Source organism: Quercus suber, unplaced genomic scaffold, assembly GCF_002906115.3.
Source record: "Quercus suber isolate HL8 unplaced genomic scaffold, Cork oak 2.0 scaffold_67, whole genome shotgun sequence".
Lineage (NCBI taxonomy): Eukaryota > Viridiplantae > Streptophyta > Magnoliopsida > Fagales > Fagaceae > Quercus > Quercus suber.
In genome coordinates this window covers 605445-677533 of record NW_027069532.1, presented here as the reverse complement: position 1 = coordinate 677533, position 72089 = coordinate 605445, and the positions used below count along the sequence as shown (strand labels likewise).

The 72089-nt window shown below is 34.1% G+C and overlaps 5 protein-coding genes and 3 non-coding genes across 14 annotated transcripts; 4 read left to right on the top strand and 4 right to left on the bottom strand.

Moving 5' to 3' along the window:
• Positions 1-1736: 1736 nt before the first annotated feature.
• Positions 1737-4168, bottom strand: LOC112028079 (citrate synthase, mitochondrial). Its single transcript, XM_065772981.1, has 8 exons — positions 4044-4168; positions 3823-3886; positions 3667-3732; positions 3115-3156; positions 2628-2693; positions 2382-2447; positions 2139-2252; positions 1737-1853 (listed from the first exon to the last, which is right to left on the bottom strand). The coding sequence occupies exons 2-8, from the start codon at positions 3865-3867 to the stop codon at positions 1755-1757; spliced, it is 498 nt and encodes a 165-aa protein (XP_065629053.1). The 5' UTR covers positions 3868-3886; positions 4044-4168; the 3' UTR covers positions 1737-1754.
• A 16864-nt stretch (positions 4169-21032) lies between these two features.
• On the top strand, positions 21033-39057 carry LOC112006530 (GTP 3',8-cyclase, mitochondrial). 7 transcript variants are annotated; one of them, XM_065772975.1, is made up of 9 exons: positions 21033-21148; positions 22186-22240; positions 26219-26243; positions 26353-26426; positions 27122-27742; positions 27931-28098; positions 28187-28378; positions 29766-29834; positions 31013-31375. In XM_065772975.1, the coding sequence occupies exons 4-9, from the start codon at positions 26361-26363 to the stop codon at positions 31094-31096; spliced, it is 1200 nt and encodes a 399-aa protein (XP_065629047.1). In that variant the 5' UTR covers positions 21033-21148; positions 22186-22240; positions 26219-26243; positions 26353-26360; the 3' UTR covers positions 31097-31375. The 7 variants fall into 7 exon arrangements, 6 of the variants coding, with proteins under 6 accessions (XP_065629047.1, XP_065629048.1, XP_065629052.1 ...); XM_065772976.1 differs by lacking the exon at positions 22186-22240 and having other exon boundaries at positions 21058-21148; XR_010628785.1 differs by lacking the exons at positions 21033-21148; positions 22186-22240 and adding an exon at positions 29941-30078 and having other exon boundaries at positions 24951-26243.
• Positions 39058-50962: 11905 nt separating this feature from the next.
• LOC111986089 (uncharacterized) lies at positions 50963-51402 on the bottom strand. Its single transcript, XM_024017724.2, has one exon. It carries the CDS (start codon positions 51386-51388, stop codon positions 51146-51148), a length of 243 nt encoding a protein of 80 aa, XP_023873492.2. The 5' UTR covers positions 51389-51402; the 3' UTR covers positions 50963-51145.
• On the bottom strand, positions 51403-51840 carry LOC136067312 (uncharacterized). The gene has a single exon (XM_065772974.1). The coding sequence runs from the start codon at positions 51679-51681 to the stop codon at positions 51403-51405; it is 279 nt and encodes a 92-aa protein (XP_065629046.1). The 5' UTR covers positions 51682-51840.
• A 5424-nt stretch (positions 51841-57264) lies between these two features.
• Positions 57265-57978, bottom strand: LOC111987868 (uncharacterized). Its single transcript, XM_024019614.2, has one exon. It carries the CDS (start codon positions 57976-57978, stop codon positions 57265-57267), a length of 714 nt encoding a protein of 237 aa, XP_023875382.2.
• A 1818-nt stretch (positions 57979-59796) lies between these two features.
• Positions 59797-59878, top strand: TRNAS-GCU (transfer RNA serine (anticodon GCU)). The gene has a single exon. It is a non-coding gene; the product is annotated as a tRNA-Ser (tRNA).
• Positions 59879-60681: 803 nt separating this feature from the next.
• LOC111988008 (small nucleolar RNA snoR116) lies at positions 60682-60767 on the top strand. The gene has a single exon (XR_002880376.1). It is a non-coding gene; the product is annotated as a small nucleolar RNA snoR116 (small nucleolar RNA).
• A 6596-nt stretch (positions 60768-67363) lies between these two features.
• Positions 67364-67449, top strand: LOC111988015 (small nucleolar RNA snoR116). Its single transcript, XR_002880378.1, has one exon. It is a non-coding gene; the product is annotated as a small nucleolar RNA snoR116 (small nucleolar RNA).
• The last annotated feature ends 4640 nt before the right edge of the window (positions 67450-72089 follow it).

The window sequence follows — 72089 nt, the reverse complement described above, 5'->3', positions numbered from 1 at the left end:
ACGTGGACCGAGGTTTAGCGAATCTTGTGGGGGCCCAGGAATATCAAAATCATCCTCCCCGTCTAAGAACACGGACAGCAGGATTTTGAGGGGCTATTGTGGGGCCCGAGGGCCTGGTAACCTCGGCCCACTTTACGTCCGGCCCATGGCCCATGCCGAGGAAGAAGGCTTGTCCGAGGAAGATGCGTGGGAGCCTATACTTTAAAAACTCCCGCCGAGGATAACCCTGTCCTCGGCGGACCGAGACTAGCTTCAAATGGGGAAACGGGCCCAGGACAAGTTGTCACCTCCGCTTTAAATGCACTCACCTAACCCTCTGACCGCACTAATGGAGATGTGACTCTTGGACAGGGCAACCTTGATTATTGTGAATTACTTGAGTACTGATAATGTTGTTGATGGGACATACAGTCAGAGGGAAAACGCATGGATGATCAACAGATGGAAGAGAGAGATAGGAGAAAGAGGACTATATAAGAGGGACCAATAGAACAGTAAGAAGAGGAAAAAAAGAGGGAAGCTCCTCGGACCAATGCCGAGGAGCAATTTTGAGAAAGAATTTAAGTTCACTGGCCTTCAATGATGGGTTCATGGTTGGATTCCGTTTGCCTGCAAGGGCCAATTTCTTCAACCCACTCTCTAGAAATGTATTGTTTGAGACCCTATAAATTGAGTCCCTACAGCAATAATAAGAGATAAAGTTGTCCCAAAATTAAAGGCCGAATACAATAAAATAAATCATACCAATTAAAGAAAAAGTATCAATAAAGCAAACAAATAATTTACACCATTATTTGAATATAGTAACTAGTGGTCAAATAATTTGAAAATAGATCCATTAATAATTTGTTAAGCAACACACATACAACACTAAAAGTGAATACTTGGCAACAATAGAGGGTTCCCTTCAAAGTTTTTTTTTTTTTCACATGTGAAACCTAAATAGAACTTTGATATGGAATATATTAATAGAGTTATCAATAGAGTTGTCTATCCTATTTATGTTGTTTTGGTGGGTAGAGATAAAGACAAAGAAAAAGATATTGATGATTTGTTTTATAGTTTACCTCAATTGCTTAAATGATAAGGGAAAATGGTTAAAATTGTCAATTTATAAATAATAAAAAAAATCATTTTTTTTAAGCTTGAGAATCTGAATACTCACATATTTTAAAGGGAATTCACATTTCTTGTTTAAAGGGAATCCACATTCCTAGTTGAGAGGGAATCCACATTCCCCTGACATCGAATTCTTTAGTGTGATTTACACCCAAACATGAAAATTTTTAAACATTCTTGAAAATCCTAAAACATTACCCTGTAACAAATGCTACATAACACACTCACCTTTAGTATATGGTTTTTTTAAAAATTTATTTTTAGAGGGAATATTCACGTAAAAAAAAATGTATATATATATATATATATATATTTTAGAAATCACCCCAATCGGAGACAAAAGTATACAATCTGCAACCAGAAGTGATAAGCCCAAAAGGTTGTCATAAAACTAAAAATTATTCTTTCTAATCATACACTTAAAAAAAAAGAAAAAAGAAAAAAATCGAATACATTCAATTAAAAGTTAACAAATAAGAATATGGTAGTTTGATTGTGATGGAGATAAACAATAATACATATACACTCTACTATATAAAATCTCATCCAGACTACTTGCAATTGACTTATTAAGCAACGAGAATGGAACACATTATTGAACTATCGGTATTAATTCAGTTATAAACATTTGCTTTTTATGTAGATATAATAAGAAAGTCCACTACAGAACCTGGGATGACTGCACGACTTCTCAACTCCTTGGATAATGCATCTACTTGCTCTTTGCTTGGTACCTGAGGTACAAAGGATGTTTAAGTATACAAAAACCTCTAAAAAGACAAAGGCAAAAGAAGGTTTCAGGGCATAGGCAATGAGTATTGTGTCCAAACTTGCAATTTAAGAATCTGAAGTCATTTGGCTTGAGACCACACATATAAGGTGAGCAGATACAACAAAAGGTTTCAGATTAAGCCTTAGTTCAAGTTATATGTAACTTCATCTATTTTCTTATTTTGATTACATTCTAAAAATATCATACAATGGCTTTTTGTCTCAAATCAAACACAAGAACAACATACCTTTCCTGTCAAAAGAAGCCAAAGAAGACCCTCAGGCAAAGGTTCTCCTTCAGGCTTTGCAGCTGGTAATACTTTCTGGCATTCAGGGATAGACAGACCTCTAAAGCGAATTCCCTGTAAAATTAAAAGCCTACCTTTCAGATCTATGACAGACAGAACTTATGAAATTTCCCAATAACTTATCAACTAACCATCAAATTCAAGCAAAAAAAGATACCAAGATTTAATATTTGAAATGTATACCTCATCTGGGTCAAGTAGTGAAGTTTGCCAGAGTAAACCGGTCATTCCTCTCATTCCACCAAGAACCTACCCAATCATGATAAACAGATAATTCAGTGAGAAGATGCAAAACATAATTTTATGTTACTCTGAGATTTTTAAGTTCTTTACAATGAAAGAAAGAAAGAAACTGTTGTAGCTCACTTCTGCCATCGACACTAGATAGGAATGGTAAAATGAACACAAATATCACAAAAGCATATTTACCATATCAACAGTGATATTTCCAAGCTGCACTTTTCCATGTTCTGCCTTAAGTTTCTTCAAGCGCTCCTGTAAACAAATAAAATCACAAAATAGAGAATGAACTTCTAATCAAAATCTTTGTTAACGAACATCACTAGCTACAATCACAAGTATAATCATATGTAGCATGTACAACTACTTTAGAACTGTCACACCAAAACAAACTGTACTTAGATACATGTTGACTCCTTGGCTCAAAACCTTCCTTAACAACCTACTCTATGAAATAGAAAGAGGGTAAGGGAGTCTAAACTAGCTCTTTAATCAAATGCGCACCCATTTTCCAAAATACTCAAAGAATGCAAAAAACGGATACACATGTTGTGCCGGTTTTGTAATGCAATTTCAAATCACACTACAATAATTTTTTTTAAAAAAATAATAATAATAACTTAATTGCACGAGCAAGGAGGAAAAGGAATCAAAATTAAAAATTGATAACGCATGCCTGTTGCTCAGGAATCAACTCCTCCAGCTGAGAACGTAGGTCCTGCACAGAGAGAAAAACAAAAAGAGACTAGCATGAGCGAGGTTACTTAAGGTAGAAATGGCATTAAAAAATAAGCTATGATTCCCAAACACGAGTAATTGTAAATCAATAACAGCCAATGAGCTCCAGCTCAAAAGGCACTTTCTTCTTCCAAAATATTTGGATAATAACTTTAATGAACAACAACCCTTGAGGTATGGTACAAAAAGTTGAGCACTTTGATACACAGGCATGTAGATGATAAGTACAAGTTATAGCAGTTGTCATATATAGAGTGGTTAAGCATACAGAAATTGTATGAAAATAGAATTAAAAGCTGTAAAAATCAAATCTTTTTTTATTGGTAAGTCACACACACGCAAGCATGTAATAGGTGTTGAACTCACAATGTGACCCTATATACCAGTGAGAATTAATTAGCGCAGAGTGATAGGGATATGAATGTGAGAAATGGGTTTGGTTTGGTGGTGCAGTGAATTGTATAGAGAATGAAATGAAAAAAGAGAATACAAGATCAGAGGAGGAGGACTGTATTTGAAGCCATCTGACTGAATCTTTGAGACTTGGCTGCTGCCCCTGCAATCAATCAATCCATCACAACATTTTATTATTCAATCTATATAAAAATCAGAGTAAATTGTTGATAGCTAAAAATGGAATACATACAAGACGAGAGCGGAGCTTGGAAAGCAAAGAGACGCTTCTGAACATTGCTTTTTTTATCTTTTATCTACACCCACAAATAATGGAGGAAAGGAAAACAACTATTTTTAGTATTAATAATAATAATAATAATAAAGGGGGGAAATTGGAATTATAGGATTGGATCAAGGAAATGGATTTGATTTAGAAAAATGAAAAATGGAAACGCAGAGTAGAGAGATTACCAGAAAGAAGGTCAGAGAGCTGAGAGAGACAAATAATGAAGAAGAGTTTGACACTAAACAGAGAGGGAGAAGAGGAGAAAGAATATATATATATAAATATCAATCAAAGGCTTCAAAGCTTTTACGGATCTTTATATCTAACCCTTTTCACCGACCGTGCTAGTTGTCTCGTCACAACACTCGACAACTCATGAAGGTTTTGTTTTTTTCTTATTTGGGGGCAACAAAATGCCATTTTCCAAATGACTCCTAAATGTTAATCAACTTTTTTTTAATAAACCTAAGTGTTAATACCTACAAAAATTACTAATATATATATTTATATATATATATATTTTTTTTTTGAGAAACATTTGCTCCTTACATTCAAATTTGCCTTTTTTCACGCCACCCTTCGTGATTATTTATTAATTAATATATAACTTTTTTTAGAAACTATTAATATATAATAACTTAATATTGCAACAATATATATATATATAACTTAGTAGCTTTTAGATTTTTGTTTTTTGCATACTATTTATCGCAATTACCACCAAAAAAAAAAGGCCATTAAGCAAAAAGTGGATCAAGAGGTAAGATTTTTTATGTAGCAAAAATTATTTCATATAGTCCTCTCTACAACTAGCTAGTAATATTGAGGCTTTGTTAGTTCTAATCGCAACTATGGGTCAAATTGAAGCTAATGTAGAACAACAATAAACTAAACTAGAGAAACATTCGAGTATTTTGATCTCGTTGATCTCCTTACCTAATCTCAACACCGTGCTAACAAGTTTGGCCTAAGAAGGAGATTAGGCCTTTGACTTTTGTCTCAAAAGGAAGATCAGCCTCCTATCAAAAAAAAAAAAAAAGGAAGATCAGCCTCTTAGACATAGTCATTTTTACATTTATTGCACCATAATAACATCATATCACATTTAATGTGATGCAATAAGTTTCTTTTTTGTAGACCATAAAATAAAGCTACATTTTTTAAGAACTAAAGAGCTACTTAGTGGTGCTTTGTAGATTGATGTGTCATAGTGACAAGAGTTATATCTACCTAAAGCTTGAGATTGATAGGATACATTGGGTGGGAAAATGGCCAATTAATGCTTATAAATATCATTTCAAATTTCAAAGTCAACTTGTGAAATTTTAACCTAAAAATAGCATCTATCAATATGTGAAATTAAAGTGAGTCTGACCTTATCAATTCAGTATCACTAGTAAACCCGCAAAGAGAATCAATTTCACAATGATCAATTTTAGTGTTTGTACAAAACTATAGCCGATGAAACACCATGATTTCTCTAATTTTCCTACCTCAAAGAATCCCACTTCCCACAATAACTCACATTTTACCAACTAGATTGGGTTGGAACCCAATTTTCACGGCCACTTTATATACAGTTCTTTAAAGTTTCAATTTTTATTTTAAAACAATGTGTATTTTTACTAAACTTATTTATTTCTAATAAAATAAGTCAATAGACATAAGTAATATTGAATAGACCCTATATATGCAGCTTCATCAAGGACATGGTTTGAGTTCTGTGCTCCTGTATCCTGCACCAAGCCTTGCTCTTTCATCGGTTCACTTTTAGAGTCTTAGACCATCTACGCAATGATTGATTCTTTTTGAATATGCTAGGCATACGAATACGATGCTTCATGCTTGCTTTATTATCATCCCCTGTCACCATTCGTGGTTACTAAATGTTTAAACTTTAAATTCATGTGATCATGTTCTATAGCCTCTGAAGTAGACAATTCAAAAGAAACAGTGTGATCAAATTATTATTAAAGCCACTTTAGGATTGAATAGATTCCACCAATTCTTCTACATCCACTCACTTTATATAGTAATTTGATCATACTCACAATTATAAATGTCAAGGTTGTAGCAAGAGTGTAACTTAACACAAAGATTGTCTCAAAAACTTTCTCATTTATATTTTTTGAGAAAGAACTTTCTCAAATTTTTTTTTTTTTTTTTNCTAGACAGAACCAAGGTATTGCATGGTCCTCGGACTCAAACCTGCGGGGAAACTAACCACTTAAATATACCTGGGTACTAGACAGAACCAAGGTATTGCATGGTCCTCGGACTCAAACCTATAGGGAAACTAGCTACTTACAGAAGAATAGAAGTGCTAGACAGAACCAAGGTATTGCATGGTCCTCGGACTCAAACCTGTAGAGAAACTAACCACATAAATATACCTGGGTACTAGACAGAACCAAGGTATTGCATGGTCCTCGGACTTAAACCTATGGGGAAACTAGCTACTTACAGAAGAACAGAAGTATTGGACAGAACCAAGGTATTGCATGGTCCTCGAACTCAAACCTATGGGGAAACTAACCACTTAAATATACGTGGGTACTAGACAGAATCAGGGTACTGCATGGTCCTCGGACTCAGACTTATGGAAAATTAGATATTTGCGGAAGAGTAAAAGCGTTAGGTGGGACCGGGTTGTGGTACGGTCCTTAGACGCAAACTCGAAAGACAGCTGATTATCTCGTAAGACTAAGTCCAGAACAGAATCAAGGTATTGAGCAAAACATTAAAGTATAACAAGTAAAATGAAGCATCAATTAATGAGCTAGAAGCAAACCATTGAATATATCTTTCAAATATAAGGCATGTAGTTTCGTTACACGTCACCAAGGCGAAAAGCAAAATGAAATGAAAAAGAAAACAAATAAGAATGCCCCATGTTGTCACAATGGGGTGGTCCCACGAAATGGCTTACTCCCCCAACTCGCTGGGGGGTTTGTCTTGAAAAGCCTATTGAAAGACTTGGATTAACTACAAGGGACCCTGACTTGGGAAAGCTCCTTCAGGAGATCCCTCCAACACTCTGCGGGGCTCAGCCTCCTCAAAAGGTCCGCCAGCTGAAGATGTGTCCTCGGCAGTGTTGATCCGACTTTCACTGGCCGCTGGTAATACAGAACCTTCCTCGGAGGTGGTGGGGACCACCTCACGGATTGCGGGGGGGTAATATACCCTTTCTGCCCTCCTAAGGACTGACGAGGCATTAACTCCGGCTTGGTTGAGAGCTTCATCCCAGGTCTGGGAATAAAAGCGCCTGCATACTTCAGGGACTTGAGCCTTGAAGGTAGCTTCAGTCCTGGCCACCCCCTCAGCAAAGGCCTCTTCCTCCGCCTGCTCTACGAAGCGCTTTGCATCTATTCTTGCAAACTCAGCCAGATCGTTGGCCCTCACGGCCTCGTCCCTGGCATACTCGACAACACCCTTTGTCCAAACCGCCTCGGCTAACTTTTTCTTCAGGTCAGTAATGTCCTCCCTGGCAGACTGCAATTGGCTCTCGACATCATGCAAGCGCTTTGTTTGATCCTCGGCCTGCCTCATGGCCGCGACTAGGTCAGAGGCCGCAATGTCCCTAGCCTTTGTCATCTCCTCAAGACTTTCAGTAGCCTTCTTCAAGTCTGCCTCAAACATCTTAAGGGTATTCGCAGCCTTCAAGAATTTATCACGCTCCTTTGCTAGAGCGCTACCCTGGCCGTCGACCTCCTCATCCAGCCTGAAAATAGCCTAGATAGCCTGCCAACCAAAGTAAATACGCCGTAAGAGGAAGGGGAGGTGCCAGGTAATAAAATTCAAACGAAATAAACAAGTATCAGATGTCTTACCATGCCCAGGTATCTCTTGAGATTTTCAGCAACCTCTGGCCCCCTCATGTTTCCAAGGTCAGCCATGTCGGCGGGAAGGAGAAGGGATCTTTCCAGGTCATCGGCTACCCGAACCCCCTTGCCTCCTCGGAAGTCCTGTATAGTAGTGTCATCCCTTAAAAATTTTCCATGGAGCATGGCAGCGGGCAGCCAGGCCTGGGGCTCGGACGGTTGAATAATTTCTTTCCCTTTTCGCTTACCACCCAACCTCAGTTGCTTAGAGGGTCGTCGGGCTTCATCCTTCTCTGGAGAGGGATGGGATCTGTCCCTATCCACTGGGTCTTTGCCCTTGGAAGACTTCTTCCTTTTTGGTTCGAGGGGCTCAGGCGGAGATTCTGAGATTGGACAGGTGGGTAAAGACCTGGCGTACGCAGACGAAGGCTGAGAGCTGGGTGGCGGAGGTTCAGGTTGTGACCCCATCGGCACCCCCTTCCCAGACTTGCCCTCGAGTAGGTCAAGAACGCTGATCGAGGGCTGTCTCGTTGGACCTATCTCGATTTGGGTATCAACCCTCGGGTTGATCAGCTCTGTCGAATACACCGAACTCGTCCTCGGGCGAGCTTAGTTTGACAACTTCCTCTCTTTCCTCCAGGCTCCCTTCCTCGGCCTCTGCCGCTTTATGGGACAATGAAGAGCCTACCAACGGAGTGCCTTCCGAAGTAGAAGATCCTTCGGAAAGTGCAAAACCGTCCTCTACCACAGCGATTCGCCTGAGCCGAGGATCTTTTGGGCGGCTCTAATCGGGTTATCAGCCTTGTTCAGAAGAAGCTCCTCCCTAAGAGCGGTTTCCAGGTCCTTCTTGTTGACCAGAGGAAAATGACGCGCGGAGGCATGCGGATTTGCAAAAAGATAACCAAACCTCCTATGATCAATCAACCAAGGAAAATTCTGTGCTACAGAAAGTAGAAGACTTACATAAATGGTGAGATTTTCCTCTGGCAAGCTTTTTACGTTGGAAGGGGGCGCTTGTTAATATGGAAATTGGACCAACTTCAGAATATATTCACCAAAGTTCATAAGCGCGCAAGTGAGGAGGCCAAGCGGTTCAAACGAATATTTATATCTCCAATTAAGGTTAACCAAATGTAGCTTCCCGCCCATAAAAGCAGGAAATCCCTGTCAGGGGATTACCATCACACCATCGGAAGAGGGAAACATGGAGCCGCCGAAATTTAATGCAAACGCGCACTGAGTCTCGAAACGCCAAAAACTTACATGGGGCAAACAACAAGACCCCAACGCTGACGTGGACCGAGGTTTAGCGAATCTTGTGGGGGCCCAGGAATATCAAAATCATCCTCCCCGTCTAAGAACACGGACAGCAGGATTTTGAGGGGCTATTGTGGGGCCCGAGGGCCTGGTAACCTCGGCCCACTTTACGTCCGGCCCATGGCCCATGCCGAGGAAGAAGGCTTGTCCGAGGAAGATGCGTGGGAGCCTATACTTTAAAAACTCCCGCCGAGGATAACCCTGTCCTCGGCGGACCGAGACTAGCTTCAAATGGGGAAACGGGCCCAGGACAAGTTGTCACCTCCGCTTTAAATGCACTCACCTAACCCTCTGACCGCACTAATGGAGATGTGACTCTTGGACAGGGCAACCTTGATTATTGTGAATTACTTGAGTACTGATAATGTTGTTGATGGGACATACAGTCAGAGGGAAAACGCATGGATGATCAACAGATGGAAGAGAGAGATAGGAGAAAGAGGACTATATAAGAGGGACCAATAGAACAGTAAGAAGAGGAAAAAAAGAGGGAAGCTCCTCGGACCAATGCCGAGGAGCAATTTTGAGAAAGAATTTAAGTTCACTGGCCTTCAATGATGGGTTCATGGTTGGATTCCGTTTGCCTGCAAGGGCCAATTTCTTCAACCCACTCTCTAGAAATGTATTGTTTGAGACCCTATAAATTGAGTCCCTACAGCAATAATAAGAGATAAAGTTGTCCCAAAATTAAAGGCCGAATACAATAAAATAAATCATACCAATTAAAGAAAAAGTATCAATAAAGCAAACAAATAATTTACACCATTATTTGAATATAGTAACTAGTGGTCAAATAATTTGAAAATAGATCCATTAATAATTTGTTAAGCAACACACATACAACACTAAAAGTGAATACTTGGCAACAATAGAGGGTTCCCTTCAAAGTTTTTTTTTTTTTCACATGTGAAACCTAAATAGAACTTTGATATGGAATATATTAATAGAGTTATCAATAGAGTTGTCTATCCTATTTATGTTGTTTTGGTGGGTAGAGATAAAGACAAAGAAAAAGATATTGATGATTTGTTTTATAGTTTACCTCAATTGCTTAAATGATAAGGGAAAATGGTTAAAATTGTCAATTTATAAATAATAAAAAAAATCATTTTTTTTAAGCTTGAGAATCTGAATACTCACATATTTTAAAGGGAATTCACATTTCTTGTTTAAAGGGAATCCACATTCCTAGTTGAGAGGGAATCCACATTCCCCTGACATCGAATTCTTTAGTGTGATTTACACCCAAACATGAAAATTTTTAAACATTCTTGAAAATCCTAAAACATTACCCTGTAACAAATGCTACATAACACACTCACCTTTAGTATATGGTTTTTTTAAAAATTTATTTTTAGAGGGAATATTCACGTAAAAAAAAATGTATATATATATATATATATATATTTTAGAAATCACCCCAATCGGAGTAAGAGGAAATTTATTAGGTAATTTCAGAAAGGTAGACATTAGCTATATCTGGTGGAACATCCTTTTTCCAAACTTAAAAATTGAAAAACAAATTGGCTAATCTAGCAAGACCATGTGTTGTTCTATTCCTCTGTCTTCTAGTGTGGCAGAAGATGGGAGTTTTGGGAAGAGGAGGAAATTCACTTGATATCCTGTAGGATATGCCTAAAGCTGGAGGAAGAAAAATTATTACCATTCAGTGCCTTAATGATAATTTTGGAGTTTCTCTCACAAATTACTTGAGCAAAGTTCAATTCTTGTGCAAAACATATTGCTTTACGCAAGTTGCCAGGCCAAAATAGTTTATCCTTGCTGACAAGACAAGCTGAGAGGGATGGATTTGATTGTCTCAGCTTCAAATGGCAGAAAATTATTATCAATCGCATCAGCCAGCCAGCAGTTCCTATCTTTAACAATTAAAACCGAAATTGGAGCATCAGGATCAAAGAAAGTTATAGGGGAGATAATCCTACCGTGATGAGGAGTAAGTAGCCAGCTGTCCTTGAATATTCGTATTGATGATCCATCACCCACTCTCCATTGGGCTCTTTTCTTTATCACATCTTTGCCTTTGAGGATGCTCTTCCAAGCAAAAGAGTCATTCCCCTCCTTCGCTTCCATAATGTTGCCATTAGGGAAAATTTTGCCTTAAAGAAACTGTGAAAGAGAGTCTCTAGATAATCCATTAACCACCATACTTGTTTAGCTAGGATAGCATCATTGAATTTCTATAGTTCTCGGAAACCCATACCATCAAGGTGTTTGGGTTGACACAATTTGCTCCATTTGGTCCAATGGATCTTCCGTTGATCACCTCACTGCCCCACCAGAATTTGCGCATCATCGTTTCAATCTCATTACACAGAGTGGTAGGGAGTTTGAAGTACATGGAGACTATGTTTTGTCAAAATCCTAAAATTTATTGGAGGTAAGCCAAACCCAAACAATGAAACTTACCAGGGTTGAAAATTCTTAATTTAAGGTGACCAAAAAAATCTCCCTTTTATTGAATTCCTTTAATCCGATCAAATTATGACCAAATTGAGAGTTCAAACTCTAATTAGGAACTCTCTTTTTTTTTTCTTTTTTTCTTTTTTCTTTTTATTTGAGAATCAATTTCATATTAAACATTCAATTTAATGGTTGAGCAATAAAACTGCAACTCCAGACTTACAAAATGTACTTGAAGGAAATTTAGCCAATATGTGTATAAAACTCTTAGATTGATTTCTCATAAAATGAGAGAGAGAGAGAGTTACTAGAATACAAAATTCCCAATATATGCATGAAACACTAACCTTGAAGAAAAATTATGACATGGTACTTCCTTCCCTAGTATAAATCTAGGTCTTACTAATTAAATGTGTGGTTAGATCCATCAATTATTGAAGGGAGAGAGTAGCATGTCTACTCTCAAAGAGTAGTGAATAATTTTCTAATCATAAAGTGTAACATATATCTTTAATGATAAGTTAATCAATCATTTAATGATGTTTTAATCGACCACTAAATGAATGGATTAAATATTCAATTAGGGTCCTCAATTTCATGATTTAATGGTAAAGTAAATATATCTAGCAAAGTTGTCAATCTAACGCCCACAATATGTCACAAAGACTTACTTATTAAGACTTACTTTCTAGCCAGAGAGTTCACAAAATGAGTCAAGGGATTCTTTCACGTTGCAACAATTTTTCATGTTTGCTTTGGCAAATAATATCAGGTTATTCACAAAGAATAAATGCAAAAAAGGCAGGAAAATTTCTCGAAGCTCTCATGGATTCCATAGCTTTGCATCACACTTTTATGAGATAAGGAAACCCAACATCTCCATACACATAATAAATAGATAGGGGGACAATAGGCCTCCTTGTATATATTAAGAGTTAGGGATAGTCTCTTTTTTATTAATTTTTTTTTACAAAAAATTTCTTCAAATTGGACTTCAAGAGAAGGGCTTTCATTTCATCAAAGAAGGAAAAACAATTTGTGGCCATGGTTTGCACACATATGTCCTTGAACATTGCCAAATTGGATTTTAAGAGAAGGGCTTTCATTTCATCAAAGAAGGGTTGTATTTAAGATACGTGGCCATGGCTTGCACACATAATTAAGGTTCTTACAATATTAATTGCGCAGTTTCACCTAATTGGTTTGATTAAAGTGCTTGGTTTACGATAAAACTGACTCATACCAACCCATTAAAATTGATATTATAGCTGTTGACTAAGTGAGGATATAATATAACAGGCATATGTCTTCTATTACATAGGGCTGGTCCCACCTTTATGTGAGGGGAGCATTGCATGTCTTTTACATAATATATATATATATATATATTGAATAACTAGTGATAATGAAATTTGTAGCTACTATTATTATGGCCAACTATCAAAAAGATAAAATTGTAAAGAGGTAGTTGACCATAGAAAAACAGTAATACACATTATAATAGCCAATAATGATTGCCATGTATGGTGCTAATTAATAATTATCTTAATACTCATTTCATTGTTTATGTACCGTAGTTGTAGCAGTGTCTTAAGTTTGAAGTTAGAAACATTGAACATGAGGAGTACAGGTCATTTATGGTAAACTGCAGTGGCTGCCCTTGTTATTTTGACCTTTTGGTGACTGTTTCTTTATATTAAATATATTTATTTGCTTGTTTTTTCGTAATTTTTTTTATTTGGATAAAATCTAAAAAACAAGTCGACATGACTGACCCGTTTAATAAATAGGTTATGTTAGGATTAAGGAATTTTGACCCGTTTTATAAACATGTCGGGTTACTGTTGACCCATATAGTCGGATACTCATGAGTTAACACGACACAAACCAACATGCGAACACAAATTGCCACCTATTTGTTCCTTTTATCACTAGGTGTAAGATGTCACTTGAAATTCATAATATGCAACAATATATATATATATAACTTAGTAGCTTTTAGATTTTTGTTTTTTGCATACTATTTATCGCAATTACCACCAAAAAAAAAAGGCCATTAAGCAAAAAGTGGATCAAGAGGTAAGATTTTTTATGTAGCAAAAATTATTTCATATAGTCCTCTCTACAACTAGCTAGTAATATTGAGGCTTTGTTAGTTCTAATCGTAACTATGGGTCAAATTGAAGCTAATGTAGAACAACAATAAACTAAACTAGAGAAACATTCAAGTATTTTGATCTCGTTGATCTCCTTACCAAATCTCAACACTGTGCTAACAAGTTTGGCCTAAAAAGGAGATTAGGCCTTTGACTTTTGTCTCAAAAGGAAGATCAGCCTCTTAGACATAGTCATTTTTACATTTATTGCACCATAATAACCTCATATCACATTTAATGTGATGCAATAAGTTTCTTTTTTGTAGACCATAAAATAAAGCTACATTTTTTAAGAACTAAAGAGCTACTTAGTTGTACCTTGTAGATTGATGTGTCATAGTGACAAGAGTCATATCTACCTAAAGCTTGAGATTGATAGGATACATTGGGTGGGAAAATGGCCAATTAACGCTTATAAATATCATTTCAAATTTCGAAGTCAACTTTTGAAATTTTAACCTAAAAATAGCATCTATCAATATGTGAAATTAAAATGAGTTTGACTTTATCATTTCAATATCACTAGTAAACCCGCAAAGAGAATCAATTTCACAATGATCAATTTTAGTGTTTGTACAAAACTATAGCCGATGAAACACCATGATTTCCCTAATTTTCGTACCTCAAAGAATCCCACTTCCCACAATAACTCACATTTTACCAACTAGATTGGGTTGGAACCCAATTTTCACGGCCACTTTATATACAGTTCTTTAAAGTTTCAATTTTTATTTTAAAACAATGTGTATTTTTACTAAACTTATTTATTTCTAATAAAATAAGTCAATAGACATAAGTAATATTGAATAGACCCTATATATGGAGTCCAAATCTTCTGTCTCATCAATTGTGATCCACTTCATGCTCCACCAATAAAACTTGGACTCCTATATATGCAGCTTCATCAAGGACATGGTTTGAGTTCTGTGCTCCTGTACCCTGCACCAAGCCTTGCTCTTTCATCGGTTCACTTTAGAGTCTTAGACCATCTACGCAATGATTGATTCTTTTTGAATGCTAGGCATACGAATACGATGCTTCATGCTTGCTTTATTATCATCCCCTGTCACCATTCGTGGTTACTAAATGTTTAAACTTTAAATCCATGTGATCATGTTCTATAGCTTCTGAAAATAGACAGTTCAAAAGAATCAGTGTGATCAAATTATTATTAAAGCCACTTTAGGATTGAATAGATTCCACCAATTCTTCTACATCCACTCACTTTATATAGTAATTTGATCATACTCACAATTATAAATGTCAAGGTTGTAGCAAGAGTGTAACTTAACACAAAGATTGTCTCAAAAACTTTCTCATTATATTTTTTGAGAAAGAACTTTCTCAAATTTTTTTTTTAGCCGCCCTTTGACTTGTTACGTTTTCAACGTTTGAATATAGAAATAATAATAATAATAATAATAATAATAATAATAATAATAATAATCGTAGTCCAAAGAGAGAAGGGGGGGGAAGAAGAAACAAAAAATAAAGAGTCAAAAAAAGCTACCCGATGCTGCTGTACATAGACAATTCGACAGATGACAGTGACACACAACTACCTAGCCCAAATCGTGTCTTCCATTCCTTCTTGAGCTTTCGCACGATAACGAGAAAAACAGGCCAAAATAGTAAATTAGCCATAATTTTTAAACAATATAATTAGTCGACAATATTTTAAACTATATATTTTATTAACATCTCGATTTTAAGAGACTCAATTTTAGTTTATAAATTGAGTCTCAATTATTTAATTTTTATGGTCTAATCACTACTAATTTGGCATCTTTTTTCATGTAGCGACCCACTTGGAAATCGAGTTTTTAATATTCGATTTATAAAAAAATCTAAAAATATTTTAAGTTTCAAGTTGCCTAGCCGAAATACCCAAAAAAAAAAATCAACCAAATCAGAGAGAACCAGATCAGAGGGAGAGAAAGAACCTCACCAAAAATACAATCAGATGCTCACCTCATGCCGGCCTGGGTTGCGCACACGCCTGGGCTCGCGCTGGCTTGGGTTGCGCTGGCCTGGGTCGCGTGGTGTAGTTGAGGTCAGCGCCGGTGTTCTGTTTTTGGTTTTTTTTTTTTCCTCTCTCTTTCTGTTCTGATGAGAAGATGAGAAGAAGATGTAGGATTTTAAATTTAAGTAGCGTTGGCTTATAAATCGAGTCTTAGATACTCGATTTCCAAGCATGCGCTATGTGGAAAAAATGTCATATCAAACGATGAAAATTGAGTCTCAAACACTCTATTTATAGCTCAAAATTGAGTCTAAAAGACTCGAGATGCTAGTAAAAAATATAATTTTAAAACCGTAACTACTAACTACATAGTTAGGAAAATTTGGCTAATTTACTATTTTGGCCAGAAAAACACAAGTGAAGGACGTGTACAACGCTAGGCTCCAATTTTCAATAAGCAAAAGCACCTCAAAAAACTGAAGAAGACTGCCGTTTTAAAATGGGCAAAGGATGTACTAATCTCATTTAAAAAAAAATGACATAAAATTAGTATTTTAAGTTATATTAATATTTTTGTTTTTATAAAGTTGGCCCTACACTGAAAAAAAATGATATAGAGTTGTAAAAAAAAGACAAAAAACTATAAATAAATAAATAAATAAAATAAATAAATAAAATAAAAAGTCAAAAGTTGTGCTAACGCACAACCCTTTAAAATTTCCAAATTTGTAAAAATGATTAGAGACTCGAGCTCAGGTTCACTCAGAGACCGAAGTCTTAGCAATTGAGGCCGGGATCCTCCTACCTTCAACAAGTTGTCATTGAATCGGATTCTCTCTCAGTTGTTCAAAGCATTCTGTCCAAGGATGTCAGTGGTGGTCTCGGCCACATTGTCAATGGTTGGGCCCTTCTGGTACAGTTATAGCCTTGGTTTGGCCCTTTTCATAGGTGTCTAACTTTTAGCTAATTGAAGTAACAAATGCAGTATATTATTTTACAAGTACGGTACCTACATGGTTACATTACCAAAAATAAAATGTACGGCTCTTATACGTTAGAAAAAGTAACGCATCATGCCACACAAGCTTGGTCAATCTCTTTGTCATTATAAGATTTTTTGAGAAACATTTGCTCCTTACATTCAATTTGCCCTTTTTCACGCCACCCTTCGTGATTATTTATTAATTAATATATAACTTTTTTTTAGAAACTATTAATATATAATAACTTAATATTGCAACAATATATATATATATAACTTAGTAGCTTTTAGATTTTTGTTTTTTGCATACTATTTATCGCAATTACCACCAAAAAAAAAAGGCCATTAAGCAAAAAGTGGATCAAGAGGTAAGATTTTTTATGTAGCAAAAATTATTTCATATAGTCCTCTCTACAACTAGCTAGTAATATTGAGGCTTTGTTAGTTCTAATCGCAACTATGGGTCAAATTGAAGCTAATGTAGAACAACAATAAACTAAACTAGAGAAACATTCGAGTATTTTGATCTCGTTGATCTCCTTACCTAATCTCAACACCGTGCTAACAAGTTTGGCCTAAGAAGGAGATTAGGCCTTTGACTTTTGTCTCAAAAGGAAGATCAGCCTCCTATCAAAAAAAAAAAAAAAGGAAGATCAGCCTCTTAGACATAGTCATTTTTACATTTATTGCACCATAATAACATCATATCACATTTAATGTGATGCAATAAGTTTCTTTTTTGTAGACCATAAAATAAAGCTACATTTTTTAAGAACTAAAGAGCTACTTAGTGGTGCTTTGTAGATTGATGTGTCATAGTGACAAGAGTTATATCTACCTAAAGCTTGAGATTGATAGGATACATTGGGTGGGAAAATGGCCAATTAATGCTTATAAATATCATTTCAAATTTCAAAGTCAACTTGTGAAATTTTAACCTAAAAATAGCATCTATCAATATGTGAAATTAAAGTGAGTCTGACCTTATCAATTCAGTATCACTAGTAAACCCGCAAAGAGAATCAATTTCACAATGATCAATTTTAGTGTTTGTACAAAACTATAGCCGATGAAACACCATGATTTCTCTAATTTTCCTACCTCAAAGAATCCCACTTCCCACAATAACTCACATTTTACCAACTAGATTGGGTTGGAACCCAATTTTCACGGCCACTTTATATACAGTTCTTTAAAGTTTCAATTTTTATTTTAAAACAATGTGTATTTTTACTAAACTTATTTATTTCTAATAAAATAAGTCAATAGACATAAGTAATATTGAATAGACCCTATATATGCAGCTTCATCAAGGACATGGTTTGAGTTCTGTGCTCCTGTATCCTGCACCAAGCCTTGCTCTTTCATCGGTTCACTTTTAGAGTCTTAGACCATCTACGCAATGATTGATTCTTTTTGAATATGCTAGGCATACGAATACGATGCTTCATGCTTGCTTTATTATCATCCCCTGTCACCATTCGTGGTTACTAAATGTTTAAACTTTAAATTCATGTGATCATGTTCTATAGCCTCTGAAGTAGACAATTCAAAAGAAACAGTGTGATCAAATTATTATTAAAGCCACTTTAGGATTGAATAGATTCCACCAATTCTTCTACATCCACTCACTTTATATAGTAATTTGATCATACTCACAATTATAAATGTCAAGGTTGTAGCAAGAGTGTAACTTAACACAAAGATTGTCTCAAAAACTTTCTCATTTATATTTTTTGAGAAAGAACTTTCTCAAATTTTTTTTTTTTTTTTTTGACTAAAGAAGGTAGAACTTTCTCATGTTGAAATTGCTGATAAATGACGATTAAAAATCACAAATCAAACGCCGCCCTTTGACATGTTACATTTTCAACGTTTGAATATTGAAATAATAATAATAATCGTAGTCCAAAGAGAGAAGGGGGGTGAAGAAGAAACAAAAAATAATGAGTCAAAAAAAGCTACCTGATGCTGCTGTACATTGACAGTTCGACAGATGACAGTGCCACACACCTACCTACCCCAAGTCGTGTCTTCCATTCCTTCTTGAGCTTTCGCACGATAACGAGAAAAACAGGCCAAAATAGTAAATTAGCTATAATTTTCAAACAATATAACTAGTCGACAATATTTTCAAATTATATTTTTTACTAGCATTTTAATTTTAAGAGACTCAATTTTGGCCTATAAATTGAGTCTCAATAACTTGATTTTCATGGTCTAATCACCACTAATGTGGCATCTTTTTTCATGTGACAATCCACTTGGAAATCGAGTTTTTAATATTTGATTTATAAAAAAATCTAAAAATATTTTAAGTTTCAAGTCGCCCAGCCGAAATACCAAAAAAAAAAAAAAAAAAAAATCAACCAAATCAAAGAGAACCAAATCAAGGGTCGCGTGGTGTAGCTGAGGTCGGCGTCGGTGTTCTGTTTCTGGTTTTTTTTTTTTTCCTCTCTCTTTCTGTTTTGATGAGAAGATGAGAAGAAGATGTAGGATTTTAAATTTAAGTAGCGTTGGCTTATAAATCGAGTCTTAGATACTCGATTTCCAAGCATGCGCTATGTGGAAAAAATGTCATATCAAACGATGAAAATTGAGTCTCAAACACTCGATTTATAGCTCAAAATTGAGTCTCTTAGACTCAATATGCTAGTAAAAAATATAATTTTAAAACCGTAACTACGAACTACATAGTTAGGAAAATTTGGCTAATTTACTATTTTGGCCAGAAAAACACAAGTGAAGGACGTGTACAACACTAGGCTCCAGCTCCAATTTTCAATAAGCAAAAGCACCTCAAAAAATTGAAGAAGACTGCCGTTTTAAAATGGGCAAAGGATGTACTAATCTCATTTTAAAAAAAAATGACATAAAATTAGTATTTTAAGTTATATTAATATTTTTGTTTTTATAAAGTTGGCCCTACACTGAAAAAAAATGATATAGAGTTGTAAAAAAAAGACAAAAAACTATAAATAAATATTTTAAAAAAAAAGTCAAAAGTTGTGCTAACGCACAACCCTTTAAAATTTCCAAATTTGTAAAAATGATTAGAGACTCGAGCTCAGGTTCACTCAGAAACTGAAGTCTTAGCAATTGAGGCCGGGATCCTTCTTGCAAAGGAATTAGACCTTCAACAAGTTGTCATTGAATCGGATTCTCTCTCAGTTGTTCAAAGCATTCTGTCCAAGGATGTCAGTGGTGGTCTCGGCCACATTGTCAATGGTTGGGCCCTTCTGGTACAGTTATAGCCTTGGTTTGGCCCTTTTCATACGTGTCTAACTTTTAGCTCATTGAAGTAACAAATGCAGTATATTATTTTACAAGTACGGTACCTACATGGTTACATTACCAAAAATAAAATGTACGGCTCTTATACGTTAGAAAAAGTAACGCATCATGCCACACAAGCTTGGTCAATCTCTTTGTCATTATAAGTGGTTTAGATTTTGCCTTGATAAATTATTTGGAAACTTCAATGTGCACAGTGGAGACCTGCAGAACGAAATGGCCATATGGATACTGATGCAGTGTTGGGCGCCATTGATCTTCTATTGATTAAGAATCTTTTGAAAGAGAACTCTTTTTGTTGATTTGATCTTTATGGCTCTTCATAGATAGCCTTTTAAGTGAATCATTGTTGTCATGATTAATGGGTGTAACGATTGTAACTGTTAGTGTAATTATTAAGATGTGATTAATTAGTTGATTGATTGGTCTTTGGTAGGTTGAAATGAGTGTTGTCATGGCTTTTGTTTGGTTGTCTTGAGTTGGAAATAAGTTGTTGTAACTACCTTGGATAGGTTGAAATCAAAGTCGTGGCAATTGTGACACACAATTCTTGTGCAATTGAGAATAACTTATTTACGGCAATCCATTTGCATATTATTTATCAAAGAAGGTTATTTTTAGTAATTTTTATGTTGAACCTATAACAAAAGGCTAAAACTTACTCTCTCTTCTCTCTCTCTTTTAATTAAAAAAAAAAAAAAACTAAAAGTTAGATTATTTACCAAAAGAAGGCTAAGATAAAAAGCAAAAAAGTTTAGGATCATCCTAAGAGCAATAGTATCCAAATTACTAAATGCTAAATTTTAGCATTTTAGAACTCCAATCCACTAAAAAACCCCAACAACCGGGTTGCTACATTAATTTGTACTTTTAGACAGTACTATTCCTGGTTTCTAAACTTAAAATCCTCTATTTTATTAACTCCTCACCCATTCTCTCTTTTCAGCCTATTCTCTCTGTTTCATTTTCTCAACCAAACAACTCTCTCTCTCTCTCTCTCTCTCTCTCGGGATAGACAATGGTGATGATTGTAACGCCCTAGCCCAATACCCAAAAACAAGAAAAAGGGATTAGATTTTTGGAGAGCTACCCACCTACCCCTTTCCCCTCAACCACACATTATGCAAAATATTTCTACCTCTTGGCCGGGTGCCTCATTTCTTTTATTTCACTTTCAAACACAATTGCAAACACACTCACATACACACTCCTCTCTACCTCTCTCTCTCACTCTCTCACTGGTGCTCATCCTCCACCATCTCCACCATCTTTTCACGGCAAGATCACCGAAAACTCTTTAGGAATCTCTAAGGCATCTTCATCTCTTTTATTTGAGGTAAAATTTCTAATCTTTTTGGCCGGTTTATATGCTTTTGCTAAAGGCTTTATTTATCTAAGCTTTGATAATGACACCCATGTGATTTATGAGCTTTAGAAGTGATATTCATGTGTTTAAATATATGGATTTTTTGTTGGTGGAATTATTTGATGAGTGGGTTTATAGTTTTTACAATGGTGGCTATCTACGTGGTGAGGATTTGGGGGTTTTGGTTTTTAATGTGAAATAAATGGTGAATATAATTTTTTTTGGTTACTAGCTTGTAACCCCATGTATAAGCATGATACACTTAAAAATATACAATAAGATGCATAATATAATTTTATATATATAATTTAAATACTATTGATAGTCATTTTTATTTTTGTTAACTCTTTAAAAATTTTGTAAGGATATTATTAGGTATAAAATGTAAGTTGTCTATTTAATTTTTTTTTTAAATTATTGTGAAACACTTTTTTTTCTTCTTCTTCATCTTTTTTTTTTTTTTTTTTTTTTATGATTAATTTATTCTAAACTCTTTGGTTTTTGTACTTAATAACTCATTTGAATGAATATTTATGTTGTAGTTCCATATTTGATTTTAAAATTAAGAAATAAAACTCTTTAAGAATAAATAATTTAGGACACATGGCGCAAAATTGGAATTCTAATTTGAGTTTCTCTCAGCTTCACCTATTATTATTATTATTATTATTATTATTATTATTATTATATAGATTTGGAGCTAATTAAAGATTTAAATTGTTAGTCTTGGAGGATATTGTGANTGTAATCTTGTGAGAACCACTTATAAAGTGTTGAGGTTTTGATGTCAAGGAAAATACTATGAATGATTTAAGTCTACAAATTTGAGTCTATGTGTCGTAAATTAATTTGTTGAGAAACTTTGAAAGTGGAATATATTATTGATGAAAGTAAATACTTAGGCTTGCCTAATTAATTGCTTATTTAGCAATCTCTAACTCATAACTAGACACAATGTCAAGCTTTATGCTTATTGTTATGTGATAGGTTTGCTTGGTATTGTTTAGATTCTAGCTAATTTCCTTTGGAACTTGGAGAATTAGGCTTTTTGCGGGTTGCAAGGTAAGTGGCTTTTTAATGGGATTTTTGAAAGTGAATCATTATTGCACTCAATTGTTTTATGGTTAAAACCATTTTGGAACATTATTCATGGTTTTCCTAAAATTTACTATTTGTACTATTATTGTTAATCATTTATGGAAAACGCATGAGGCATTGAAAGTGCATCATATTTCTTATTGCATATGGGGAAATGCATGATTTGTTAGCAAGGAAAAGACTAGCATCTTTTGGCTAAATTCTTGACAATGGAATTCATGGATTTTATGGTATATTGGAAAATTTAAAGATGCTTTGATAATTGGGAAAATTGATGCAAAACATTTTTGACAATAAATGGTTTTGAGGACTTTGAAAATATTGTGGATACTTGGTTATTGAAATATCTTATGAAACTACTTGGAAGTAAACTATGTATTTGAATACATTTAACTTGTGAGCTTTTGATGTGGGTTTGCCCTTGTGCTATGATGTTGGTGATTACCCTGTCTTTGTGACAACGTCTTTATAATGTGTGATTACCTTGTCTTTGTGATGTGTGATTACCCCATTTTCGTGACGACAAGCCAAGTTAGAGGCTCCTACTTTGCATGACATGGGTAAATCCTTGAGTGTGTGGGTGAGCCTACTGCCCATAGGGCCAAAAGATCACATGCAAAAGGGGTACTGTGTGACGCGTCATTCCCGGCTACTCATAGGGGGAAGAGGTAAATCCTTGAGTGTGTAGGTGAGGCTAGGTAGAGCCAAGAGACCACATGCAAAAGAGGTACTACATGACGCATTATTCCCTGCTGCCTATAAGGGGAATAGGTAAATCATTGAGGGTGTGGGTGAGGCTAGGCAACACCAATAGATCATATGCCAAAAGAGATACATATCATGCTAGTGTGTTTGGGTTCCAACTTGTCTGTGGCAGTATGATATCTTGGTGACATTTCCGTCTTTGTGGCACCTTGGGTGAGATTTCAGGTTTTGAAATGGTATTGGACATTTTTATGGCTCACAGTGAATAAAATATAGTTTCATAGTTATTTTGAGAAGCTTGGTGCTATATTATTTCTATCATTCTTGTTAGGTTGTTAATGAATTTGATTTTGCATAAATTAAATGGAAATTCCCAAATTATAGTATGTTTTGTAAAATGCTCATTATAATGAAACTTGCATTTCCACCACCCCCATTAATTATACTACTTACTGGGCTTTGTCTCATCCCATTCTTTCACAAATCTTTCAGAGTAAGTAATGATCGTTTTGAGACAGGTTTTTGTGGCTAGCGGTAGTTAGACCCACTAAGATGGAGGCTGGATTTTTGTTGTGGCGATCATTAGATGAACACACTAGAATAGGGTTGACTTATTCTTTTTTTATCTAATAGTGGTTATGACTTTATTCCCACTAATGGGACAAGCTGATGATATGTAATTGTATTTATTCAGACCTCCATTCTTTTGTGGCCAATGGTCCTTATAATTATTGTATAGAGTTCTAACTTACTTTGGAAGTATCATTAATGAAATTTTTTATGATAATTCTTGATATTGGTACTTTGATAATGAATTTTGGATTGAATTGTCAAAAAGGAAAAATCAACAGGTACCTTTGAGTTCTCATACTTTGGACCCTTTTGGGTTTGGGGTGTGATAGTGACAATGGTGGATCAACTTTGGTGGGTTTTGGCTTTGAGGATGGAAATCGATTGTTGGGTGAATCATTTTGGTGGTTTCGATTGGCAGCGACAAGTGGATTGGTTACTGGTTTCGGTGGGTTTCAATTGTTGGGTTGTTGGTTTCAATGGTTTCGATTGGTGGTAACAATGGTGGATCTATTGATGGTTTCAGTGGTTTTGATTGATTGTTGATTTCAACGGTTTGGGTGTTTTCAATTTGATAGATAATTTTGGTGGTTTTGATTGGTTTCGGTTGTTAGTTTATAGGTTGCTATTAGGAATGACAATGGGGTGGGTTTGGAGTGGGTATCATTATCCCCTCCCCGACTCGTCACCCATACCCGCCCCATTAACTAAAAGGAGGGATTCTTTGCCCCCATCCCCGCCATGCCATGCCCTTTAAAAAATTGTTATTTATACCCAAGTCAGTGACAATGAAAATCCTAATTATTTTTGCAATAAGAGAGAAAATGAAAACCAAAAATAAAAAAAGAAAAGAAAAAGGATAAAAGGAAATACCCAAGTCAGTGACACACGGTGACAGAGGGGGACGAGAATGTGTGATGTCAATGATGAGGTGAAGACTTGGTGGTTGAGAGTGAGAATGAGAGTGAAGAAGGCAAGGAGAAGGGAGCAGCTGAGAGTGAGTGTAAATGGAAAAAGAGTGAGAGTGAGGGAGGCAGGGTGGCTGTGAATGTGTTGAAGAGTGAGATTAGGGTTTGGAATTTTAGAGAAAGTATGATATATATACCTAGGTACTTAAGGTTTTTTAAAATTATACAATATTAATATATTTATATGGGTTGGGTAGGGGTGGGTAAGGCTAATGCCCGCACCCACCCCATTTGTTTTATTGATAGGGTAAAACCTACCCCATTAGGATTGGGTCAGGTTGGGCTATTTTTACCATCCCTAGTTGCTATAAAGAGAAAGGAACCGGTTGCTAGGTTGGAGAGAGAGAGAGAGAGAGAGAGAGAGAGAGACTCTCTCTCTCTCTCTCTCTCTCTCTCTCTCTCTCTCTCTCTCTCTCTCAGAGAGAGAGAGATTGTTGATTTATATTATTTCATTGGGTAGTTTACGTTATTGTAATGAGTTGTATCACAAAATAAGAAATGAGATGTTTTGTAAGTTGTGAAATAATATGATAAAATAAATAAAATAATTTTTTAGACTGTAAGAGACAAACCGGATGTTAATGCTCTAAGTGAATTAAAGGTTGATAATATCCCTATCATGTCACATTATTACAAATAATTTAAGTAGCCATTGGTGTGAATAAAGATTTGTTTAATACAACTAGTATGAAAAAGAAAATATATGCCACTAATTCACTTGAAAATATTTAAAAAATTCATTATCAGGACACTATAGAATTTTGACAGATGTATTTTCTAGCAATTTGTTTTCATTTTGGGTAGTAAGTTGGAAATTCCACAACGGACTTTCTTGGTTAACAACTAAGGAAAATACTAGAATCATAACTTCGTGATAAGTTATGAGTGGTAGAGTTCTGGACTCACTACTCATGACTTGCCACGTGAGTAAGTTGTGGCAAAAATTGTAATTCTAGCATTACTCAATACATGTCTCGATAAAAATGAAAGTCAAGAGTCCATTGCAGTCTAGGATGGATCAGCTCTGTATTAATTTTAACTCTGAAGAAGCCCATATGAGAGGAGACCCCCCTAAAGTGTAAACTGTAATACAGCAATAGATTAAGATCAGAAATCAAAAGGTGAAAAAGAAAGAACAAATTGAGAGCAGCCAGCGACGTTATAATAATAATAATAATAATAATAATAATAACAACAAGTAAATAAGTCTCGCATAAAGGAAAAGTCAAAAGAGTCCACTGCAGTCTAGGATGGATCTGCAGTGCAGTGCTTTGTGCAACCTTTTGTGTTAAGTTTTAGCTCTGCAGAAGACGATATGAGAGGGGACCCCCCTTAAGTGTAAACTTTAAAATACAGCAATAGACTAAAGATCAGAAATAAAAAGGTGAAAAAGAAAGAACAAATTGTAAGCAGCCAGCGAAGTTATAATAATAAGAAGATGAATGGTGAATGAGTTGGACATGTCTGTTCATTGTCCTTGTCAGTGTCGAAAATGACTCTCCGCTCCACTCCTTACTCCCAACCCAACCGTGCGCATGCCTATTTTTACACGTATAAAATTATCTCTAATACCAAACTTCATAGGACATTTATTTACTATATATATCTATTTTCTATGTCCATCTCCCACCGTTGCTTTTTGGTTTTGGTTCTTTGGCCTTTTGAGACATTTCAAAAGCCATAAGCTCTTTCTCTGCAGACACAGATTCCTTCCAAAAAGAGAGGTCAGTTTTCCGTTTCCTTTCCTTTTATACATATACACAGATATACCTTCCTTCGACAAAATTCTTTTCCACTCTTTATCAAATTTTTATTTTTATTCGTACAATTCAGCGGCAACGATGAGGCGTTACGTCTCCAAATTCATTGCTTGCCCTTTGCCTTTCACAAAAACCAATTTTTTCCTGGTATGTCTACATCCTTTCTTTTCTTTATTATTTTTGTTGGGGCTTATGTTATACTACTTGCTTTGTTTTCAATCATATTCATGCTATGCTTTTTTTTTCTCTGTTGGGTTATTATTATTGAGTTTCAGCTTTGTTTTATCTTTACACTTTTGTGCTCCAGCTCCAAACTGTTCATTTACCATAATTTTATGTTTTTTATTTCACTGTTACATTCGTGTATAAAACATGTATTTTCAATACTCAGCAACACATTTGTCAGATGATTATACTGTGTGTTTCTGAACATTGGATGTATATTTATATTATTATACACTGTTTGGTTAATTCATGATGGTTTAGCTCTGACCCATGTTTCAATATATTAAACAAATCATCTGGGGGTTTTCCAGGTTTTTTTCTTTTTATTTTTTAAAACAAAAAAAAAAAAAAAGAAAAAAAAAGAAAAAAAAGAATGCCATTTTTTAATTTGTTCACAAACATAAACTTTCAGAATTCTATGTATCAAGTCCAAACATTTTAAACATCATAGCTTCCAAGTGTTTGTGGATTGGTTCCTCAGCCCCCACACATGCTGTCTATGAATTTAAGTTTATTATTTCTGCTAAATTTTCTCAATTGATTGGTTTTTGATCTTGAGGGGTGATTGATGTTGGTAATTTTCAAAATGGCTAACAATTTTGGAACTTTATAATCAGGTCAATTGTGAGGTTGAATCATATTATGCATCCAGAGAGAGTAATAGTCAAGGTTTAGTCCGTAGTTATCTGAATGGATCCTTTGCAAAGACGTATGCTACTTCTTGTGCTACTTTGTCAGAGGATACTTCAAAAGATAGTCCTGTTTCCGATATGCTAATTGATTCATTTGGAAGGCTGCACACTTACTTGAGGATCTCCTTGACAGAGCGTTGCAATCTGCGATGTCATTATTGTATGCCAGCGGAGGGTGTGGAGCTCACTCCAAGCCCTCAACTACTCTCACCGAATGAGATTGTTCGACTGGCAAATCTGTTTGTAAGCTCTGGAGTGGAGAAAATTCGTTTGACTGGGGGGGAGCCAACCATTAGGAAGGATATTGAAGACATATGTCTACAGTTGTCGAACTTGAAAGGACTAAAGACATTGGCCATTACTACCAATGGAATGACTCTTGCAAAAAAACTTCCAAAGCTGAAAGAGTGTGGGCTTACATCCGTGAATATCAGCTTAGACACTTTGGTGCCAGCTAAGTTTGAATTCATAACCCGACGCAAAGGACATGAAAGGGTTATGGAATCAATCAATGCTGCTGTAGACCTTGGATACAATCCTGTGAAGGCATGTTTTATCCTCTCAAATTTGTGCTTATAGTTATATATATTTCCTTATTTTTCTTTGTGTTCTTAACAACTAAAAAGATTTTTTTTTTTTTTGCCGCCGTGTGGGGTGGGGGGCGGTGGTGCATGTTAAAAGCACTACTCTTAGTTCTAGTTCAAGACTTGTTATGATAAAACTTTGATTTTCAGGTAAATTGCGTTGTAATGCGTGGGTTCAATGAGGATGAGATTTGTGATTTCGTAGAGTTAACACGTGAAAAGCCAATTAATGTTAGATTCATTGAGTTCATGCCTTTTGATGGGAATGTTTGGAATGTCAAGAAACTCGTACCCTACTCAGAAATGTTGGATAGAGTGGTAAGGTAGAACTCTGGCTAGTGACCCACTTATATGATTGTGAATGTTTGTTTATACATATGATAAGTTCCTCATTGTTAATGGACAGGCAAAACAGTTTACAGGCCTAAAGAGACTTAAGGATCACCCGACAGACACAGCAAAGAATTTCATGATAGATGGGTATTGTGGTTCAGTTTCGTTTATCACATCAATGACTGAACATTTTTGTGCTGGATGCAATAGATTGCGACTTTTAGCTGATGGGAACTTCAAAGTTTGCTTATTTGGTCCTGCAGAGGTGAATTTTCTTCTGGCTTTATATGCTCTCAATTTTTACTGGCATATGACATGGATTTTGTTTGAGTATTAGCATTTCTTATTGGTATATTGCTGTTGCCAATGCTCTTTGGACCTATTTGCATTTACTTCCCCCCATAAAAAAGGTTGGCAGTGAACTCCTGGATTTAATCACATATGGCTGCATGAATGGTATTTATCTAAAAAAGAAAATCTTGCTGTGGGAACATGTCTTTCTGAGGTCATTTGCATTTGATATCTTTGTTGAATCACCAAACTTATGGATGATTCAGCCCCAACTCCCAAGGGATCAGCAGGGGACCACGCCTCATGAGAGGTCACTAGTCGAAATTCCCTTTCTCTCTACCCTTAGGGACAAAAAACTTACTTATACACACACAAAAAAAGAAAAAGAAAAAGAAAAAATCCCTTCAGGGCAAACTGACGCTCATTTGGCTATGATGGATATAGCTCTATGTCTGATGTTAATTCACCATGCATAATTGTTATGACTCTTTAGTTGTGTATGAGAGTAGTACACTTCTCAACTCTGCTAGTCACCTTACTTTTATACGTACCTACCTATTGCCAAAGAGCTCTAGCCCAAATGGCACCTCCTCCCCTTGTAAGAGCAAGGTAGATATCACCTCTTGGGCATGAGGATAAATTGCTTAGCCTATCAGGGGTGAAAAGCCCCTGGATTACCTGGTAACTGGTTCTAGCAGGTGGGGTCAGTTGTCATAGGAGTTTGATTAATAGTGAGGATTGTTGTCCATTATTCTCTACAATGTGCAACTAATCTAAAGTGACTCTCCTTTGTCACCAAAAAAGAAAAAAAGGAAAAAAAGAGCAAGGTAGATGTCGAGGTCATAACCCACCTGGTGCCTGTGTAATTATCAATCAAAATAAAAGGAAAAAGGTATCTACCTGTCAAAAAAGGGGGAAAAAAAACCCCCTTTTAGGTTAACATGATGAAGGCTTAATGCTTTGTAACTGATTTTGGGATACCTTTCTGCACAGATTGATAACAGTAGGTATCAGATAAACTATTCTGGTCATGATTAAACATATTTTGATTATTCATAGATGAAACTAGGGGAGAAACATTTTTAAGTGTATTAACTTCCAATTGAGCACTTCCGAAAGTAAAAGGTGAGTTATGGCTATTTTTTGGGCCTATCAAACTTCTTCCTATCTGTACCAAAGTAATAAGATGATTGAAGCTATAACATGTTTTGAGTGAGCTATGAGGTGCTAGCTTTGAAAAATTAGGCAAACCTTTTCATTTCCCCTAATGGAAGTTGTAGCTGAAATATTTGCCCTTTCTTTGAATACCAATATGGAAATGCAGCTTCCTTGTTATTCTTATAAGACTTCGTTATATGCAGGTTAGCTTAAGAGATCCCCTGCAGCTTGGTGCTGATGATGATGCGCTGAGGGAAGTAATTGGGGCAGCGGTATGCATTTTACAGTCTTTTCATGATGCCAGAACTTTGAAAAAATCATTAGTTTTAAATTCATGAAAGCTTCATGTTCTCAGTGGTACTAGATATTTTACTATAGGTTATTGATGTAATTGATTGGGGAATCTGCTGCTACATTTGATTTAATGGGTATAGCCTATGACTTGTCATAGAGCCACTTGAAAATTATGGGCATTTGAGGAGACAGTCATGTGCGATACTCAAACGAAGACTTATGGTGCGTTTGGATACCGTTTATTTTACTGAAAATTGAAAATTGAAAACTTATTGCTGAAAATAATAAAAAAATAATTTTTGGGTTACTGCTCACTGCTGAAAACACTGTAGCTTTGCCTTAATGCACTATTCATGTCCCATGGGCCATGAACAGTGCAAGAGGCACTAGTTCAAAAAAAAAAAAAAAAAACACTGAAATGCAGATGCACTGCGTTTCAGCTATACCCAAACGGGTACTTAATGAAGCAATTGATTTTTCAGTTCCCTAGAAAAGTATTTAGAATTAAAAAGCTATGAGCATCCGCAGCAGTGGAGCTAAAAATTTAGTTATTTGGCACCATAAAAAGTTATTTTATCTATTTTATTGGATCTATTTTAACTTTCAACACAATAAAATAATATAAATATTACAATAAAATAAGATATCTACTACAATAAAATAATATATCCACTACACACGACCATCATAGCCACACACACAACTGGGCAGAGAATAAAACTTTTTTTTTTTGTTAGCTCTAAGCTACAGTGCACATCTATCTATGAACGTGCACTGTAGCAATAAAGTTAAAAAAAATAACTTAAGCTCCATTGTTGTATGGTTATTTTTGTGTTTTGGTGAAGTGAATATAGCTTTTTAGCTCCACTGCTACAAGTTTATACTTTTTGTTAGTGTTTTCTGTTATGTTTACATTTTCTGGCTCTCTCATATGCCAAAAACTTAGACAAAAATGTTTGTTGAGTGCCAGAAAGTTCACAATGATGCACATATATAGCCGTGCTCCTGTCCCAGAACACAGAAGCCATGTTCCTGTCTAGAATTATGGCACATGACAACATAATGGACCATAATTGTTTAATTGGATTTGGATATGAAGCTTTCCTTATGCAATCTTTGGCAACTACTACTTCTAATTATTCCTATTTTGCTTCAGGTGAAGAGAAAGAAAGCTTCACATGCTGGAATGTTTGACATTGCAAGGACCGTAAATAGGCCTATGATACATATTGGTGGCTAAATTTAGGTATTGGCCTTTTCAAAAACGTCTTTGGTTTGTTTACTTTGTACATGTATTTGTAAAAATTTTCATTCTAGAATTTAATGAGGCTTTCCTTTTAGTTTCAATAGGATTAACTTGCTTGCATACAAAACTGTTTTTTTTTCTTTTATTTGGTTGATCTCATCAGCACAGAGAGGGGGGAAAACACTTTATCACATGGTTATACTATCTGGAGTTTGTATATTCAAGCAATATTACAACTCAGTCAATAATTTACTACTGAAGAACTCTGACTTATTTTGTTCTATTCATTTATTTTTAAAGTTCTGGTCTATTTTTAGCATTTTCAGTGAAAGAATATCGCTAGTTCTCACCTTTGAAATTCATCTTCATTCTTGCTTTTGCTGTAACAAGGAAATAGACAAACAGACTGTCCTTTTCACATGAAAATCGTCTACGCAGGATTCATATTATCCTGGTCATGTCAATTTATTGAACCGGCTTGTGCTGGCTGTAAGATGATGCTTTGACCACTTCTGCAAAAACCTCTTATATTAACCAACCCATGTGTGGTATACTGTTGAATTTAGTGACTGTCATAACTTGTGTGTATTTCTCAAGTAAGAGTAAGAGACACTAGAAGGCCACCTTTGGTTTGTGTACTTACACTTTACGTAGTAATGTTATCAGTTATATGCTGCAGCAAATAGGTTTTATGTTTGTTGTAATAAGTGCTATCTTCCTCCTATGTTGGAGGAGTTGAGGAAGGATGTTTATGGCTTTCCCGGTTAATGAAATCATGCATTATTAAAAAAAAGAAAAGAAAAATATGGTAGTAGTTTCTCAGCAATCTTGGAATTCCATTTTGGCATGTAATAGTTCATTTTGGTGGAGAGCTGAGAATGGCAAATCGTCTTTTAGGTTGGTGGTGGTACGTTTTATTGAGAATATGGTAGTAGTGGTGGTTCCATGAAATAGCAAATAGAAAAATAAGCCTATCCTCTCACTGGCTGATTTTATTTAATAAGTTGTGAAATAGATGGAATTCAAGTAATAGTTTAGTGATAATGACATTCTTTACAGGCCTATGTGAGTTAAAGTTTAGGCAAAGACTTGTTTTGTGTTTTACACACACTGATTTAAAATTGAAAACTCACGTTTACGAGTTACAAAAACATATTGTGTAAAATAAACACTACCCAAAGTTTAACCTCCTCTCTCTCTCTTCTCACTCCCTATCTTAAAAAAAAAAATCTTTTTGAAAAGGATGTGTGCCTATATTTGAAGTACACTTCCGATCAACGAAAAAAACAGAAAAGAAATAAACAATGGGGTTGAATCAAGTTGTACTACGTTATGGTAGGAGTATATTTTGGTGAAATTGAAAGAAGGGCCCTTTAAATTCTTGACATTTTTTAAACTATCAAAACAACAAAATATTTGGATATTTATCCAAATTCAAATCCAAATACGCACAGCATGACATCCAAATGCACTACTAAAGTTTCCCTGAATATTTTTTTTTTCCACGGGAGATGGAAAACAAAAGTGTATATATAGTTAATTAGTGAGTGGTTGTTGTTGTGCCTGATGTAATGCTCATAGTCATCGCTCATTGCTCCACCCCCACACCTTTAGTTGTTATACAATATCCTTAATTTGTCTTTGTTAACAAGTTAAGATGGCAATTTGCAATGACTTGTCTCCGGAATCTTTGTCACTTCTCTGCTGGATTTTTTTTTTTTTTTTAATTTTATATATCTAAACCATAATAATTTGTTATTTTATATTTCAACTTGACAAAAAACAGTCCCACTCGCACAAGCAAAGTTAACAAGAAATCGACAAATCATATAAAGATATTGACACTAGGCCTAATTAAAGCCGAAGTCTATGCTAGTTCAGAGTCAGACTTGTAATTCAGTGAATGGACAAAACCAAATTTCTCTCAGATCGGTGGCAACCTTATGTATGAAGCCAGGTAATGGTTAAAAAAGAAAAAGAAAAAACAGAAGAGTTTGTTGTATATTTTAACCAAGCTTTATGTGAGTGATCTAGTTAGCTCAACTGTTAAAGTTTCTGACGGTTGTATAAGATATCTGGGCTTGATCTGATGATAAAGAGCTATTATCAGGAGTGGACGCCATAGGTTGAAACTCTCCAAAAAAAAAAAAAAAAAACCAAGCTTTATTAGCTTTTATGAATGGAAAATTTTAGGCATTGGTTTAGGAGCTATTTTTAGAAGTATTTTATTGGAAGTCAAAACTTTTCTATTATAGTTTATTAACAATTGCCCTAAGAGTATCCGTTAATTAGACACTCTGAATAGGCATCCGTTAAATGTTGTTGACAATTATTTATATTTCTCATGAAAATAGTGTCAAAACTTTCTTATTATGGTTTATTAACAATTGTCCTAAGGGCATCTGTTAACATGACCCTGAATACTTTAAAAATTAGGCAAAAACTTTGTCTTAATAAATGACATTGTCTAAAATTCATCATAATTTCTTGACTTTTTTTGAATGACATATAAAAATGATTGATCTTGAATCTATATATATATATATATATATCTAAAAGCCGAAGTGTAGTATTTATTATTTCTATTCTCCTGTTAAGCCACCTCACCCTCCATATCATTGTCACATCATTATTGTTTTAAATATTTATTTTTTACCTTTAATTTTTTTTTTAACAATATTAAATATATAAATACATTGGCTTTACAAATTCATTAGAGGCGGTTTTAACTTTACATATTCATCTACTTTAATTTTGATGTTATAACTAAGTATTGTCTATACATATTCTTCTTAGACGATTTTAACTTTACATATAATTTTATCCCTTTATCTTCCTTTATTTTGAATTTTCTTATTCTCATCTTCTTTCCATAAATTTGTCACTCTCTCCCATTTTATGTATACTTTCCCACACAAAAAGGTTATTTCTTGCCCTTTCTCTTTCTCCCTATCCTTTTTTTTTTTCTTTTTTTGTTGGATTTTTTATGAGGTTTGTACTCCCATTGTCTTATTATTGACTAATTTATATGTGTTACTTGATGCAAGTATTTTTTTATCATTTTATTTACAACGCAAAATAGTTTTAATGTTGTTGACCAGATTTAGGGAAAAATCATATTATAATATGTCCATATTTTGTGTTGTTGTCAGGTTTTAGTTTATTTGGAAAATAGTAGGATATTTTGGACAATACAATGAAGAAAAATTAATGCAGTTGAAGAAGATGGTATTTGTGTAGTTTCCTTTCATTATTTGTAAACATTTTGTTTAACAAATTAGCAGCAAATTATTATGTCTTTATTATATGATATTTTTAGATGCTTGAGTAATTGTTTTAAGCATTTACGAATATTTTGTATTGCTCATATTCCTTATCTCATTTGTGTATTCTTTGAGATTTTTAAGAAAAAAATTTTCAATTTTGTGTTTAAAATTATTTATTTATCTACTCATTTTTCATATGTTGGATTATGTGTTAGATTAGATTATGATAGTATTAACACAATACTTCTTATTTTTACAAAAAAAATTTCTCTAAATTTCCCCTTTGTACTCATGGTTACAATCATTATATATAAAGTTATAACCAACACTTTTTTCTTGGGAATAATGACATATTTCTATTGCGTCACTTCAAAATCTTATTAAAAATTTTGAATTTGATTTTGCATTGGTTATTTGGCTTGATCACATCACGTTTGAAATGTTTTACATATTCAGAAGAAGAAGTTTGACTTTGATGTGATTTTATTTTTCCCTTTCTTTTTTTGAATTGTAATTTTTGTTGATTTTTTTTATAAGTTTTTTTGGTGTTTTTGATTGTAACTAGATATAATTGGAATTGAAAAAGTTTTTTTAAAACTTAAAAAAAAAAAAATTCAAATTTTATATACTTTTTAATGATACACAAAATGTTATAAATAACTTTTATTAAAAAGTTAATATTTTTGCTATCTTTTGAATTCTTGAGAAAAATTGTATTGTTTTCATTTTGGTACAAAAAAATTATATATATATATATATATATATATTACATTTGTGATTGTTCATATAATAAATGAAAATATGATTATGAAATACATTACTATTTATTAAATTAGTCTAAACTGCAAAAAATAAATTTAATGAGATCATCCTAAAAATATTATCATGTGCAACGCACAGATCCGCGACTAGTTCTAATTAATAACTTTATTTGTCAAATAGAACTGAATCTGGTACCTAAGAAACTAACCTAAGTTTTGCCCCCAAAAAGAAGTTTATATATGAATAGTACCAAGCATTGAATTCTAAGTAAATCTCAATGCTTGATGCTACAAAAGATTTCCAATCCCATCCTTAGATAATTAGTTTGCAGTATTTTACTTATGAATTAACTTAGATGGCTAGCTTTGACATACAATTGTACTCCAATTTGGAGCAATCCCATTGAGTTCTAACTTCATCCCTTTTTGCGGAGAAAATGGGTTTTGCCCTTTCTTTTTAAAATATCCAACAAAATACCCAATGTCTAAAATTAATTAGAGAAATGCCCATGTTTTTTTTCTGAAACTAATTAGGAAAATACCCTTGTTTTGAAACTCAATTTTTAGAAAATTGAGTTTCAAATGTATAACTAGATTTTTGGAATATTGAGTTACAGCAAACGTGGACTTTTTTGGAACATCAAGTTTCAAAATATGAGCATTTCTTTAAATAGTTTTTTTTTTTTTTTAAAAAGAAAAAGAAAAAGACAAAAGCCCATTTTCTCCCCCTTTTTGCTTTGAGAATTAGTAAACTTTCTACTCTCTCTCTCTCCCTCCAAACTTCCAAACACAAAGTACAAAGAGAGGCTCCAATAAATCCAACCCACTCGGCTGCTTGCATTAATATAAGATAGGCAGTAAATAATTTCCAAGTCACTTCTTAATCTTATTCATCAAACTTGGATGTTTTGCTTCGTTTTACATGAACCTCGAAAAAAAACATGTTATAAAGTGGTAGGTGATTTTTTTTTCTCAGATTGCTACCTTCATCAAGATCGAGGCTGTAATCACTCCTCTTAGGTCTTAGCTTTTTCTTCCTATAAAAGAAATCCATGAAAGTAATTTACATGCATGCGTTATACTTCATCTTAATTCTTGTTTATTATTATAAAAAAAAAGTTATTGTTTATATAGTAGTTAATTTCTAGTTGGATCTTAGTTGGAGAAGATATAGAAGAGACAAAAGGGCCTGGCATTAATCAAACAAATTGCATATATAATCCATGACGTTTGCATAGTTGAGTGTATGTGTGTATGTCATCCATTCTATATATTATTTTTGCTATTTGCAACAACTTCATGTGTGGTAGAAGGCTTGCCTTTCATAAAATAATTTATATATTATATGTATTCAAAGAATATCCCCAACCTTCACTACAAAAAACGCGCTTTGGAGCTGCGTTTTGTAGTGCTTATAGGAAGTAAGCTAAGCATGTCGCTGAGTATCTTAATGTGCAACTTTCTGTTTATTTACTCAAAAGTCAAAATGTATAATGGTTTTAGATCTAAACTAATTCGTGCACTGCTTTCACAAGGAGCTGGCGAAAGTGAAGAGGGTATAGCTCCTCTCTGCCGGTACTCATCCATCATATGTGTGTGTGTGTATATATATATATATATATATATAGACAGATATACATACAATTTTCAAACATATTATTGCATTGAGTTTCCAAAAAAATGATTAAAAAAAAAACCAAATAAAGAAAAAAGAAAAAGAATTCGTTTAGTAGTTGTTCCATGAAATAGCAAATAGAAAAATAAGCCTATCCTCTCACTGGCTGATTTTATTTAATAAGTTGTGAAATAGATGGAATTCAAGTAATAGTTTAGTGATAATGACATTCTTTACAGGCCTATGTGAGTTAAAGTTTAGGCAAAGACTTGTTTTGTGTTTTACACACACTGATTTAAAATTGAAAACTCACGTTTACGAGTTACAAAAACATATTGGTAAAAAAACACTACCCAAAGTTTAACCTCCTCTCTCTCTTCTCACTCCCTATCTTAAAAAAAAAAAATCTTTTTGAAAAGGATGTGTGCCTATATTTGAAGTACACTTCCGATCAACGAAAAAAACAGAAAAGAAATAAACAATGGGGTTGAATCAAGTTGTACTACGTTATGGTAGGAGTATATTTTGGTGAAATTGAAAGAAGGGCCCTTTAAATTCTTGACATTTTTTAAACTATCAAAACAACAAAATATTTGGATATTTATCCAAATTCAAATCCAAATACGCACAGCATGACATCCAAATGCACTACTAAAGTTTCCCTGAATATTTTTTTTTTCCACGGGAGATGGAAAACAAAAGTGTATATATAGTTAATTAGTGAGTGGTTGTTGTTGTGCCATGCTCCCCCACCTCCCCCCCCCCACCTTTAGTTGTTATACAATATCCTTAATTTGTCTTTGTTAACAAGTTAAGATGGCAATTTGCAATGACTTGTCTCCGGAATCTTTGTCACTTCTCTGCTGGATTTTTTTTTATCTAAAACCATAATAATTTGTTATTTTATATTTCAACTTGACAAAAAACAGTCCCACTCGCACAAGCAAAGTTAACAAGAAATCGACAAATCATATAAAGATATTGACACTAGGCCTAATTAAAGCCGAAGTCTATGCTAGTTCAGAGTCAGACTTGTAATTCAGTGAATGGACAAAACCAAATTTCTCTCAGATCGGTGGCAACCTTATGTATGAAGCCAGGTAATGGTTAAAAAAGAAAAAGAAAAAACAGAAGAGTTTGTTGTATATTTTAACCAAGCTTTATGTGAGTGATCTAGTTAGCTCAACTGTTAAAGTTTCTGACGGTTGTATAAGATATCTGGGCTTGATCTGATGATAAAGAGCTATTATCAGGAGTGGACGCCATAGGTTGAAACTCTCTTAAAAAAAAAAAAAAAAAAACCAAGCTTTATTAGCTTTTATGAATGGAAAATTTTAGGCATTGGTTTAGGAGCTATTTTTAGAAGTATTTTATTGGAAGTCAAAACTTTTCTATTATGGTTTATTAACAATTGCCCTAAGGGTATCCGTTAATTAGACCCTCTGAATAGGCACCCGTTAAATGTTGTTGACAACTATTTATATTTCTCATGAAAGTAGTGTCAAAACTTTCTTATTATAGTTTATTAACGATTGCCCTAAGAGCATCTGTTAACATGGCCCTGAATACTTTAAAAATTAGACAAAAACTTTGTCTTAATAAATGACATTGTCTAAAATTCATCATAATTTCTTGACTTTTATTGAATGACATATAAAAATGATTGATCTTGAATATATATATATATATATCTAAAAGTAGAAGTGTAATATTTATTGTTTCTATTCTCCTGTTAAGCCACCTCACCCTCCATATCATTGTCACATCATTATTGTTTTAAATATTTATTTTTTACCTTTAATTTTTTTTTGACAATATTAAATATATAAATACATTGGCTTTACAAATTCACTATAGGCGGTTTTAACTTTACATATTCATCTACTTTAATTTTGATGCTATAACTAAGTATTGTCTATACATATTCTTCTTAGATGATTTTAACTTTACATATAATTTTATCCCTTTATCTTCCTTTATTTTGACTTTTCTTATTCTCATCTTCTTTCCATAAATTTGTCACTCTCTCCCATTTTATGTATACTTTCCCACACAAAAAGGTTATTTCTTGCCCTTTCTCTTTCTCCCTATCCCATTTTTTTTTTTTTCATTTTTTGTTGGATTTTTTATGAGGTTTGTACTCCCATTGTCTTATTATTGACTAATTTATATGTGTTACTTGATGCAAGTATTTTTTTATCGTTTTATTTACAACGCAAAATAGTTTTAATGTTGTTGACCAGATTTAGAGAAAAATCATATTATAATATGTCCATATTTTGTGTTGTTGTCAGGTTTTAGTTTATTTAGAAAATAGCAGGATATTTTGGACAATATAATGAAGAACAATTAATGCAGTTGAAGAAGATGGTATTTGTGCAGTTTCCTTTCATTATTTGTAAACATTTTGTTTAACAAATTAGCAGCAAATTATTATGTCTTTATTATATGATATTTTTAAATGCTTGAGTAATTGTTTTAAGCATTTACGAATATTTTGTATTGCTCATATTCCTTATCTCATTTGTGTATTCTTTGAGATTTTTAAGAAAAAAATTTTCAATTTTGTGTTTAAAATTATTTATTTATCTACTCATTTTTCATATGTTGGATTATGTGTTAGATTAGATTATGATAGTATTAACACAATACTTCTTATTTTTACAAAAAAAAATATCTCTAAATTTCCCCTTTGTACTCTTGGTTACAATCATTATATATAAAGTTATAACCAACACTTTTTTCTTGGGAATAATGACATATTTCTATTGCATCACTTCAAAATCTTATTAAAAATTTTGAATTTGATTTTGCATTGGTTATTTGGCTTGATCACATCATGTTTGAAATGTTTTACATATTCGGAAGAAGAAGTTTGACTTTGATGTGATTTTTATTTTTCCCTTTCTTTTTTTGAATTGTAATTTTTGTTGATTTTTTTTATAAGTTTTTTGGTGTTTTTGATTGTACCTAGATATAATTGGAATTGAAAAAGTTTTTTTAAAACTAAAAAAAAAAAATTCAAATTTTATATACTTTTTAATGATACACAAAATGTTATAAATAACTTTTATTAAAAAGTTAATATTTTTGCTACCTTTTGAATTCTTAAGAAAAATTGTATTATTTTCATTTTGGTACGAAAAAATTATATATATATATATATATATATATTACATTTGTGATAATATTTTTGCTACCTTTTGAATTCTTAAGAAAAATTGTATTATTTTCATTTTGGTACGAAAAAATTATATATATATATATATATATATATTACATTTGTGATTGTTCCTATAATAAAAGAAAATATGATTATGAAATACATTACTATTTATTAAATTAGTCTAAACTACAAAAAATAAATTTAATGAGATCATCCTAAAAATATTATCACAAGCAACGCACGGGTCCTTGACTAGTTCTAATTAATAACTTTATTTGTCAAATAGAACTGAATCTGGTACCTAAGAAACTAACCTAAGTTTTGCCCCCAAAAAGAAGTTTATATATGAATAGTATCAAGCATTGAATTCTAATTAAATCTCAATGCTTGATGCTACAAAAGATTTCCAATCCCATCCTTAGATAATTAGTTTGCAGTATTTTACTTATGAATTAACTTAGTTGGCTAGCTTTGACATACAATTGTACTCCAATTTGGAGCAATCCCATTGAGTTCAAACTTCATCCCTTTTTGCGGAGAAAATGGGCTTTTGCCCTTTCTTTTTAAAATATCCAACAAAATACCCCATGTTTGAAACTAATTAGGGAAATGCTCCTGTTTTGAAATTTGATTTTTTTAAAACTAATTAGGAAAATACCCTTGTTTTGAAACTCGATTTTCTAAAAATCGAGTTTCAAATGTATAACTAGATTTTTGAAATATCGAGTTATAGCAAACGTGAACTTTTTTGGAACATCAAGTTTCAAAATAGGAGCATTTCTCTAAATAGTTTAAAAAAAAAAAGAAAAAAAAAAAGAAAGAAGAAGACAAAAGCCCATTTTCTCCCCCTTTTTGCTTTGAGAATTAGTAAACTTTCTACTCTCTCTCTCTCCCTCCAAACTTCAAACACAAAGTACAAAGAGAGGCTCCAATGAATCCAACCCACTCGGCTGCTTGCATTAATATAAGATAGGCAGTAAATAATTTCCAAGTCACTTCTTAATCTTATTCATCAAACTTGGATGTTCTGCTTTGTTTTACATGAACCTCGAGAAAAAACATGTTATAAAGTGGTAGGTGATTTTTTTTTCAGATTGCTACCTTCATCAAGATCGAGGTTGTAATCACTCCTCTTAGGTCTTAGCTTTTTCTTCCTATAAAAGAAATCCATGAAAGTAATTTACATGCATGCGTTATACTTCATCTTAATTCTTGTTTATTATTATAAAAAAAAAGTTATTGTTTAGTAGTTAATTTCTAGTTGGATCTTAGTTGGAGAAGATATAGAAGAGACAAAAGGGCCTGGCATTAATCAAACAAATTGCATAAATAATCCATGACGTTTGCATAGTTGAGTGTATGTGTTTATGTCATCCATTCTATATATTATTTCTGCTATTTGCAACAACTTCATGTGTGGTAGAAGGCTTGCCTTTCATAAAATAATTTATATATTATATGTATTCAAAGAATATCCCTAACCTTCACTACAAAAAACGCGCTTTGGAGCTGCGTTTTGTAGTGCTTATAGGAAGTAAGCTAAGCATGTCGCTGAGTATCTTAATGTGCAACTTTCTGTTTATTTACTCAAAAGTCAAAATGTATAATGGTTTTAGATCTAAACTAATTCGTGCACTGCTTTCACAAGGAGCTGGCGAAAGTGAAGAGGGTATAGCTCCTCTCTGCCGGTACTCATCCATCATATGTGTGTGTGTATATATATATATATATATAGACAGATATACATACAATTTTCAAACATATTATTGCATTGAGTTTCCAAAAAAATGATTAAAAAAAAAAAACCAAATAAAGAAAAAAGAAAAAGAATTCGACTAATTAAATACAATGAGACATTTCCTATACTTCTTTTGCTGATCAATATAGTAACATAAAATATTTTTCTAGCTTGGTGCTAATTAAAAAAGCCTTATTATATATATTTTTTAATTTTTAATTTGGCTAGGTAAGCATAGCAGGTGTACCAATGGGCTAACAGTCGAGCTGATCTGTTACAGTTGACTAAAGATCTAACTTTCACTTGAACCATATATAGGTGAAATAGTAAATCTTATTGCCTACTGCTTCGAGGCATTGAATTAGAGACCCTTCTCATAAATCTCTGATCCTTTGTGATTATATATCATATTGTGAATCAACTCGGTCATGCTTTAAGGAGGAGAAGGGTTATATACTTATATATGGTGCAGTTTATTTCTTTTTATGATGAGTGGAGTGGAAAATGTAGAATCAGTCTGGTGGTATCACTGAACACAAAGGAGGAGGAAATGTACAGAAAGCATAAAAACATACTTTCACTATATATATTCTAACTACATAATAGAAGAAAAATTGAAACTAAACAAAAGAGGAAGTTTCCTTAAAATCTTCTATGGAGATAATGCATTTCAACTAACAATCAAGTAACTTAAATTTACTCTTCAATGAAACCATCCAAGTCAGAGAAACCATCAAAGAAGCCATTTAAGTTTTCATTTCTCCAAAATTCTTCTTCATCTTCCTCCTTTATTCTCACCCCATTTTGCAAATTGGCAAAAGCATCATGCATTTCTGTGGTGCTGCAGCTTGGCTCCCTGTAGAAACTCATTATATTTTTGGTTGGCGATCTTCTTATTGTTGAACATGTAGTACTGTTCCTATTACTCTTCGTCATCTCTGCAGGTTTTCCCGTGAGCCTCTGAACAAGCTCTCGAAAATTTGCAGGTTCTGTCTTTATGACTTCGGGTGCATATATGTGAATTATACGAATCTTTGGCTTGAGCTTTGATATCTCCCGTGAGTGTTTGTGCATGGAAAGTTGAGTAGAAGCAGCTGAACTTGGTTTACATGAATGTGGCTTCATCATTTTCTTGCAAACTTGATTGACAGAGAAAGAGTGGTTTGATACTATTGATTGTGTATGTTTGAAGAATGTATATATATATATATATTCTACTATCTCAAGAGTCAATGAAGTAATAGAATGCTATTGGGCCTTGCTTACAGTTACATACACGCATACATAGATATATTCTTTCCATTAATTTGGAGTCTAAATCATTATACTCCACATCTATAACATAAGAGTACACGTCCAAGTTCATTTTACCTAACTCCTGCGTTACATTAACGTGGATAATATACAGGCACATGTTAACTAAAACTAATTTTGGCTATCATGTTAATTAGGAAATGCTTTTACATAGAAAATAAGTTTTGTATAAATTAATTCATACCAAACGATGTGAGAACTTCATGATTGAGAACAATCTCCTCTTATGCGTTGTTATTTTTATTTTTTTGCTAATCAGTAATTAATCTCATCTTGTGCATTCAAAAAATGTGTAGACTACACCATTATTAGTTTTGTGAGATCTTTTTTGATTATTGAAATCTAGATGTCTTCAGCTTAATACACTTTAATTTCTGCTATATATGATCATGTTAGTGCATGTAAGGTTAGAAGTTACAACTGAGAAGGAGGAGAGGAGTAGAAGAAAAGCTTTAAAGGAGACATTGTTAGCCATTGATTTTTTTTTTGCTAAACAAAGACTTTTATTAATAGAACAAACTAACATTGTTAGCCATTGTACCATTTACTCATAATTGTGTAGGCACACGTACTGTTTCACAGAACTAGACTTGGTGTTAAGTTTAGTATCATCTGGGATTCACTAGTAGTCTGGTACATCTACTGTCTCTTTCACGAGGCCAGCTTAATTAACCATTGTACCATAAATGATATATGTACTCTACTGCTTGCTCTGCCAGCCTCTGCACAATACAAATGTACACGGTTCACGGATCTCTTACAACCATTTTCACTGTACTCGCAAGTCAGTAGAGCACGAGATTTATGCTGTTCTATAATTTAGAGGACAATCCAGTCAAGCGCAAATTTCTATATACAATCTCTTTACTCTTTACACTTCCATTGGTGAGTAGAGAGGGAAAGTTGCTTGAAGTTTGCATTAGAAAATTTACCTTCACTCTCCTCTAACTTTTTAACAACATGAAAGGTTGCTCTACAGATTACTTACAAAATTACAGCCGGAAATCTAAAGTAACATAGTGGGGCCTCTTAAAATAACATTACTTTTATGAGGTTCACGTGAGGTTTTGTGAATCCTTTTTTGTTTTAGTTATAAAAAAAAAAAGGATACATTAAGTTCTAATTATAATTTTGATACTCTCTTAGTAAGAGTGAATGAATACATTTTTTTTTTTTTTTAAGTTTGTTAGCCATTGTACCATTTACTCATAATTGTGTAGGCACACGTACTGTTTCACAGAACTAGACTTGGTGTTAAGTTTAGTATCATCTGGGATTCACTAGTAGTCTGGTACATCTACTGTCTCTTTCACGAGGCCAGCTTAATTAACCATTGTACCATAAATGATATATGTACTCTACTGCTTGCTCTGCCAGCCTCTGCACAAAACAAATGTACTAATTGGATCTACTCGTGGGGGCTAAATCAATACGTGCACGGTTCACGGATCTCTTACAACCATTTTCACTGTACTCGCAAGTCAGTAGAGCACGAGATTTATGCTGTTCTATAATTTAGAGGACAATCCAGTCAAGCGCAAATTTCTATATACAATCTCTTTACTCTTTACACTTCCATTGGTGAGTAGAGAGGGAAAGTTGCTTGAAGTTTGCATTAGAAAATTTACCTTCACTCTCCTCTAACTTTTTAACAACATGAAAGGTTGCTCTACAGATTACTTACAAAATTACAGCCGGAAATCTAAAGTAACATAGTGGGGCCTCCTAAAATAACATTACTTTTATGAGGTTCACGTGAGGTTTTGTGAATCCTTTTTTGTTTTAGTTATAAAAAAAAAAAGGATACATTAAGTTCTAATTATAATTTTGATACTCTCTTAGTAAGAGTGAATGAATACATTTTTATTTTATTTTAAGTTTAAAGGTCCTACCGAAAAAAGAACAAGCTTTTTAATGATTTTGATGGAATACTCTATTTTTTTATATCCAAACGTTCCTTATTATACTTTTTTGTTCTTCAAGAAGATTAAATTATTAAACATTAAAGAAAGGGGCTTCAAACTTTTTTTTGAGAAACAAACACATATGCACACACAAGGGAGAGAGAAAGAAGTTCTAATACAAAGACACACCACAACTCTACTCAAAAGGAGTTCAAACTTAACTTCATCTTTTTCATATTTCATATATTTTTTTTTTGGACCAATGTAAATAAATGTAAAGAGGTTATATGATATTTTAAAGATGCTTGAATAGGAAGGGGGTGTACCTTACATAAAGAAACAATTTTAGTTGATATATCGTTCATATAGATGCCTAACATTTAGCTATAACATTACTTATACAAAACCCCATTTATATTAATAAAGTGAAAAGCATCCCGATAACAAGAAAAATGAATGACTAACTTAAAAGTTACCCTTTCTTTTTTGGGTTTTAAAAATAAAGAGAGACATTCTAAGTGAGCGTTTGGATTCAGATTATTCCTATTGCGTCCTCTTTTTTTATTTATTTTTTTATTTTTTTTATCCAGCGCCTCTTGCGCTTTTCATGAGACATGAATAATGCATTTAGGCAAGTGTATAGTAACCTATGCGTGAACAGTAATTTTATTATTATTATTTTTTATTATTTTTAGTTTTCAGTAAAATAAGCGGTATCCAAATGGATTTTAAAGTCTAAATAATGATTTTTATTTAATGATGTAAGAAAGAGATATGCAATGAAGCCATGCCTCTTTCTTAAAGGGGGTTCCAAAAAAAAAATTTTTGAACCCCCTTTAAGAAAGAGGTATGACTTCATTGCAAATGTCACAATCATATGTAATAGTACCATAAAAATTTGATAAATGATGATTTTTTTTTTTAAAAAAAAAAACAAAAAAATTGAACCCCCTTTAAGAAAGAGGTATGACTTCATTGCAAATGTCACAATCATATGTAATAGTACAATTAAAATTTGATAAATGATGATTGTTTTTTTTTAATTTTGAGAAACAATAAATGATGATTGCTTATTATAGGTATTTCGATAAATGATGATTTTTTTATAAGGGAGGAGGTAGCCCCATCGCTGTTTTGGACTTTCCGTTCCTTTTACAGTCACTTTGATGCGGCTAACTGAACATTTTCAGTTGAGAGATTATGGTAGCAACCAAATCTCTCTCATTATTACTATTTTTTTCTAATTGGATGGTAAATCTTGATTTCATGATTTGTTAGAAAATTGACATACTAATTTGTCACTTTGCGGCTTTCTTTCTCATTTAAGCAAACAATTAAAAGCTGTTCTCAAATAATTAAACATTAAACTACTAGAAACGATTAGTTAATAATATCAACAGTTGGTAGACATTGACATTGGATTTTTAAATTATTGATACCAGAAGGTATATGCGAATTTCTCAAGATAATATTCATTTAATTACCGTTTTAAGAGTTGAACAATGCTTGGATTGATAAAATCATTCTACCTAGTTATGTTACAATATTATTCTATAATGTCAAAAGCTTGTATCTGTCCCTCTAGGAAAAATAAAAATAAAAATCTTGCATAACTAAATAATTACAGTAACTACAAATATAGATTGTTAAGTTGCCTTCTCAAGTTAGCAGCCGATTAGAATGTTGCAAGTTTCAGGCTCTCAGATTGCCCTCTCTTGTGCAATTTGTGAACTCACTTATGAATTAAAATAAAAAAAGTTATGCTCAGTATACAAAACTATCACTTTTGCAAAGTCTAAGAGAGATTATGGTAAGCACAACCTTACTCAAATTATTTGAAGAGGCTAATCTTTTGACTTAAACTTGCTACCTCTCTCTCTCTCTCTCAAAAAAAAAAAAAAAAAAAAAAAAANGGGAGAACACGGCCTTGTTGTGCTGAGTTTGGAACCCTAGCTGTTTTTTGATGGTCACGTGCTTCACTTAAGTGATTAGTGCTCGTAGAAGTTGTTGTTGCACGTGTAATGGCTGAGGTGGCGTGCAACCTGGGCTCTTCAAGACACTCAAAACCAGCCGCCTCATTTGCATCCTCACTGATCATGTGCTCATTGATTGGAATTTTAGCAATCAATGGCTCATTAAATGTGTGTGGCCCGGCCTTTAACTTTAATAGCCCCTCATCAATTTCAGCAATCTCAGAAAGGAAATCTTTGTTGTGCAACGGGTCTTTTGGTTCAACAGCTTGATTGGTTGCCGTTTTGGGGGAGTTTGAATGCAGATTAATTGCTGGTGGGCTGGCAGACCGTGACTCTGCATGTTGCAATTTAATATTTTGTAATTCACCTTCCACTTTTTCTACTTGATTCACCAACGGTTCTACCTGATCATTATTCTGCTCCAAAACCGTAGGTAGACTGATTGGGCCATCTGTAACCGATCCCCTTAATTGCTCCATTGACTGCTCCACGTTGTTCTGATCCACGTCATCATGTGTCGTTTGGGCTGGAGGGACCGCCGTGGAGTTTGCCTGAGCTTGCCTTGGCTGGAACGAAGCTCTTTGAGTAGATGAACTTCCTTTCTTTTTGTGAAAAAAACCGGGCACAGAGATAACATTTTTTTGTACACGACTCGCAGGTGGTGCACGGAGCCAAGGTCCAAATTGCTGTTCTTCAACTTTTAGGGATCCTTCACTTTCTAGCCACTCTTCACAGTCCCTATCGTCATGGGTAAGACAGCCGCACCAGTAGCAAATATTGGGTAGGCGCTCATACTTGAAAGAGACCAACTTTTCTTTGCCTTGTCCAACTGACACCATTCTTCCTCGACTTAGTGGACGAGTGACATCCACGTTAACTCTTACCCTCATAAAACTCCCTCCATTCATCTCCGTTTCAGCCTTCTGTATGATTGCTCCAACAGTGCTACAAATTCCTTCCGCCACCTTTGGATTCATGAATCTCACTGGGATGTCATGTACCTGCACCCAAAATGCTGTACTACTAAATTTCAAATCCTCAATTGGCACGTCCTTATCATAGCGTTGCAACGCCAAAAGGTGCTTGTCAAAGCTCCAAGGTTCATTTGAGAGAATGGAATCCACTTCATGTTTGTTGTCGAACGTAAAGAGGACTATGTGATTGCCCATATTTTTGACTTTGAAACCATTCTTTGATCTCCACAATGGCATAAAAGTCGAAGCAATAGCTTCCATATTCAGAGCCCTTCTTGTGTAGAATTTGCCAGCAATAATAAATTCTGGCGTAGCCAAATCCTCCTCAAGATCGAAAGTTGGCCCTTCTCTATCAGAAATCGATAAACCTTTACAATGATTTGTAAGATCATCCATGATTTCACTGTTTCCCAAACCCCCGAAAGAAAGAAACCACTAGCCTTAAGGATAACCTTGTTATCCTAAGGGACAAAAGCACCTACGAGTAGGGACACAATATTCTACAGCCTAGGAGAAGTTCATAGAGAAACTTTCACTAGCCAGAGAAACTTTGAGAGAGCACAAAGCATAGTTTAAATCGATGGAGTCATGTGCATACTCAAGAAGATTGTTAGTTGTTACTTAGAATCACCCATTACAATACATATTTCAAGAGTACTTTTCTAAATGATGATTGTTTATTATAAGTATTTCGATAAATGATGATTTTTTTATAAGGGAGGAGGTAGCCCCATCGCTGTTTTGGACTTTCCGTTTCTTTTACAGTCACTTTGATGCGGCTAACTGAACATTTTCAGTTGAGAGATTATGGTAGCAACCAAATCTCTCTCATTATTACTATTTTTTTTCTTATTGGATGGTAAATCTTGATTTCATGATTTTGTTAGAAAATTGACATACTAATTTGCCACTTTGCGGCTTTTTTTCTTATTTAAACAAACAATTAAAAGCTGTTCTCAAATAATTAAACATTAAACTACTAGAAACGATTAGTTAATAATATCAACAGTTGGTAGACATTGACATTGGATTTTTAAATTATTGATACCAGAACGTATATGCGAATTTCTCAAGATAATATTCATTTAATTACCGTTTTAAGAGTTGAACAATGCTTGGATTGATAAAATCATTCTACCTAGTTATGTTACAATATTATTCTATAATGTCAAAAGCTTGTATCTGTCCCTCTAGGAAAAATAAAAATAAAAATCTTGCATAACTAAATAATTACAGTAACTACAAATATAGATTGTTAAGTTGCCTTCTCAAGTTAGCAGCCGATTAGAATGTTGCAAGTTTCAGGCTCTCAGCTTGCCCTCTCTTGTGCAATTTGTGAACTCACTTATGAATTAAAATAAAAATAGTTATGCTCAGTATACAAAACTATCACTTTTGCAAAGTCTAAGAGAGATTATGGTAATCACAACCTTACCCAAATTATTTGAAGAGGCTAATCTCTTGACTTAAACTTGCTACCTATCTCTCTCAAAAAAAAAAAAAAAAAAAAACTTGCTACCTATCAATTTTGGTGGTAGGAGCTTGCCATCGTACTAAGGCAGAAAATTATAAGAAAGACCTTGGCTTAGTGGGATTGTTCAAATTACCATTATAGGAAGACTTACGGTAAGTGAAAAAAGAAAAAAGAAAAAAAGAAAATCACAAGAGGAACATATCTATTAAATAGCAGAAATTTGAGAGAGAAAAATTGTATATAAAATAGAAATCATTTGTTTCACTTTTAATGTTTCACTTTATACATCAGCAATTATAGTATACTATTTGTTTGAATTTTTTTTCTTCACAAATTATAATTTGTGGAACATAAAATGAAATATTCAAAATGAGATAGAGTGTTTTGACAATCAAAGAGTTCAAAATAAAGTAAGCTACAAAGGTGTACCTAAAATACCATTGAAAACAAGAAATGAAGATAATAGAAATTAAAAATATAGAAATTAAAAACAAAATTAGGGAAGGAAATATTTTAAGGTTGTGTACATATACCAAGAACGGAATGTAGGTAAATAAAGGAAATCCATCAAAGAAAATAAATAATTTAGAAAAGAAAATCATGGATGAACAGATATTTCTGTCTCTTCATTAAAAATGACAGGTTTCTTTATAAGCCTCCAAATGGGTAGGCATACTTCGGCCAGCCCATAATCAATTATGGTTTCTTTTACCCACGATTTTCACAAGCTCTTTGTTTGTTTATAACTTTCTCTCTTTTTTCAAAAGAGTTAGTTTATACTTTTATATGCCTCCTAATCGAGAGCCACTTAAGATTTTAAAAGATTGATGGACCCAATTCTGACCAAACCTGTACCTCTTTTGGATCAAAACTTTCTCTGAAGAAAAATGAAAGAAATTAAGCCCATCAAAATTAACACTGTTTACCTTAAAAAAAATACACTTGTAAGAGGCCAAGAGCTCCTTATATAGCAAGGATAGATGAGTACAAATCCTAAAGCTTTGGCTATTTTATAAAGAAACTAAAGTTAAATAAATATATCGCAAGTTGTGATTGATAAAATATAAAATGGAATACAAAAAGTAGTACATAGTATTTGCATTATGAATAAAGGGTTTCAATGAGAGACCCCAATGAGCAATAATGATGGAAAAATTATTTTATACATCGGGTACTACTGCACTAAAAAGAAAAAGTAATGGTTGATGGAAATAACTTCTCAATTAAGGAATCTGTAGAACTTTTACATGTCTTCATTTGCCTGGCTAAAAGTTTGTCACTTTGTCTTCCATAAAAATTTTACATGTAAAAAAAAAAACTATGTGAAGAGGGGGGAATTGCCTCCCATATGCAGAGGATATGTTTAGTAAATTCAACACAGCATTAGATCTCTACATATATAATGAATTCATGTTTGACCTACATGAATAGTGGATTGAATTACTATATTGATCATCTGTCCATATGATATTGGCTATATGTCTAACATCCAAAATTTAAAATTCTCTCTTCCTATGAAAACATTTTTTGGATCTATCATTTATATCCTGCAACCACTCACCGATTGCCATCATATCACTAGAAATCGTGTAACAAGTGGTGCTAAAAAAACTTTATATGAAAGCTAAATCTGTTTATTACTGGCAACAAGAACAAGCTCTGTCCAATGAAAGAATAAAGAACCAAAGAATCCGTCTAATTCATTTACACATCAACACAACCAATCTTACAATATAGAAGCCAGCAGCCAAAGCTGTGCCACAAATAATTAATACAAGTATAAAAGAAAAATTAATTGAAGTACATATGGAATCCAAAAAAAAAAAAAAAAACCAAAACCAACAACAAACAGAAAGGCCTAAGATGTGTGATCATGAGGCTTTGAATTTTCCTTGATTGGAGACTGTAGGCCTCCTGGACGAGGAGACGGCTCGCCACCAGCAGGCATGTCGCTAATTGCAGCAAGAATTCGGTTAATACTTACAGACCGAGCTGGTTTGAAACTAAATGATCTCTTGGTGTCTTTGGAGAAGATGCTGGATGACTTTGAAAGTATGAGATACACCAAAGCTTGTACTAGAACAAACAAGGCCACCTTCATAAGCGTGTGTCCTCCTAAGATGTGTGATCATGAGGCTTTGAATTTTCCTTGATTGGAGACTGTAGGCCTCCTGGACGAGGAGACGGCTCGCCACCAGCAGGCATGTCGCTAATTGCAGCAAGAATTCGGTTAATACTTACAGACCGAGCTGGTTTGAAACTAAATGATCTCTTGGTGTCTTTGGAGAAGATGCTGGATGACTTTGAAAGTATGAGATACACCAAAGCTTGTACTAGAACAAACAAGGCCACCTTCATAAGCGTGTGTCCTAAATCACTTTCCATCATCATCATCGTTCTTGTTGATAATGAGATTTTTGGACTGGGAGAGGCTAAAGTTTTGATCGAGTATGTGTTTGTGTGATAGCAAAAGAGAGGTGAGAAGTGATGAATTGGATTTAGCAGAGACCATGCACACAAGTCCTTATATAAAAGCTAGAAAGAGATATTTGCAAGCCTTTCCTCTTTGACTATTGACTTAGCCGCCTCAAACTATCTAACTTAACATTCAGTGTAAACCAAGCCAATTCATAACACGTGGTTATTAGGTGTTAGAAAGCAAAATGTCTAATAATTTAATTAACCGATTATAGTGCACCGATTCCATTTCAAGCGTAATTGCAAACGTGACACTCACGTACGAAGAAGCTTCTGAACTTGAAGAGGATAAAGCTTGAAGGTGGGAATTGGTCAATTTTGACATTCACTCATTCAAGAGGGGCTTTAAAAGTATAACCACCTTCATGTGCATGATAACCATATTCTAGATACCGCGTGTTATCTGTTTATCCAATAAGCTTTGCAAAGAGTGCGCGTAAGTCATCAAATGAAATGAGACCATTTGATCACAGACCGTAGGTGTCTGTGTGTGTACTGCTGTTCAATTTATGTTTGCCTTATCTTTTGTGAAATTTGTATGGTAGGGTGGCATTGGCATCAATTATTGCAGTTGCAGATGGTTATGCTTCACGTTTCTAATAGTCACTGTTAACCACACAATAAGGTAGCCAAATCCCTTTTCTGTTCTAAATTATTAAAAGCATATACAACCAACCTTAAAACATCACATGATTCACATTGCATTATTGGATTTAGATTTTAGAGTAAAGCAAAGAGACGTGAAAGTGACTAGGACCACAGCCATGCTGACCATGAACTTGGACAACAAGAGTCGCATACGATTGCTATCATATTTACGTGGCGCCACCTCACATTTCTTTTTCCCTTAGCTACACTTTTTCTCCTTGATAAGTATTACAGGAATTTTATTTCTAAGATCAACTACCTAAAGAGTTTTCGCAAAAAAAAGTCTGTTCTAAATTATTAAAAGCATATACAACCAACCTTAAAACATCACATGATTCACATTGCATTATTGGATTTAGATTTTAGAGTAAAGCAAAGAGACGTGAAAGTGACTAGGACCACAGCCATGCTGACCATGAACTTGGACAACAAGAGTCGCATACGATTGCTATCATATTTACGTGGCGCCACCTCACATTTCTTTTTCCCTTAGCTACACTTTTTCTCCTTGATAAGTATTACAGGAATTTTATTTCTAAGATCAACTACCTAAAGAGTTTTCGCAAAAAAAAGTACCTAAAGAGTTGATTTAAAAAAAATAAAAAAGGTACCTAAGGATTTTTTTTTTTGAACAATACCTAAGGAGTTTTTGTTCAATAAGATACGAAATTGCTTATCTTAATAGAATTCAATTCTATTTGGGTTGAGTTTTTTAACTGAAATGAAATTGCTCATTTCCAAAGAAATCTCTTACTCTTTCACAAAGAAATTCCAAGTCAATATGATTGGAGTTATACTACTTGCCTAATTCTTGGACAAATCAAAACTCACGTGCATAATCCTCTTGCATGGTTTGCAATGACAAATGCTGTGAGAGATTTTATTTATTTATTTTTAAAAAATTGATATGAATACCTGCACCTAGTGAGTCTTGAACACATCACTTCACCCTTCATCTGATTATTATGGGAGAATAAGGAATTGCCAATTAATCTATAGCTCATTAGCACTGTGAAATAATTGTGAAGAAGAAAATGTATAAAACTCTATACCATACGTCCCTTCACATGCAACTCTTCCGTGTGTAGGAACTATGAAGTATTAGTTAAGCTATAGCTCATTGATGTGTGAGAGAATTGAGTAGAAGAAAATGTTATAAAATTTTATACACCTCTTCACATGCAACTCTTCCTTGTGTAGTTGGATGACACCCATGACAGATCCTACCTAAATGGTTGGGGTTTGTCTGACGTTAATCAATCAGCTGAGTGGATGACAAAATCACATGGACTTCATATAAACATGTTGAGAGTTACAATCCAAACACAGCAGAACTTACTATAAAATCTGTAAGCCAAGCTCTATTATTGTACAATAAAGAAGGCAATGATGCGGTTGCAAAAGCAATTCTAGAGGGTGTACTAAAGTAAAAGGAAAGTTCGATGGGTGGCATTAAAATAGTTTTGCAAAGTGAAATCATAAATAAACACTCAGATCAAAGCTTTACTGGTACACTAAAATAGCAACTTCACCTTCTATTTTATTGAAATTGAAGGAGAGTTTGGATTACATAATATTCAATTCGGAGAGAGAGAGAGAGAGAGAGAGAGAGAGGTATTGCACAATAGTCACACATAAAACCAGGTTATCATCTTATTGGGTGGTGCACTATACCTAGCAAAAATGGAACAGGAAAAAAAGTACAATTATCCGTTGCAGATTTACACTTCATCAGACGCTCTTCAATGACTGAATTCAGATTCTCCTAATAACAAATTATATACATTACCTGCAATAAGGACATCAAAGTGAGATAGAAGTCAGTTGAAATGCAGCAAGATGTAGAAATCAACCAAGACTATGTACATTATATGAGTAATTCTGATCTCTACATCTCCCATCTCTCTCAGATACAACTCGTGTCTTGTCACAGTTTTTGGGAAGATATTCCCTGGCCACTGGGGTTTATCCAATGCAGGTAAAGAAGAAAGGCAGTGGGTGACAGATGATACAAATTATATTTACTTTGCAACATAGAAACGCATACACACACATGATGATTTCTTGATTTGTTTGCATAGAATTTAACTTAAAGTTGATACAGGAAAGCAAATAACTAAAATAGGTCTATATTTTATAAAAATGTACTATCCTGACATAACACCGAATTGGTGGCAATCTTCAAACTGGTGATAAAGCATTTCAGGTTGCTCTGACCAATCAAACTAATCTCAGCATGAGCTGAGATAAAGTGATGTTGATTATCAAACAGAGTAGTAGAGATATTATAAATCAAAAAACTCCATGTGTCAATTAGCAAATACAAACTAACGAGCATACTGAAAATACATCCAGACTTATGAAATTCCAACATAATTACTGAATTAAGCCATAAAAATGCCAGAACTAGATATATAGCAACAACTTGATCCCAAACACAGCCTACTTAATATGTATAAAGCCTGTCTCCCATCTCTCTCAGATACATCTCTTGCCTTGTCACAGATTTTTAGGTGAATACTTAGAGACACCAGAGTTACCTATTGCATTTAAACAAGAAAGGACTAATGAAATAAATGGGGAAAAAAAAAAAATTCATTTTCACATTTGAAAAATTCAGAGAAGAATAATGTCTTCATTTGTCTGGCTTGAAGTAACTTCAAGTTTAATTTTGTGCGAGCACACATTTGATATGAGTTTTATAGAAATGTACTATCCTGATTTAAGTTGGAGGAAAACTTCAAACTGGAACTCTGGACCAATTAGACTAATGAAAGCTCTTGAGCTACAATATAGATGGTTGTTGATGATCAAATGAAGTGGTTGAGAAATCATCAATAAAGTAAAAAAATATAAACCAGAAAGAATAGTGAAGTTGAATCCAAAGTACAAGAAGGGCATATAGGGCCTCCCACAGCTGTTTGATGAAATACAAAACTGTACGGCAGATGTGCTGGTGGAAAAGTCTTCTATTTTAAGTGCTACAGAACAGCCACACTCATTACTACTGCTGCAACAATTACTACTACTACCATTACCCCTTTTTTTGGTGGGTTTCTTTCCGTTACCTCATCTCTTCACGTTTATTTGCAATCTCCCACAAACCCCCAACCGCTCCTCTTCAACCATTATATCTTCCAATACATTTAGGACCTTTCCTATTTTATATTCTCAGTACCAAAGTATTTATATAGCAAAGAGAAGGAAGAAAGTTCAAAGCTGTTCTTTAAGGGGAGCTGGAGAAAGTAGCAGCAGCATAAGGAGTGGCAATCAAATATCATCAGAATGAATTGCTCAACTATGAGTCGTAAAAAAAATTAAAATTTGTACACAAGTTTTCATTTCAATATTGCTGAACAAATGTACCCCAAGCCCAAGGGAGAGGGTCAGTGTAATTGCTTAAAAGAACATCTGAGAGATTATATCCACTAAACCAGTGTAATAATCAAAATCATGGTCCAAGCATTAATGACCTCAACCCACAAATCAAAGATATTTGGAATTTCTGTCAAAAATATTATTTCACTTAAACTTGCAGTTATATAGCATTCTTCAATTCAATTTAACTTACTGATTTAATTTGAAGATGCTGTGTTGAAGTCCAAAATAATTTCAGAGGGAATTAGAATAAAAAAGGATTACAGTGCACAGACATGACCATTATTATAATTCAACTGCTGCTGCACTACACATACCAATCGTACTTTTTTATTAGCTCCATTAGTGTTCAGACTTATTTTTCATCAGACAGAAATAAGGCAGCATAAACACATGCTTTTAGATCCAATATTTGAGAGCATTAGTGGAAACATCTACAGAAACTTTATCATTAAGGAACAGGAAAACCATAGGTAACCATAAATTTATCTTTCTAAAAGTGTAGAAATATTATTTACCTAATTGGAACCATAAAACTCTGTGAGTTGACAAAAAAATATAATCAAACCTGAAAGATTTAGGTATCACTACTTCCATTACTTCAAAGCATACTAAACAATTGTTATATATTGGCCAATAAACTACCAAACATCAGATGCTGCACATGAAGCATAACCCATCAGACAACCAATTTGAACAAAAAACACAAATTTCTCTCACAGCTTCAAGAACTCTAGTCATATAACTAGAAAATAAGAATTAAATTAAAGGTTGGGTTGCTTGGTAATAGATTCAACAAATTGCACAACTATGAGTAATTAAAAAAAAAATTGATCACCTATGAGCTTAATTCAAGACAAAGTATAGTTACTGGAAGCCCTAACCATTGGGATAAAACAAGTATTGATTCTATTACTTGAAAATAGATAGTCAACTTAGAAACCTTGAAAATGCCTAACAAATAATTCTTCACACTTTTAAAGCTATATTGACTTTATACTAGTAGGAGTATAGTTAGTAAGTCCATATTTCCAATTCATTTACATAATCATTATTTTAAAGCTGGTTTCTTTATCTAGTGTCAGCAGCAGAATTGTGTGAAACAACAAGCTATGGTCTTTTAGAAGGCATGAAAATATCTTTGTTAATACTTAACACCCAAGTAAAGTTGTTTATATTAATTTGCCTTTTCAGAGTGAACCTTTCCTGCTATTCAAAAGACAGAAAACACACGTGGAGGAAGAAGAGGAATTAAATACTAGAATAGCATGGATAGAGGTAAAGCTATATGCGTGGCTTTGAGTTATGCAGCTGATCTAATGAAAGTGTTTTACTTTTATCATGAACAAAAAGCAAAGGCCTGTAATTCCCACATACAAAAAATTGTTCAAAAATAACAAAGACGTGAACTTTGGTAGAGAAAATCAAAGAACGAAATTGGAAAATTGAAAAATAAAAAGACCCACCAGGAAATTAAGGTAGAATGATATGAGCATTGTGGTCATTGTCGTTAAGGCCCAAATGTTGATCTCCAGAAGCAGCAGCAGCAGCAATCATGGTTTGTCTGCGGGCAATGTGCCTGAGAGTGTTGGTAAAGCCAAGCCAATCCTGTTCCTGCTCCAGCTCATCGTCGAGGAAATCATGAAATGAGAGTGTCCCGGTGGCGGCGGTGGCGGTGGCGGTAGTGGGGAGTTGGAAGCGGCAGAGAGGGCAGGAGTTGTGGGAAGATAGCCAGGGGAGAATGCATTGAGAATGGTAGAGATGAGAGCAAGGGAGCTGCTTGGCTTGGGAGTGGAGGAGAAGGTCGTCCTTGCAAATGGCACAGAGAAGGACTGGGTCCGAGTCCAGCATGGATGAGGAGATGGTGATGGTGGAGAGAGAAGAGGAGTCAAAGTGGTTGTTGTTGATGTCGTCTTCTTCGTTGTGGTGGAGGAGGAAGAGGCGGTGGAGGAGGGTGGGGTTGTCAAGAAAGTAGGAGTCTTGTTGTTGTTGTTGGGTAGTTGTTGTAGTTATGGTGGAGTCCATGAGCTCGAGGAAATCGCTACTGTTGCAGTGAGGACATTGGGAACGGGAAAGCGAAAGAGAGATCAAATTAACGCTCATGTCACATTCATGGCACCAGTATGTGTATGTTTGCCTTTGCATCTCTTCTTCTTCTTCTTCGGTCTCAGGAAGCCCAGCAGCCATTCGGGTGTCGGTGGCGCATCTGGTGCTGTTCATGCTGCTAGGTGCTAGGTGCTGGTGCTGGCCTCTACCTCACGACTCAGGAGAAGAGAGGATATTCTCTCTGTTTCTCTCTACTATTTTCTACCTAATTTTTGTCATAAAGTAAATTAACAATAGTAAGGAGTATTTTTCAGTTTTAGTACTACATTTGTGTGGTGAGAGTGACGGTGACGGTGGGTGTGGGGCTGGGATGGATTAGAAATTGGAAATTGGGAAATTGGAGGAGAGAAAGATACACTTTCTGTTCTGTTCTGTAATATGTTTTGTATTTGTTTTGTTTGGTGGGTTTATTTTTGATAGGGGAAGTGGGTCCCATTTTCCATAAAGAAAGGAGAGATAGATAGGAAGTTTCAATGCATCTATGGTAGGTCGGTCAGCTGTATCGTAACTGGTGGGGTGGAGTAGGGCAGGGAGAGGGAATTGTGGACTGGTGGAGGGTCTCATTCTTTAAATCTAAAATAATACCATATGCTAGGAATAGGAATGCTTAGCTTAATGCTATTCATTTTCACTGTTGACCTGACTGTCGTTTTCTTGGGCATTTTAGCATAATTTTATGAATAATTTAGGAAAAAAGCACCGCCAAAGTTATTTTGTTATATATTGAAACTTGAGTTGGTCAAATTTGGATTTTAGGGGTCTGTTTGGATACAGCTGAAAACTAAAAATTGAAAAATACTGTTGCAAATAATTTTTAAATATGTAAATAGTATCGTGTGACTCATTTTTAATGAAAAAGTTGTTGAAAAGTAAAATTTGTGGATCCATGAACAGTAAAATTTGTGCTGAAAAGTCAACTATTGCGACTATTGTTCAATGAACAGTAGCTGCTACAGTGCTGCCATAGTAAAATTTAGCTGGAAACGCGTGAAAAAAAAATGCTGAAAAAACACAAACGTCAAATGTGATTCAGAAACGTGCCAGCCAAACTAGCACTAAGTGAAACTCAAGTTTACTAAACTCAAGTTCCAAGCATTATTATAAATTTGATCAAATATAATGCTTAAAACTCAAATTTTCCTTCAAACTCGAGTTTGATAAATTTGAGTCCCAAAAAGATGCTACATATCTAAACAACTTTGGACTTTGGTTAGATGCTATTTAGCAAAATTTTCCCTTTTCTTGCATTATTTAAGAGAAATGTTAGGTTATGTTTGGTAACAGTTTTTATTTTCTATTTTCAAAAACTTGTTTTTGAGAATATAATGAAAAAACAATTTTCTTATATTTTTGAAATCAAAAACATGTTTGGTTAGTTGAAATTAAAAAGATAGTTTTTTGAAAAAAAAAAAAAGAAAATACTAAAATATGTTAAAATATGTTGTTACTAGGATTTGAACTCTAATACTAACTCATTAAATGAAACAGATTCATTAAATTAAATGCGTGTTTTCATTGACTTTTGGAAATTAGAAATTGAAAACAGCCTTTTGCATGTTTTCAGTTTCCTTCACAAACTGAGTTTTGAGAACAATTTTTGTTTTTTGTCCATCTTAAGTTGCCAAACAAGTTTTTTAGTTTCAAAAATAGAAAATTGTTTTTGGAAACAGAAAATAGGGGGAAAAAACAGTTACCAAACATATCCTTAGGTTCACAAAAATCTTAAGTGGCAGGTTGTTATTGTTAGGGAAAAAAAGTAATTTCAGTGGTAAGTTCAAATTTGAACGGATAATAATTAACCACTTATAATTTGTTATGAAAATTTTATAGGAAACTATAATTATTTTAAGGTTGTGTGATGTATAGATACAAATAGACGAAATTGAGATAACAAGAAGCGTCGCTTTGGCCGAGTGGTTAAGGCGTGTGCCTGCTAAGTACATGGGGTTTCCCCGCGAGAGTTCGAATCTCTCAGGCGACGTTTTTCTTTCTTTTTTATCTTCACCTTCTTCTCATTCCCAATACCAAAAGGGGGCACTCTCTCTCTCTTATTACTCGTAGCCTTTCACTTTTTTGGGCTCCTATTTCTCTCTATCATCTTCCTTCTTCACACTTCTCTCTCTATCATCATATCTTATAATCAAAGTTAAAACCTTTAATCAAGTTTCAGCTGACTTCAATCAAAGGTTAGATCTTTCTCTCTCTCTCTCTCTCTGTTATGTTACGTTGTGTGCTTCATTTTATTTGATGCTTCTGCAATTCATTGTTCAATTTCAAATCCTGTTTACCTTTTTAGTCTATTACTTCCATTTTTCGTTATTTATCCTAGGATTCCCATTATTGCTTCATGTTGCTTTAGTCTTTATTCTCGCATTTTTTTTTACTTTCATTACATCATTATAGAATCTCACACACCCCTTCAAAACTCAAAAAGGCAATAAATTGGAGTCTCTAATGTTCATATGGGCTATCGTGTCTGTTGTGTTTTTATATATACCATGTTCTACAAATTTATGGTAATATCTTAATATATTCTTATACCTTCTATTATTCAATTCCTAGTGTCTCATCCCTTCTACTATTGGAGCATTGTTAGATAAATGAGTGAAATGGATATAACCCCATTTGTGTAGGTTGGTATATCTTGGCAAATAATTTATTTTTTTCTGTAGTAGGTGTGCCTAATTCCATTTTGTTATGGTTTGAGTATCTGCTATGGAATTTCTGCTATTGACTTATTGCTATTAGTTTATGGTTTTTTTATTCTCAATTGGTAAGTTGTAGAGGCAGTGAGGATGATGTCAATACCATCAAACTATGAAAGCTTTAAGGCTTGTAGATGTCATAAGAAATGATTACTCTCCGATCCCTTTTTCTTAAACTCTATTTACTTTGAGTAGTGTTTTATGTTTTGCATTTGATTTCTTCCTTGTGCTATTCTTAGACTGCATGTGTTATGACATGTTTACTAAGACTTTTTCCTTGATGCATCTGAAGTGTCCTGTATTGAACGTTGGTTTGATCATTTATATTACTAATGTGAGAGAAAAAAAAATTATTTAATAGCAGTGCTGTGGTGGTTGATTAACTTGCCATGCATAAGAGATTTTCTCCTTGATGATTACTTCAAAAGAAAGTAGATTTTACACAAATTGGTGGTGGGTGTTGACAAATTACTTGGTATAGTTTTTTTTATTACATGATCAACTAGTTCTATTCACATTTTTGGACACAATGTCACATGAATGCATTCTCTGAATCGTCTGCTTACTTGTAAATGAAATGATTGGAATTAGTGGTTGGACGATAGAGTTTGTGTTTACATAAGCTTGAGCTCTTTGAATTGTCTCCATGTACTCATATTTATAGCCTATTGGCTTTAAGCTGGAATTGTTTCAGTGTCTGTATGAATTCCTACAAATCTATTGGCCTTGTTTCAGTAAAATGTGTTGAAAAGGTTGAGAAATTAAGAGTCTCATTCAAATCTCCATGATAGTGTTCCATTGTCTTGTCATTCTGCATCATTTGTTATCTAAGCTGTTGAGCTTATATAGCATTGATGACATTAAAAACAAGATCAAATCAAAGGTTAGATCTTTCTCTCTCTCTCTCTCTTTTATGTTATGTTGTGTGCTTCATTTTATTTGATGCTTCTGCAATTCATTGTTCAATTTCAAATCCGGTTTACCTTTTTAGTCTATTACTTCCATTTTTTGTTATTTATCCTAGGATTCCCATTATTGCTTCATGTTGCTTTAGTCTTTATTCTCGCATTTTTTTTTTACTTTCATTACATCATTATAGAATCTCACACACCCCTTCAAAACTCAAAAAGGCAATAAATTGGAGTCTCTAATGTTCATATGGTTTATGCTTTGTCAGATGCTCCTATATGTAAGAATAAGATTCTCAGTTAAATACCCTTTTGGGTTAGACATTAATTTTGATTAATGTAGCCATTAGGGAATGAGACTGGGTCTGAAATTTTTATACCAATTCTATTGCAATTAACCATTTTTTTTACTCTATCTCTAGTGCTTAGATACCCTATCTCATGTGCTCATGTGCCCACCTCTCACATGCTTTTAGGTTCAAGGTATTTGGATCCTAAAACATACATGTGAGAGTCAGGATATGTGCACCCTGGGTGGAGGGTGTGGCGGTAAAGCCACTTTTGTTGACCAAAAAAGATAATAAACAATTTTTCTTCTATATTAAGTCTTTGAATAGTCAAAGATGGTGGAGAATTTGTGTTGTAAAACAAGCTGTAAAAACAACTTGTATTCACATTGTCTCACCGCCATTTTCCACCGCATCTCTCGTCTATATATACATGTCTTTTGTCTTCATAAAATTGATCTCAATTTTTGAAGGTAAAATCCTATTGATGGTGAAAAAGAGAGAGAGTATTTAGAGAGAAAAAAAGTGAGGTTTCCTTTTATTAGAGAGAGTGTATTTTCTCCTATTATAAGAGAGGGTATTGTCAATTGTGCTCTCCTTTTTTAGAGAGAAATTGTTATAATCCTTTTGCAATAGTGAAATCCTTCTACAATTTGCCCGTGGTTTTTCTCCTTATTTGTTTGGGAGTTTTCCACATAAAATTTTGGTATTCATTACTTTTCATTTTTTTTTTCTCATTTCTACTTCAGTTGCAATTGTGTGCCCCGTACCACAATGGCCTAACAGTGGTATCAGAGCCAGGTTCATAGCTGGTTTTCGTGCTACAGTCAGATCTAGTTAGTGGGAAAGAGGCATCTTCAATAATGGCAACGAAGTACGAAATAGAGAAGTTCAATGGGAATAATTTCTCACTATGGAAAATGAGAATAAAAGCAGTTTTAAGGAAAGATAATTGCTTGGCGGCAATTGGAGAAAGGTCCGACGAGATCACTGACGACGGCAAGTGGAACGAGATGGATGGCAATGCTATTGCTAATTTGCACCTAGCACTAGCCGATGGAGTATTGTCAAGTGTGGTGGAGAAAAAGACATGTATATATAGAGGAGAGAGGCGGTGGAAAATGGCGGTGAGACAATGTGAATACAAGTTGTTTTTACAGCTTGTTTTACAACACAAATTCTTCACCATCTTTGACTATTCAAAGACTTAATATAGAAGCAAAATTGCTTCTTATCTTTTTTGGTCAACAAAAGTGGCTTTACCACCACATATTCAGAGCTAGGTTTCGATCCTGGGACCTGTGGGTTATCTTAAGAAGAAAGAAGAAGCCAAAGGAAAAGGTCCTGAGTCATCAGCTCAGGGTTGTGTAGCAAGCACCTCAGATGATGGTGAAATTTTATATAGTGAGGCAACAACCGCTACTGAAGGTAGAAGAAGATTCGCTGATGTCTGGCTTATGGACTCAGGAGCAACATGGCATATGACTCCTCGGAGAGGATGGTTCCATCAATATGAACCCATCTCAGGAGGATCTGTGTTCATGGGAGACGATCATGCCTTGGAGATTGCTGGTATTGGTACCATCAAATTGAAGATGTTTGATGGTACAGTTCGCATCATTCAGGAGGTACGACATGTGAAGGGCCTAAAGAAAAATCTATTATCTATAGGACAATTAGATAATAGTGGGTGTAAAACCCATATTCAAGATGGGATCATGAAAATAGTTAAAGGCGCGCTTGTAATGATGTAAGCGGAAAAGATAGCGGCAAATTTGTACATGCTTAAAGGAGAAACACAACAAGAAGGAGAAGAATTAACAATGATGTGGCATCGTAAGCTTGGCCACATGTCGGAACGAGGTTTGAAGATTATTACTGAACAAAAGCTTCTTCTAGGGCTCAAAAAGGTATCATTACCCTTTTGTGAGCATTGTGTTATTAGTAAGCAGCACAGATTAAAGTTCAACAGTTCTAATGCTAGAAGCAAAGCTATCTTAAAATTAATCCATTCTGATGTTTGGCAAGCACCAGTTTTGTCCCTAGGAGGAGCAAAATACTTTGTGTCTTTTATTGACGATTACTCCAGGAGATGTTGGGTGTATCCAATAAAAAATAAGGCGGACGTATTTCCAGTTTTCAAAATATTCAAAGCGCAGGTTGAACTTGAATCTGAAAAGAAGATCAAGTGTTTGAGGACAGATAATGGAGGAGAATATACCAGTAATGAATTTGATAACTTCTGTCAACAAAAAGGTATCAAAGGCAACTCAGGGTGGCGTACACTCCACAACAAAATGGAGTAGCAGAGCGGATGAGCAGAACCTTGTTAGAACAGACAAGAGCGATGTTGAGAACTGCGGGGATGGCCAACTCATTTTGGGCAGAAGTAGTCAAGACCGCCTGTTATGTGATCAATCGGTCACCATCAATCGCAATTGATCTGAAAATGCCGATGGAGATGTGGACTGGTAAGCCAGCTGATTATTCTCACTTACATACATTCGGAAGTCCTATTTACGTTATGCACAACGCACAAGAAACATCAAAGCTGGATCCAAAATCCAGAAAATGCATTTTCTTACGGTATGCTGATGGAGTTAAGGGGTATCGCCTGTGGGATCCCACTGCCCGCAAGGTGATTATCAGCAGAGATGTGATATTTACAGAAGATAAGGTACATGGGAAAGAAAATGATAACACTTCAAAAGAGAAACCAGAGACTACTACAATTCAAGTTGAAGAAAGACAAGAACAAGAAGTTCCAAATTCTTCTGAAGCAGCACCAGAGCACGAAGAACAAGAGCAAGCTGAGTTTTCAACTCCACAAGTTTGACGGTCAACTCGGGAGAGAAGAGAACCAGCTTGGCACTCAGAGTACATCATGGAGGGAAATGTCGCATACTGTCTACTAACAGAGGATGGAGAGCTGTCAACTTTCCATGAGGCTACAAAAAGCCAAGAAGCTTCTCTGTGGATGGCAGTAATGCAAGAAGAAATTGAAGCTCTCCATAAAAACAAGACATGGGATCTTGTTCCACTACCACAAGGAAGGAAGGCCATTAGGAATAAATGGGTTTACAAGATCAAACGAGATGGCAATGACCAAGTGGAGCGGTATCGTGCTAGATTGGTGGTGAAAGGTTTCGCTTAGAAAGAAGGTATAGATTTCAACGAAATATTCTCTCCTGTTGTTCGACTCACAACGGTTCAAGTAGTCCTGGCGATTTGTGCTACATTTGACTTGTACTTAGAGCAGTTGGATGTGAAAACTGCATTTCTTCATGGAGAACTTGAAGAAGAGATTTACATGCTCCAACCAGAAGGTTTTGAAGAAAAAGGAAAAGAGAACTTGGTTTGTAGGTTGAACAAATCTCTATATGGTCTCAAACAAGCGCCGAGATGTTGGTATAAGAGATTTGATTCCTTCATCATGAGCCTTGGATACAATAGACATAGTTCAGATCCTTGTGTTTACTACAAGAGATTGATGGTAATTTCATTATTCTGTTGTTGTATGTTGACGACATGTTGGTAGTAGGCCCCAACAAAGATTGTATTACAGACTTAAAGGCACAATTGGCTAGGAGTTTGAAATGAAGGACTTGGGACTGGCAAACAAGATTCTAGGGATGCAAATATACCGAAACAGAGATAATAGGAAGATATGGCTTTCTTAGAAAAATTATTTGAAGAAAATCTTGCGGCGCTTCAACATGCAAGATTGTAAGCCAATTTCTACCCCTCTTTCTATTAATTTCAAGTTATCCTTAAGTATGAGTCCTAGCAACAAAGCAGAGAGGATGGAAATGTCTCGAGTACCGTACGCATCAGCAGGGGTAGCTTAATGTTTGCTATGGTTTGCACAAGACCAGACATTGCACAAGCAGTGGGAGTGGTTAGTCGATACATGGCGAATCCTGGTAAAGAGCATTGGAGTGTTGTAAAGAGGATCCTAAGATATGTCAAGGGTACCTCAAATGTTGCATTATGTTATGGAGGATCAGACTTTACTGTCAGAGGCTATGTTGATTCAGATTATGCAGGTGATCTTGATAAGAGCAAGTCCACCTCAGGTTATGTGTTTACTCTTGCTAGAGGAGTTGTAAGCTGGGTTTCAAAATTGCAGTCTATCATGGCTACTTCTACAACGGAGGCAGAATATGTTGCAGCTACACAAGCTAGCAAAGAGGCAATATGGTTGCAAATGTTACTGGAGGAGCTTGGACACAAACAAGAGAAAATTGCTCTATTTTGTGATAGTCAGAACGCTTTGCATCTGGCAAAGAATCCAGCATTTTAGTCGAAGACAAAGCACATACGAGTTCAGTATCACTTTGTTCGTGAGAAAGTGGAAGAAGGAAGTGTGGATATACATAAAATCCATACTAAAGACAACCTAGCTGATATGTTAACAAAGCCAATCAACAATGACAAATTTACTTGGTGTCGATCATCTATTGGCCTAGCAGAAATGTAAGCAGCATGAAGATGGCAAGTCTAGAAAGGATAAAAGGATTACAAAAGTGACTTTAAGTGGGAGATATGTGGCGGTAAAGCCACTTTTGTTGACCAAAAAAGATAAGAAGCAATTTTGCTTCTATATTAAGTCTTTGAATAGTCAAAGATGATGGAGAATTTGTATTGTAAAACAAGCTGTAAAAACAGCTTGTATTCACATTGTCTCACTTCCATTTTCCACCGCCTCTCTCCTCTATATATACATGTCTTTTGTCTTCATAAAATTGATCCCAATTTTTGAAGGTAAAATCCTATTGATGGTGAAAAAGAGAGAGAGTCTTTAGAGAGAAAAAAAAGTGAGGTTTCTCCTAAATATTGTCTTACCTTTTATTAGAGAGAGTGTATTTTCTCCTATTATAAGGAGGGTATTGTCAATTGTGCTCTTCTTTTTTAGAGAGAAATTGTTGTAATCCTTTTGCAATAGTGAAATCCTTCTACAATTTGCCCACGGTTTTTCTCCTAATTTGTTTGGGAGTTTTCAACGTAAAATTTTGGTGTTCATTACTTTTTTTTTTTTTTTTTTTCATTTCTACTTCAGTTGTAATTGTGTGCCCTGTACCACAACGGCCTAACAGAGGGTACTTCAAGCAACTGGCTTTCTTCTATTTGTACTGCCAGAACAATAGGAAAGGGTGGAGTGAATTGGTACAAACATAGATTGATTTTGTTAGAATATATTAGGATATTACCATAAATACATAGACTATGGTTTTATATAATACAATAGGCTATTGTGTCTGTTGTGTTTTTATATATACCATGTTCTATGAATTTATGGTAATATCTTAATATATTCTTATACCTTCTATTATTCAATTCCTAGTGTCTCATCCCTTCTACTATTGGAGCATTGCTAGGTAAATGAGTGTAATGGATATAACCCCATTTGTGTAGGTTGGTATATCTTGGCAAATAATTTATTTTTTTCTGTAGTAGGTGTGCCTAATTCCATTTTGTTATGGTTTGAGTATCTGCTATGGAATTTCTGCTATTGACTTATTGTTATTAGTTTATGGTTTTTTGATTCTCAATTGGTAAGTTGTAGAGGCAGTGAGGATGATGTCAATACCATCAAACTAAGAAAGCTTTAAGGCTTGTAGATGTCATAAGAAATGATTACTCTCTGACCCCTTTTTCTTAAACTCTATTTACTTTGGATAGTGTTTTANCAAAAAAAAAAAAAAAAAGAGTAAAACGCACACAAGTCTCACGGGCAAAAGGGTCCTATGGTCACTAGTGTGCCAGTGCACAAACGAAATGACTAATACAGTGGTCAGGTAGTGAAATAAGCGTGGATTACACTGCCTCTAAACTTAACAAATTTTCAACGCAACTCACAAGAAAAGGAATGCTCATGTCCCAAGTATTTTTATTGATCAATAGCCTTCTCTTTGAAAAAATGTAAATACACAATCAGCACATAAAATTTGATAAAAAAAGAATGATCTGTAGTTAAGGAAAGACTATTCCATTATAAAATTGAAACCAAGCCCATTTGGATACTGGAAGCAGAGTATTGGTCATTAGTGAGATAAAAAAAAATGGAGTGATTATGTTTGCCAAACCACATACTTTTAATATATATATATATATATATAAGTAATTGCAAAACATCATCTTTCCCAGGAAATGAAACAGAATTTAAGTTACCAATAGATAAGACCAACCATTCTAAACTATATAGCATCAAATACATTCCACACTTAAGTATGAAATAATTTCATTTTAAATCATAAACCATACAACGAGGCTGAACTTAAGCTTAACCTCAGATGAAAAACTATTGGTTTTCCATGGATTACAGAGAACTCATGTGCAGAACTGATTTGATCTTGTTTTAATACATCAATGCTATATAAGCTCAACAGCTTAGATAACAAATGATGCAGAATGACAAGACAATGGAACATTATCTTGGAGATTTGACTAATGAGACTCTTAATTTCTCCACTTTTCAACACATTTTACTGAAACAAGGCCAATAGATTTGTAGGAATTCATACAGACACTGAAACAATTCCAGCTTAAAGCCAATAGGCTATAAATATGAGTACATGAGACAATTCAAAGAGCTCAAGCTTATGAAACACAAACTCTATTGTCCAACCACTAATTCCAATCATTTCCGTTTACAGTATGCAGACGATTCATAGAATGCATTCATGTGACATTGTGTCCAAAATGTGAATAGAACTAGTTGATCATGTAATAAAAAAACTACACCAAGTAATTTGTCAACACCCACCACCAATTTGTGTAAAATCTATTTCTTTTGAAGTAATCATCAAGGAGAAAATCTCTTATGTATGGCAAGTTAATCAACCACCACAGCACTGCTATTAAATTTTTTTTTTTTCTCTCACATTAGTAATATAAATGATCAAACCAACATTCAATACAGGACATTTCAGATGCATCAAGGAAAAGTTTTTTTTTTTTTTTTTTGATGATGAAGTCATCTACCATATATGCCCCTTCTTTGCAGGACCTAAATATTGCATATAGAAAGGAGTACTCTTAATCCACAGACGGGAAGTTGTGTTAGAATAATAGTCCATTCCTAATGGCCTATTTGAAAGTTTAAAAAAGGAGGGAGAGTAGAGTCAAGAGAGGCAGAGTAATTCAATTATCTTATTTAGAAGTTTTTTAAGGAAAGAGGGGGAGGGGTTTGGAGGGGTTTGGAGGGATTTCAACTACCTCTAATCTCTCATTTTTAATTTCCCTAAATTGGATAGATTTGGAAGGAGAGTAGAATAGATAAATTATTGACCAAATGAATTTTCCAATTTATCATTTTTAAATTAACAAAATTATAAATCGATTATATAAATAATCTTTATTTGTTTCTTGAGAAAATTAAAAATAAACAAACAAAAGTGTTGACTATAATTAATGCTCCGATTATATGAATATGCTCCGATCTTTAACCCAGTTGGTATTGGTCGATGCTAATCCCAAATTGATTAATGCGTTGCCAGCGGAGACTAGTGTTTTCATTACCTTTGTCTACTTCTTCTTCTTCAACGCCGTCGTCCACGTCGCTTTTGGTGATCGATCTTGGGTAGGTGGATGTGCATGAGATTGGGCATTTGCTAGGGCTTGGACATTCATCGGTGGCGATGGCTTTGGATCAATACACGTTGGGAGCAATCGTCGTCTTAGTTTTTGCGCTCGTCATTGCGATTTATAGCTTCATTGTCGCAAAGAAAAAGGTCGCTAGAGAGGCGCGAACAGAGGCAGTGAATTGCGTCGCCGCCACTGTTAACAGAGAATGTAGATCTGCTAATGCAGACGTTATCATCGTCGATGCTGGCGTTATCGGTCCGTCAAATTCTCTATCATTTCTTTTTCTCTTCTTTCTTTCTCGGCAACCAAATAGTGCACTAAACATTTCAGTTTTTTTTTTTTTTTTTTTTTTTTTGAATTACGAAAAATCTGCTAAAGTTTTTGTTGATACTAATTCTTATTGTTTAATGAAAATATAACAACAGAAAAGTAATGCAATCAAGTTATTTAAGACCGCCTTCTCCAAAAAAAAAAAAAAAAAAGAGTTATTTATGACCGGGTGCCAAGATGACAAACAAGTGCAAGTATATTTAAAATTTATATTGTTTTGTTTTGTTTTCTTACTTTGACTTTTGAAGTTGGATCAATTGAGTTGATCCTTTGGGGAGAGACATAGGATAAAAAATTAGCGTAGAGAGAGCAAGGAAGAATGTACAAAATAATATTAATAGCCAACTATTTGGAATAAAATCAAAACACGCGCACTTAGAATCTGCTAAAATCTTAACAAAATTTTGTGGAAAAAAAAATTTGATTAAGGAAAAAGAAAATGCACGCACAATGCATATTCATAAGAGTAATAAACTACATTAGAATAAATAAAAAAATAAAAGAGTGGAGGCTTTAACCTTTTATTTTTTACTAATTAAAAAAAGTGAACATGTGTCATGACCCAAATTTATGGAACATGAATTTAGATGCATGACTAACTTGTTAATCTTACATGACTCAATAAACATAATTAATTTCCAAAATTAATTAAACACCAAATAAACAATGCATTTAATAAATCTCTTACAGTAACTAAAATCCATAATTTAGAAATAATTTCAAAATATTGTAAAATCTTAAGTGAAATAAAAATAACTAAAAATCCTTAAAAGCTTTAAGCGTTACTGATGTTGCCTAAAAACTCCCACACTCTACTTTGCACCTTATGAAAAGATCCAAAATTTCTGTTTTCCAATTAAGCCTTAAGCTGAAAAATGTAATTGATAGGGTGAGCCACACCTTTAATAAGCAATTATATACAATACACAACAGAATAGAGTCAAACAAAGCACGAGTATTTTGATTTCACAAATTCACTCTATGGTATCAAATATAGTTTTCCAAAACATATAATGAGTCATTTAATACTTATTAACTCTGTAATAATAATGACAATGACAGTGATGATCATTAAAAAAAAAAAAAATTGGGGTATTACAACATGCCTCAAATCCGGCTTTCACTAGGGTGGCTCTCAAAATTATACTAAACTAATATAGTATCAGACAATGAATGTAATGAAATCAGTGTTGAAAGTTGGTTGGACAAAGTTAACCTACAATTTTGTAGCTTAAGACTATAAGCTTACTCAATATCTTTTTATTAGAGGTGAAATTTGACAAATTCACTATTAGATTACATTTTTTACTTATATTCTCCATGCTTGCAAAATTTAAGAAAAATTAAAAATCAATAATTTTGTCATTAAAAAATTGTTTAAATTGCAAGTTTTTGTAGTTTAAAATTATGAATAAAATATAAGCTTATAGATCATATAGTAAAAAATATCTGATTGGCACAAAATTTAATATGAGTATTAAAAACGTAAAGAATATATAATTCAATGATTATATTTTTAAAATATATAGTAATATTATTGTTTTTAAAGGAAATTGTAGCCTTAGGTTACAACTAATTTTGTAACTAAACTTTGTCTTTTTAAATATCAAGGCCATGAACAATTAAAAAAGAAAAAGTTTGGGTACAAACTTGGCTGTAGTTAATGGTTACAACTATACTCAATATTTTTTTATTATATGTGAATTTTGACAAATTCATTATTAGATTACGTTATATATATTTATATATATATTCTCCATATTTGTAAAATTTCCGGAAGATCAAAAATAAATAATTATATCATTAATCAAATGTTTAAATTTTAAGTTTTCGTAGTCTAAAATTATATATATATATATATATATATATATATATTGTAAGGTAGGAATTTGTTCCCCCCACATCTGATTGTCCTACCGCGGTGCCTGGCGCGGTGCGGTTTTGTCCTCGTCCCCGAGTGCAGGCTCGAGCAAGCAAGCGCCTAACTTGGACTTGTACTCGTCGAGTCCCACATCGGTTAGAGAGAGCGCCCCACTACCCTTTATAACGCTTCAGGAGCTTGGGTAGTGTACCAAGCTAGGCGCTTGCTTGCTCGTGCCTGCACTCGGGGACGAGGACAAAACCGCACCGCGGTAGGACAATCAGATGTGGGGGGAACAAATTCCTACCTTACATATGTATATATATATATATATATAAAATAAGTTTATGGATTAAATAGTAAATAATAACTTATTAACATGAAATTTAACATAAGTGTTAAGAATATAAAGAATGTTCCATTTAATTGTTAGATTTTCAAAATACATAATCATATTAATTTTTTTTTATTATGTTAATTTTTTGTAGCCAAACTTTATAAGTAACATATATAT

Excerpts from the sequence above, each read along its gene's own strand:
- LOC136067312 (XM_065772974.1), bottom strand. The coding sequence starts at position 51,681 with ATGATGATGATGGAAAGTGATTTAGGACACACGCTTATGAAGGTGGCC.
- LOC112006530 (XM_065772980.1), top strand. The coding sequence starts at position 26,361 with ATGAGGCGTTACGTCTCCAAATTCATTGCTTGCCCTTTGCCTTTCACA. Across the intron at positions 28,099-28,186 it reads CAGAAATGTTGGATAGAGTG|GCAAAACAGTTTACAGGCCT; the intron begins GTAAGGTAGAAC and ends GTTAATGGACAG. Across the intron at positions 28,379-29,765 it reads GCTTATTTGGTCCTGCAGAG|GTTAGCTTAAGAGATCCCCT; the intron begins GTGAATTTTCTT and ends CGTTATATGCAG.
- LOC111986089 (XM_024017724.2), bottom strand. The coding sequence starts at position 51,388 with ATGAAGGTGGCCTTGTTTGTTCTAGTACAAGCTTTGGTGTATCTCATA.
- LOC111987868 (XM_024019614.2), bottom strand. The coding sequence starts at position 57,978 with ATGGCTGCTGGGCTTCCTGAGACCGAAGAAGAAGAAGAAGAGATGCAA.
- LOC112028079 (XM_065772981.1), bottom strand. The coding sequence starts at position 3,867 with ATGTTCAGAAGCGTCTCTTTGCTTTCCAAGCTCCGCTCTCGTCTT. Across the intron at positions 3,733-3,822 it reads CCAAGCTCCGCTCTCGTCTT|GGGCAGCAGCCAAGTCTCAA; the intron begins GTATGTATTCCA and ends GATTGATTGCAG. Across the intron at positions 1,854-2,138 it reads GGCTTCTTTTGACAGGAAAG|GTACCAAGCAAAGAGCAAGT; the intron begins GTATGTTGTTCT and ends TTTGTACCTCAG.